Below are 72,089 nucleotides of genomic sequence, written 5' to 3' on the forward strand. Positions count from 1 at the left end.
TAGCTATTAAGTTTCTTCTTTAGCTTGCACTATGTTATCTAAAACAAAACACCAAGTAGAAATTGACCTGATATCTATACATAATTTCAATAATCATCCAATTAATTTCTTATGTTTCCTGTGATTCTTCCAACTCTCTTTAAACCTTAGCTTTTTTTTCACATGTTACTTCCATTGGTTAAAATATTCTAACTCTGTAGTTTACAACCTTTGTCATCTCACAACACACATTTTATAGTTGGGACTTCTGGGTCACAAACCCAGAAGTCCCATGACATCCAACACATGTATTCTATTGCTTGGATTAATAGACAGCAGAATACATGTGTATTTTCTTTCACAACCTTGGCATCTTTAACATGTGTGATCTTCAGCTCTAGAATTCCCCATCCAGCACTTTAAAAGTTGCCAACACTGTTCTATATAACATCCTTCCAAAGTATCTTTTGAACATTATATGTTTCAGTTCATAGTTCTGTTTATAATAATTATTTGCTTTAGCTCAGATCGGTGTGTAGGCAGAAGAGTACACTATCAGAGAAGAAATATCTCTTTATATTATTTCTCCCACATCTTGAAGGCGTATGCTGATGTTTTTCTTCATAACAGCTGTGAAAGATAAAGACAAAATTGCTACTTTATGAATCAGAGCATATTTTTCATACAATGACGTGAAAAGCAATTATATTCAGTTACATCACTTCTATTATCCCTAATATGATAGGAAAAGGAAAGAGCACCTTTTAAAAATGATTAGTTAGATTAGATTCCATTCTACTTATTTTGAACAGCCTCATATTTTAAAGTAATTTGTGGGTAAAAAAAAAAAAAGGCTGGCTATATAATAAATGGCTTACCTGAAATAAATAACTTGTATTGAAGGTTTCAAAATCTTCTGGACATAGACGATTCTATAATTAATTATTTACATGAATGCAAATAATTAACAATCCAGTAAGCTTTTAGCCTGACTTTTCCTCCCTGAATTGAGGTTAAGATATTTCTTTTAGCCATGCTGCCTGGTTGGGGAGTTCAAGTACAGTATACACTTTTTAAAAAAATGAATTGAGAATATTCATCAAGTAGTGTTGTTGGTTGGACATCGTTGATCTCACAGTAATAGAACCAGGCCTTGAGAGTCACAGAACTCTGGTGAAGGAACTCCTGAGCTGTAATGTTTGAGGTCTGATATTAAAGAAAGCCAGCTGTCAGATAGTGGTAAAGCTCCACATAATGCTGCATTCTGCAGAAATGTTCCTTCTAATGAAACATTAGCAAATACTTTTTTAAACAACTGAATCATGCTAAAACTTAGCTATGATAATGAGAAACTGGAAAACAGAAGACGTTAATAGGAACAATTGGCTGGGATCAAAATCAATAATATCTGGTTTGAACAAAATTTATTAAAAACCAAGAAAGAATCTTACTTAACTAAGCACATTTAGCAGTGGTGGGATTCCAAAAATTTTACTACCGGTTCTGTAGGCATGGCTTGGTGGGCATGGCAGTGGAAGGATACTGTAAAATCCCATTCCTCCCCACCCTACTAACCTGCTTTCCAGCTCTGTTCTCCTGTGTAGGGCAACAAAAAAAGACCTAGCCAATCAGCTGGGACTCAGGAGGCAGAGAATAGATGGGGTCGGGCCAGTCAGAGGTGGTATTTGCCGGTTCTCTGAACTATTCAAAATTTCCACTACCGGTTCTTCAGAACTGGTCAGAACCGGCTGAATACCACCTCTGACATTTAGCCTAAAACACAAATGTGTAGCCTTTCCCTTCTTTCACTGAAAACAGATATGTTTGTGAGTTTCAGAATTGAATGGACAAAATATAGACTACAAGAGCCTACATTTATTTTTCTTTAGTTGCAAAACAAGGATAGAAAAATAGCATTTTCCCTAAAAGGTGTATTATTCTAGTTAACAAGACAAATGGAATTTCACTAATACGTATAAACTGCCAGTCCTTCAAGGTAACCAATGTCAAAACAGCCTAATAATTGCTATGTTATTGTTGCAAGGTACAGTGATGTTTGTCCATCATGTTCAAAGAGGATCTTGACATCTAACAGGTTGTGGGCTGTCCATCACGTGTCTGCAGGTGACTGGTACGAAATGTACTGCCACATGTTGGCAGATGTGTGGGCACCATTGTTGATGTATGGTGTATGGGGTGTTCAGGGAGGGATAGCACCTCTGGTGTAGGCCATGCCATGTCCTTTTAGGGTATCTTATTTTAGGGCAGCGTTTAAGGCAGCTCATCCATCTTTGGTCCCCACCTGTCACTCAGGCCTCACCTGTGACTTCTAGTAGCTGTAGCATGTGCAGCGGCCACACTCCATAAAACAGCTTCAATAGGCTGGCCAAACCAGGTGGAGAGTAGCCGTTGGGTCATTGACCTTCAGTGAGAGAGGGACTTGTCCATCCCAAGCAAGGTACAATAGCAGAGACTTGAAAACCCACCAGAGTTTTCCTCTGCCCTTCTTACACCAGACAGGGTTATTTCTTTCTGACACCTTATTTCTCAGGACAAACTTATCTTTTGTTTTTCCATTACCTTTTTCTGCATGATTTCTTAAAGGTTATCTCTATCTTCTTCTAAAGAAGATCTATAGTCTTCCTACTTCTCTTTCCTCCAGGTTATGTCTTCAAAATGGTTTTGCACTACCTTTCTTAAATTAAGTAACCCTGGGCAATAATATCCTTTTTGATAAAAGGACAACATTGTCTCTGTCTTAAAATGCAGTTACCAATAATTTTTCAAAGAATTATTCAAAGATTGTACTTACAGTTTAGCTTCCTGTCTCTTATAACTAACAATATATTCTTGAATCCCTTTGCAATCTGCACCTGTTCATCAGCCAAAGACTGCATAAGTTCCACTTTGCTAATTACCATCTTCTTTCTTTCTTTCTTTCTTTCTTTCTTTCTTTCTTTCTTTCTTTCTTTCTTTCTTTCTTTCTTTCTTTCTTTCTTTCTTTCTTTCTTTGTCTAGCTTCCTCACAACTGATCTCCTGTCAGCTTCTTAGTCCATTTCACCTGCCATTTCCTAACAGGAACCATGCTACAGACCTTCTAAAAGTTTTCTAGAATATTCTTTAAAGTCTTTTTAAGAATTTTCTTACACAAATGTAAGAGTCATTCATTGCCTTAATCCCTTTTTTAATGAAGGTGTATGAGGTCACTGCACATTTTTCCATTGCCTTGGAAGTAGTCTACAGCACATGCTAAAGAAGAAACAATTATTATCTGAGAGTGTATAAAGCAATGTATGTATATAATATATTATTTATAAGTGAATAAATAAATCTATAAATAAAATGTAGACTTCTTTATAAGCATATAAAGAAATTTAAGTGAGAAATAAAAAAGAATCTCTCTTATAACTCAAATAATCCTGTTCAGAAGTATGATTCAGTTCTTAAAGTAACTCAAAGGGGCCAAAAGGGACACAAATGAGTATCAAATGTCTGACTTCTGAAGAGGAAGACAGAGTTACTGAGTAATCTCTGGATGCTGTGGACAGAAGCAAGAATAATACTGTGTTTCTCATATAATAAGGCCGGGTCTTTTTTTTTTTTTTTTGAGCCCTGAAAAAAGGGCCAGGCCGTCTTAATTCCCCCGCCTTGCATCTTCAGGTGGGCGGGGGGCGGCAGCTTGGATGTTGACCTCGGCGTTGGTGGGGCACTTCATATCGGGGTCAATGCAGGCAGCACCATATCCGGGTGTGCAACAAAAGTACTTCCTAACGGCAACCCCCCCACACCATTCCCCCCCATTTCGCATGTTTTAATATAGGCCTTAATTTAGGGGGAGGGGCTTAATTTCATTTCATGCCTATAAAACATGTTGGGACTTCCTATTGCAGGAGGCCTTATTGTTGGAGAAACAGGGTAGCAGAAGATATAAAATGAAATAGGCTTGTGAAAGGTGAAATAAAGAAGAGCCTCCCTTAATATCTGCCGGTCTTGTAGGTTGGAATTTGATTCAAATGTCATCTGTCAGGACTTCGGAAGTCCACCTTTTGTAATGGAATGAGGAAAAGATCTTGGGAGACTGGGTGAAGAGGACCTGCCAAGAGAATGGTCAGATAAAAGACAGCATAGCCTGCAGCTGGATAATGGGCAGAACAAGAGGCCCAGGGAAGACATGCCCTAGTTTCTCAGTCTGTAAAGGGGATGAGATGAGAAGAAAAGAAATGTACTTTAAGATTTGCAAGATTCTGTCAATGTAGCTTTATCATAAAGTAATATTAGCTCAGGTAGTAATGTTTCCTATCTGGTTTGCCATGCTAGGCTATCCCAATCTTGCAAGTCCCATCTTCTTTCCCACTGTTAGCCACTTCCAGAAAGGTTGGTAACTGCCTTGCCTATTAATGTGCATATGTATGTATGTACTGGTCATGTGATACTCTGCCTTGCCATGTCTGTTCATTGGTCTTTCATGTAGGCCAGTTTGTTCAGTCCGGTACTTGTCAATGGAGATTATCAATCATCCAGGTCATGGTTGTCTTGGACTTTCTTGGTGTTTTTTTTTTCTTTGAAAAAGTTTTGCTTCTCACCCAAGAACTGCAGAAACTTTTGGATGAGAAGCAAAGTGTTTTCAAAAAGAAAGAAAAAAAACAAGAAAGTCTAGTTTCCTTTGGGACAGCCCAGTATTCAGTAAACCTTCATGGTACCCTACCTTCAATGCATTTTTGTCACTGTCCATCATGAAGTGCATTCTTCCAGTGCCCTTTTTTCTTCTGCAATTAACTGGTGTACAGGTAGTCCTTGACTTATGATCACAATTGAGTCCAAAATTTCTGTTTCTAAGCAAGACCATTGTTAAATTAATTCCACCACCCACCACCCATTTTATGCCCTTTCTTGCCACAATTGTTAACTAAATCACTACAATTGTTAAGTTAGGGATGCATTTGTTAAGTGAATCTGGCTTCCCTGTTGACTTTGCTTGTCAGAAGGCCACAAAAGGGGAGTACATGATCTGGGGACAACTATAAATGTGAATCAGTTGCCAAACATCTGAACTTTGACATGTGACCATGGGTTGTAAGTGTGAAAAATAATCATAAGTCACTTTTTTCAGTACTGTTGTAACCTTAAATGGTCACTAAAAGAGCTCTTGTCAGTCAAGGACTACCTGTATTTACAACATTCCATCTATGCTCTTTGGTAAGTAGAGTTTTTCAATGATGCATGGACGAAGGGCATGATTCATTCTAATCCGTTTTTTCAATCCAAGGCTTTTAGTTCTGCTTGAGTCCATTCCATTATTCTAGTTGTGTATCTAATGACTGGAAATGTCCCAGATGTTAATCGCTTTGATGGTATTCAACCCACTTTTCTTTTATTGGTCCTATAGAGCTGCTGGCTCTGGTTGTTCAGCCAAGAGTCCTGAATCCTAACCCATTTGTCACCAGATGTCCAAAACTTCAGCACCTAGGGCAGTAGTGGCAAACCTTTTTCGGCTTCTGTGCTGATAATTGCGTGTGCGCTCAGGTGCCAGCACCCAGAAGGCAATGTGTGCTGGGCCCGCCCACCCCCCTGCGCATGCGTGCGCAATCCCCTTGCAGTGCGCCACATGTCTGCACATGTGCACGCGATCACCTTGCAGCACTCTGTGCGTCTGTGCATGCGTGCGCGATCATCCTCCTACACCATCCATCTGCACATGTGTGTGCGACCCCCCCCCCCAGTGCAGGCTGCATATTTCTGCTCCCCCCCCAATCACACCAGATACCTGACAATCAGCTGTCGGGTAGCAGTGGCACATGTGCATGCGCAGTGGTGCTCTTCTGGGCGAGTTCTCTCGCGTGCCAGGGGAAATTGCTTTGCATGCCCTTCTAGCACACGTGCCATAGGTTCGCCATATGTACCTTGTTGACCTGAGTGGGGATCAATCTGGTAAGAATTTCTAAAAATTACATCTCACTATATTGATTATTATTACCTTGAACATCTCTGTCAACATCTGACATATCTACTGATATCTGAGTCAGGCCAAATATTAATGCTTTCATATCAAGGGAGGGTTTTTTAGTTTTGGGTTTGATATAGAAGGTATTTACTCAGCCAAGAAGGTAAGAGTAAGAAATATTAATAATTATAGAAATAGAGCAAAATGAAGAAATCCTTGAAGATGAATGTTGTTTATCTATTTCCAGTCCAGTCTGCTGCAATACCAGTTCTATTGCTTCTTGCCATCTAAGTCCAATGCAGTAAATTTAAGAATAGATTAATATGTATTATAAAATTACTGCTAATATACTCAAGAAAGTTAAGTACTTTCTTCACTAACTTATAATTCCCCCAGCTGTCAATTCAATTTTAGTTTCCATAAATCTCGGCTATGATGGTCAATGGAGATGTTTTCTGAGTTTTGAAGTTACTGTCCAATATATCTAAATCCAATCACGTCAGGTGTCAAAAGGGTCTCCATGTGATAATGTGTGTGTGTGTGTGTGTGTGTGTGTGTGTGTGTGTCATTCCCAGAACATTATCTCTTCTGGATCTTGCTGAGAAAGGGAAAGTTCTGGAACATTATGACTTCCACATCCATTGTTACTAGCAGTGTAATTTGTTTCATAAAAATCATTCTGCAAATCAAATGTATTGTGAATATTGATGGTGGCATTTTTGCATAAAATCATTAAGAAAAAAAACTTCTCTTCAAATTTCATGAATGGAATTTGCTAATCCAATAATAGATTGCATTAGACTATGTACTAGATTATCTTTAAAGAATTATACATCATCCATCAAATTTATTTATATGCCAAGGAACCAATCCTAAAATTAAACTTGATAACACCAAGTTCTCCAAGTGCCCTGGAGAAAATCCCCCCCTCCTCGATTCATGTATGTGAAATACCTTGGTTGACCTTTAATACTTATATTTTGACCCTGCTAGATAGGTACTAGATGCTACTTCATTTCAGGTAGCATCATATTTAAGGACAATTATGAACTAACATTAAAATTAAGGTGTCCTGTAATATGTCTGTTTAGTTATTTATTGAACAATGTAAATATTGGCAGCTTGAAAGATTCTTGGCAATTTATTATTACCATCAGTAGTAATAAAACATCAACAAAACAATCCCCAGCATAAATTTTACAATCACAATAAAATACTACAATTAAAGGAAATATTATTTAACAATTTTAATAGTTTTAAAATCATTTTAATTAAACAAATCTTTTTTCAAACTACTTTCTTGACCAGGGATCAGGACCCTTTCATCTGATCTTTGCCTTGGTGGTAGCTCTTCTTTTTGTCTTTCAAGGCCATTCTCTCTCTCCTTTACAAATGCCTACTTTCTTTCCAGAAAAAAAAATCAATAAACCTGAGAAACGTCAATTGTTCCATCAAGCACATGGGATAAACTTCCTAACAAGGACACCACACTTGCAGAGATTAAGTATGGCAGCAATGTGCACATGAACAAAATAATGACTCAACGGTGGCCAAATACCAATATCAATGTCCTCCATCTTCAGATTATATCTCATCTGCTTTAAGGGAAAGGCAAGATATATCATTAATAATAATATAATATCTAATAAAAGATTATTATATCTATTATATGTGTTGGGTCCAAGATCACTGTCAGGCCCCTGTCAGAATCTGATTCTGAGGGTGAGGCTGAGCAGCTGACAGGGAGTGGGAGTGTGGCTCCCTTGGCTGTGGAAGAAACTGGGGAAAGGCAAAGGGCAGAGCAGGGGAGAATTAGAGCAAGGCAGAGGGGTTTCAGAGGAAGAAACCCCCTCTTCATCCTAGGGCATGCAGGGAAGAATGGAGAAGGGAGCAATGTGAGTTGCGTGGCTTACGGGGGAGGAAAGGGCCCTGATTCTCTTCATTAGCTGTAGTTGGAAACACAGTGTTTAAAAAGGGAGCTTGTGCACAGCAACTTGTTGGGAGCAAATCATGAGTTATCTTTTGTTGCCGAGGCTTATCTGGGTTCCTGGTGTCTTCCCAACTGTGTGTGTTTTGTTGGTCTTTGAAGTCTGCAATTCCTTATCCTGCCCTGTCCAGTTGCTGCAGCATGGTTTGTATGGATTTTTATTTACCATTTATATGTACTTTGTTTTCGGACTGAATTTCTTCAACTTAAAGATTGTTCTTGGGAGTTTTTTCTCCAGCTGAAGGTAACTGGACATTGGGGGCAAAGTTGGAGGTATTAAAGGGACTTTCCTTACTTATGTTGCCTTTGTGCCATACCCCGAGTCATCACAATCATGTGCAACAAGCCCATGTTTGCCATAGAAGCTGTGAGATTCCAAGCCCAAATGAATTACTCACCCAAGGCATGGAGAATGAAATCCTTCAGCATTGTTGCCTGGAAGACTTTAAAACCAGCTGAACTATGATTTCCAGGAGCCCATTTAGTTAAATGCGTATATAATACATATAACAACATCAAAGACTTCATTTTAACTGTTTACAAGTTTATAAGAGCAGTAATATTTCAATAATGCATGAGGATATAGAATTACAATAAGGATAAGGCTGTCATTGTTACATAGTATTTTCACTGCAATTATTCATTTTTCTTGTTATGAAACCGTGCCCACAGACCGCTTCTTATACTTCCTGGTAGTTTTTGGTTTTTTTCTATTAAAGTCTGTAAACTATTTTGTACCTATTAGAAGAAGAAAACACATATGTAAATTTTTCTTGACTCCCCTGAATGCTTTTGCTTAATGACATTCACATATAGATCAGTTTACCTTTTTCACCAGCTCGTCCACAGTTATGTTTGGATCATATGGTATAGGTTTTCCAATATGTGTACGCCATTTCACCGGAAAACCTCCATACAAAATAATTAGTGGCCATCGAACATATTCGTATAAGTGTTCTATATGATGAGAAAATTAAGTTGCATATTAAGTATATAAGACAGTCTTCAAGGTTAGGTTCAGATAAACGGCATTCTAAAGTTAAATTATATGATTTTATGGTTTTATTGTCTTTTATGGTTTCTACTTCATTAAAAATTTCTTCAATAAAAACATTTTAAAAGGTGATGTGAAATTACAGCAGCTCCTAAATTATCAATGCCTATTATATCATTGGTGAAAACTATTAAATCAGCATTCTGTATAATTCTATGTTCAGCATACAATATAACTGCATATATGAAAACATTTCTTCTTGTTTTTATTATTTTTTTTCATCTGGAATGTCAGAAATATAGGGAGACTTAGGGCTATTTGTCTATCGACATATTAATTCTCAAAACAGAAGAGAATAAAACCAAATTTATGATGATGGGCCAAGTAGGAAAAGAGAGTTATAAAATTTGTCAAGGACCCTGGAGTATTCATATCAAATGACCTAAGCACCAGAGCTCACTGTTGCCAAAAAGGCATTAAGAGTTGTAAATCTAATCTTACGAAGCTTCTCCTCCAGTAATATTGAATTGCTAACTAGGTCATACAAAACCTTTGCTAGACCAATACTTGAATACAGCTCATCTGTCTGGAATCCCCACTGTATAATCGGACATTAATACAATTGAGCGAGTCCAGAAGTATTTCACGAAAAGAGTACTACACTCCTCTGCTTGCAACAGAATACCCTACACCACCAGGCTTGAAATGTTGGGCTTGGACAACCTAAAACTACACCACCTATGGTTGGATTTAAGCATAGTACACAAAATTATCTGCTACAATGTCCTACCAGTCAATATCTACTTCAGCTTCAACTGCGACAATACAAGAGCACACAACAGATACAAACTCAATGTAAACTGCTCCAAACTTGATTGCAGAAAGTACAACTTCAGCAACAGAGTGATCAATGCCTGGAATGCACTACCTGACTCTGTTGTTACATCCTCAAACCCCCGCTTCTTTAACCTTAAACTATCTACTATTGACCTCACTCCATTACTAAGAGGTCTGTGAGGTATGTGCATAAGTGCACAATCATGCCTACCGTCCCTGTCCTATTGTCCCAATTTATTCATACCTATTTCCTGTATTCATACTCATGTTTATTCTTATACCTATCATCTTGTAAGTGATCGACAAATCAGATCAAATCAATCAATCAATCAATCAATAAAATGGTTTGGACCTGTTCAGATTGTTCAGATTCAGAGGCTATCCTTTTTCTGGGACAAAAAGTTTTGGAAAAACATCCACCAGTGCGGACCTTGGAGATAAGCAGTTAAGTGACTCCTTGGGTGTGCTACTGATTGCTCCAGTTTAAACTTACCTATTTCCTCTCTCCTGATCATGTGACCTGGGTGGAATTCTATGCATCACAGTATACACATAAACAAAAAAAAATTTACACAAGGAGAGGCCAAAAGCAGACACACTCCCAAAAGCATCCACCTTGATGGACTTTTACATACAGACACAGATGTAGTTAAGCTGGCAATACATATCACCCAGCCTAAATGACATCTTCACACAAACATACAGACACAGAGACAAAGTATGCACTTAACACAACCATAGTTATTAACATCTCATTAGTTTATCACACAGACAACTTCAGTAGCTATGTTGCTAAAGAATTAGAAAAATTTCCAGAAGTATGTTCTGCCTTGCTTAGTGAGCATATTTCAAATACTAAACTATTTAAAATGTGGGTTCTTAGACTGCAGACAATACAAGTAGCAACATAATCTAGAAATATGCAGTTTTCCAGTAAAATAAAATCTACAAGCAGAAAAAAACACTGGTCAAGTGGAATAAAATCAGAAATGTTATGTATATGCTGGATTGTACCAGTAAGCTTAGACCTCAGAGGATGGGTGAACTTGTGAGGTGGTTCCACTATTACTAACATCCCTTTGTTTGTTATTTATTTGTTTTGTGTTTTATAGCTTTTAATTTTTATGTTATAATTGCATGAGTCACTTGCTTGTGAGATGGAGGGATAAATTAGAAAAAAATAACTGGAAATTAATATTTTAATTTTTGTTGTTGATAATAAGGAAAGGGTATTGATAATGATTTTAGACATTTATTTTCCCAGTCTTGGTGTACACTACCCAGACTTACTTACATTTGAGATGGAATAAATAAACAAACAAACAAACAAATAAATAAATAATAAAGCCATTAGTAAAACTTGCTCAGTAGAAAATTCCATCTTTCTGCAAAATCACTGTGTTGGAGTTAACAAAATATAAAGTATTTATTTTATATAAAATAAATACTATTTGTTTATTTGAGTGTTTAGGAACATCGACATAGTTTATTTTAAAAAACAGATTATAAATTTAGAAAATATATAATATGTTTAACTTACTTATTTGTCCAAATATCTTATAACCTTCACGAGTGTTCTCTGTAAACATTGGAATTATGGGCTAAGGGAAAAGAAGAAGGGAAGCAAATATCAACTTCATTTATTTAAAATATTTCCTTTTAATAACTGGTAATTTGAAGAACATGTTCTTTGGTTGTAAATATATAGCCCGTTCCTAATTACTGTAGCAGCTTCCTCATGTCCTTTATTTACAAAGTTATTAGATGTATATCTCATCTTCCTGCCAGAAGCTTAAAGTGACATTTATAACATCCCCTCCTTTGAGTCTGTCTCTCTTTAAAAACAACCCTATAGGATAGAGGTGCTGAAAGATAATAATTGACTCAAAGTCACTTTGTGACTTTCCATGGTTGATGGTAGTCTTGAACTAGGAACGTCCCAGTCATAATTTATCATCCTCCCAAATGTTTGTGCATTGTGTGTTAGAACTACATTACAAACAAGGATGGGATTCAACCAATGTTACTATTGGTTTGGAGATTACGTTTTGTTTCGCTGCTCACGCGTGTAAAAAAAAAAAGCTGTGCCACCTGGACAGCTGAAAAGCGCTGTGCACGGGTGCTCAGTGTTTGAAAAGCTTCTTTTTTTCCTGTTTTTTCAACCTCAGCTGTGCCACACAAAGCAGATGAGTTTGAAAAAGCAGGAAATAAAGGACAAGTAAGAGCCCGGGCGGACGGGCGGGCAAAACAGCAGCAAACACAGAACTGGTTCGATGTCTGCTGCTCTTCAGAGCTACTAGTTCTATAGAACCAAGCTGAACCAGTAGCATCCCACCCCTGATTACAAATAGAATGATAATGAATGGGAAAGTCACATTATATAGGTGTCTTTTTCATGCATTGTCAATTTATTAATTTGATTTAGATGCCACTTGACTCTACAAATAGTTTGGTCTAGTGCAGGGGTGTCAAACTCACATCATCACAGCAGCACCACATGATGTATCATGACTTTTCCCCCCTTCGTTAAACAGGGCATGGGCGTGGCCAGCATGTGGCTATGGCCAGCACCTGACACCTGTGGACCATGAGTTTGACAGCCCTGGTCTAGTGGTAACAGCATTGAGTTAGAAAGCAGGACACTTTGAGTTCAAGTTCTAGCTTAACCATGAAATCCAGTGGGTGACTTTGGGCCACTCATACTCTCTTAGCCAACCCACTTCACAGGACTGTGGTTGAGGGAGGAGATGTGTTGGATATGTTGCCTTGTGTTATTTGTAAAAATAATAAGGGTGGGATACAAATTAAATAATAAGATAACTGTCATGGAATTAATAAAAATGGAATCCGATGGATGTTGTGGAATAGACAGTGTGATTTCTCCATGTACGAGCATGGTGGTGTAGTGGTTAGAATGCAGTACTGCAGGCTAACTGTGCCCACAGCCAGGAGTTAGATTCTGATTGTCTCAGCCTTACATCCTTCCAAGATCAATAAAATGAGGACCCAGGTTGTTGAGGGAAAATATGCTGAATCTGTAAACCACTTATAGGGTTCTGTAAAGCACTATGAAGCAGTATATAAGTCTATATGTCATTCTTATTGCTATGTACTTAGTGGGACTTACCACTCTTGCTTCTAAAGCAACTTTTGCAAAACCTTTGCGTTTACCCCATAACATCTTATAGGTTTTATCACTAAAGATGGCTTCTCGTGTTCCTCCTGGTGAAATAGCCAGCCAATTGCCATTCTTCAGGGCATGAAGACATTCTTCCTTAGAGCCAGTTATCATTTTCAATTTACTGCCAAGCATTTTTAAGCCTGAAGGAAATAAATAAAATGAATTAAAAAATAAAATTAAAAAAATATTTTTGAGAGCAGAAAGCTGAACAAGGTAATAAGAAAGTATATTTTTGAAAGACTAAATTGCTTTATTTCTGAAATAAAGCAATCAGCACTACTAATTTATTTTTTTAACTTTGTCAGTGATGGTCAACATGTTTTAGCTGGGAAGAAAATGACAAACCATCCAGCCAACATACAAAAAATAAGATCCAAGAATTGTTTTATTTCAGATTGAATTGTTTTCATTTTGAACAGTAAATCTCTTATTTTCTTATTTTATTATTCATTAATAAATAGCAACAACATTATTTTTCAGTTTCTAATAATATAAGCATTTTGCTGGACTGCATTTTAAAGTAAGCCTGTAACATGTAGATTTTGAAGACCTAATGACTAGAAAGTAGAACTCTTCAGTTATAATCTGTTGTGAAATTTCCTCTACCCTAAAGATTTCAAATCATTATGTTATAGGAAAGTATAATCCCCATATAAATATTGTAATGTATAACGTGTTATAATATGATTATATATGTGTATGGATGTATATATAGATCTTTGCTAGCTGCTGACAGAGACAGCTAGGAAAAGGCTTCTGTCTTAGTATTAGCCTATGCATGCTGAAAGTCCTCCAGAAGACATGGCTTCATGAAGGTGGTTGAAGTGGCCTATCTTGGGGTCAATTCCCTAGCATTGACCTCAGATTAATCTGACACCACCTAAATTGCTTTATCAAGGCAAATTTGATATCTTCTTTCTTTCGAGATAACAAATCAAATCATTTTCATAGCTTCAGTAGCTTGCTCAGTGTGAAAATGTATTACTTTGCAGAAATCTATTATGTATATTGTGCTCTCTTTGAGTACTGTGTACTGTGATTCCTGAATTGAAACTCCTCTGTATTAATATTAATTTTATTTTCATATTGCTTTTCCTCCTGAATCTATTCAGAGCAATGTACAAGAAGAATAGAAAACAATTTTAAAGTCCCCATGGTAAAAATAAGAAATGCAAATACTACTACTACTACTATTACTAATAATCATAACTTAAATTTTGAACTTAAACTTTCAATTATTATTACACTTTTATTCATTAAACATGAAATTCAGTCAACTGAACATTTAAAAATATATCACAAATGTAATTGACTGGTGCTAATGGTTGATATGAATTACTGCCAGCATCCTAGGTATTGACCAAGCATCTTTTTAAAATGTACGATGTTCTGAGTGGCGCAGTTTTTTGCAGTTCTGCTGATGTTATTGCAGGAAGCTGCAATTTCTTGATGTATTTTGTAACAGTCTTGGACATGGTGCCAAGTGCCCTGATGACAATAGGTATCGCCGTCACATGTTTCACCCATAATTGCATAGTTTTGATTGCCAGGCCATGATATTTTGTGCTTTTTATTCTAGTTCTTTTTCTTTGACTCTGGCATCTCCTGGTATCAATAAATTGTACACTCAGTTTTTGATGATTGTGATATCTGGTGTATTATTATTATTATTATTATTATTATTATTATTATTATTATTATTATTATTATTATTATTATTATTATTATTACCGTGATTCTCACATAATAAGGCCGGGCCTTATTGTTTTTTGACCCCCGAAAAAACGGCTAGGCCGTCTTTTCGGGGGTGACTTAATTCCCCCCCTTGCATCCTCGGGTGGGTGGGTGGGCGGCAACAGCTTGGATGTTCAGGAGACCTTCGGGTTCGGGCCACCGTTGCTTCCCCTTCTCCCTTGCTGCCGTGGCGTTAGAGCAACACCGTGGCGTTTGGCACAGCCATGTGCGGCCAGTCAGGGCTCCTCCCTGCAACTGGAGCCCTGAGAAGACACTTGGCTTCAGGCACTTACGTTGCCTTTCTTTGAGGTGGAAGAGCTCGCTGGGCTGAAGGGACCGGCACGTCAGAGACATGCAGTGTAGGGAGGTCGGGGAGGAACTGAAGAGGCCCTGGGAGATTCACCTCCCCACGTGGGGTTGGGCTGCCCTCTTGGGCAGGGCTTTGTTGTAGTAGGGTGTCATTTTTAAAATAATTCGCTTTACCTTCAAAAGCAAAGGGAAGGCGGCTACGGGAGCGCCTGAAGCCAAGTGTCTCCTCAGGGCTCTGGTTGCAGGGAGGAGCCCTAACTGGCCGCACGTGGCTGTGCCAAACACCGTGGCATTGTTCTAATGCCGCGGCCGCAAGGGAGAAGGGAAAGCACTGGTGGAAGGTCTCCCAATATAAAGTGCCCCACCAACGCAGGCAGCACCATATCTGGGTGTGCAACAAAAGTACTTCCTAACGGCAAGCCCCCCGCCATTCCCCCCCTATTTTGCATGTTTGATATGGGCCTTAATTTGGAGGGAGGGGCTTAATTTGATTTTATGCCAATAAAACATGGTGGGGTTTCCTATTGGTGGAGGCCATATTGTTGGAGAAACACAGTATTATTATTTCTACTTTTATGATGGAGATTTTAACAACAAAAACAATAATAATAAGTCAAGATCCGAAGAGGAATTGGAGTCAACATTGACACTGAATCTTCTAGGGGACTCACGTTTGCCACTACTGATCCAGACCGCATTAATTTCACTGACAATAATCCTACAAGAGACAAAACTTGGATACCAAATCTCAAGCCAACATGGCAAGATAAACCCTCTATATACATCGATGTGAAAAGTCCCACAGAACTTAAATCAATACTCAACACAGTTCAACTGTTCAGCAATGACATCAGAATGAACTATGGGCCAAAAAATGTGCTATATTATCCATGCAGCGAGGAAAAATAGAAAAAATAGAAGGAATGGAACTGGGAAATGGAAGCATCATGAAAGCACTAGCAAAAGATGACTGTTACAAATACTTAGATATATTGGAAGCAGATAACATCTTGAATGGAAAAGTCCAAAGGAATACATCAGGAGGGTCTGCAAAATATTAAAATCAAAACTGAATTCTGGAAACACGATTAAAGCCATTAATACATGGGCAGTTTCAGTGATACACTACCCAGCTGGAATAATCAACTGGACTTTGGTTGAACTGGAAATTTGGATCAGGAAATGTGTGAACTTTTGAATATGTACAACACTTTACATCCACGAAGTGACATTGACAGGTTGTACCTGCCAAGAAGAATAGGTGGCAGAGGGCTACTGCAAGTCCATCAAACTGTAGAAGAAGAAAAGCGAAGTTTGAATAACTATGTGAACCAAAGTACAGGAAAATTACTGCAGGCTGTGAAAATGAAAAACAACAGAATATAACAGAAGCAGAATATAAGGAAAAACAGCTAGATGATAGATGAAATAGATGAAAAACCAAAGCTCTGCATAGATAGCACTTAAAAAACATTGAAGGAAAATGTGATAACTACTTGACATAGGCATAGCTTAAGATGGGAAATGATGCTCTAGAGCACGGCACACCAGAACAACTAAACATAAGGACAGTTTTTCCCTGAATGCCATCATTCTGCTAAACAAATAATTTCTTCAACACTGTCCAACTATTACTATTAATCTTTTCATCACTCCTTATCACCCATCCCCTCCCACTTGTGACTGTATGACTGTAACTTTGTTACTTGTATCCTTACGATTTATATTGACTGTTAGTATGATTTGATTGCCTATTGTACCCTATGACTATTATTAAGTGCTGTACCTTATGATTCTTGACTCTTAATGAATGTATCTTTTCTTTTATGTACACTGAGAGCATTTGCACCAAGACAAATTCCTTGTGTGTCCAGTCACACTTGGCGAATAAAGAATTCTAAATGCCAAATGCTAAATCAAGAAAGAAATGGAAGGTTTAATACTCACTGCTCAAGAAGAAGCACTGCAAACTAATATCATGAAAGCGAAGATACAAAAAAACTCATTGACAATCCAAACTGCTGACTTTGCAATGACAAAGTTGAAACTGTTTAACATTTGATATGTGAGTGCAGCAAAATCGCACAAACTGATTACAAAGCTAGACATGACCGAGTGTTAAACTAATCCACTGGTCATTATGTAAAAAATACAACTTACCTTTATCTGAAAAGTCATAGGAACACAAAGAGGAAAAAGTTGTCAAACATGAGAAGGTGAAGATCTTGTGGGACTTTCGAATACAGACGGATCGTCATTTAGAACACAACATGCCAGATATCACAGTCATTGAAAATCAAAGCATACAATGTATTGATATCACTGTACCAAGAGACTCCAGAGTCAAAGAAAAAGAAGTAGAAAAAAAATCACAAAATATCTCGACCTGGCCATCGAATCTACGTGATGGCCAGGTTGAGATATACATGGATGAAACATGTGACATCGATACCCATTGTCATTGGGGCACTTGGCACCATGTCCAAGTATTCTACAAAATACATCAAGAAATTGCAGCTTCCTGCAATAACACCATGGAACTGCAAAAAACTGCGTTACTCAGAATATCGTACATTTTAAGAAGATACTTGGTCAATACCTAAGATTCTGGCAGCAACCATCCACCATCAGTGCCAGTCAATAATATGTGTGCACATTTTTAAATGTTCAGCTGACTGAGTTTCATATTTAAGTTTCATGTATCATCATCATCATCTTTAAAGGACATCCAAAGCAGCTGTTATCCCATGCCTGCCTAAGTAAACAGGCATTTCTTCAAAACAGAGCAACTTTGAACTTTAATCAAAGAGAATTCCATAAATGGAGCTCAACAGGAAAGAAAATATGTCTGTGAGACAATCCACAAATAGTTATTCAAGTTTACATGTATTCCAAAATCCAAAAATACTTTCAGCCTGAACTACTGCAAATAAATTTTATAATAAAATGAAGCAGAAGGACAATATATTGTCAGCTCCTTTAGATGGACTATATATCTATAAATGCAATAATACCTGGCAACTTAAAGACAAATTGATCAACCACTGTATAGCAACACAATCTCTTTTTCAGGAAAAAGATCTTTGCTAGAAAAAATATATAATCTATAGGAAATGGAGCATGATAATAAATAATCAGGCCTGGTCCATCTGGTAGATTTTCTACTCCATGTAATTCATAACCTGTTTTAATACAAAGCAAAACAGAATATTGTCATTCATATAATCAACTGCATCATGTGACTTTATTATAACCAAGAGGTTCCAAAGTATCTATAGATGATAATTATGCTTGATCTATTATTAAATCACAGTAGTCTCTACTTCTACTAAAATAGCACAGAATTATATTGTCTGATAGAATTATTAAATTGTGCATCGTTTGTTTCATGGAGAATAGGCAACTGGAAAATTTAATGACCCAAATACTTCCACTTGCCAAATAACTAACTCTAAGTATCTCTACTGTTTTTTTAAAAATTTTATTAAAAACACATAGATAAATTATTAGACGTTTGCTGATTAATAAGGTGAATCCAAAATTTTGACATATATTAATAGAAAAAGTTTCAATTGTTTGCATGGCACAGTTGCTGGCATGCCGTGGTCTACAGCTGATCCATGGACTGGGGGTTGGGGACCTCTGCCCTAATGCAACAAGCATTAATTCTGCAAGTTTCAGTTTGATCAGTGACAGAGGAACAAGCTGATCCTATAAGTATTTTTTTTTAAATAAAAAAATCATGTTTATGTTCTATTATATACAGGTGAAACTCGAAAAATTAGAATATCATGCAAAAGTTCATTTATTTCAGTAATGCAACTTAAAAGGTGAAACTAATATATGAGATAGACTCATTACATGCAAAGCAAGATAGTTCAAGCCATGATGTGTCATAATTGAGATGATTATGGCTTACAGCTCATGAAAACCCCAAATCCACAATCTCAGAAAATTAGAATATTACATGCAATCAATAAAACAAGGATTGTACATAGAACAATATCAGACCTCTGAAAAGTAGAAGCATGCATATGTACTCAGTACTTGGTCTGGGCCCCTTTTGCAGCAATTACTGCCTCAATGCGGCGTGGCAAGGAAGCTATCAGCCTATGGCACTGCTGAGGTGTTAGGGGAGACCAGAATTCTTCAATAGCAGCCTTCAGCTCTTCTGCATTGTTCAGTCTTATGACTCTCATTTTTTCTTGGCAACGCCCCATAGATTTTCTATGGGGTTCAGGTCGGGCGAGTTTGCTGGACAATCAAGCACAGTAATCCCATGGTCATTGAACCAGGTTTTGGTGCTTTTGGCAGTGTGGGCAGGTGCCAAGTCCTGCTGAAAAATGAAGTCAGCATCCCCATAAAGCTTGTCTGCGGAAGGAAGCATGAAATGCTCCAAAATCTCCTGGTAGATGGCTGCATTAACCCTGGACTTAATGAAGCACAGTCGACCAACACCAGCAGATAATATGGCTCAACACAAACTGTGGAAACTTCACACTGGACTTGCATCTTGCAGTGTGCGCCTCTCCATTCTTCCCCCAGATTCTGGGTCCTTGGTTTCCAAATGAGATGCAAAAGTTGCTCTCATCAGAAAAGAGGACTTTAAACCACTGAGCAACTGACCAGTTCTGTTTTTCTTTAGCCCAGGTAAGACACTTCTGACATTGTTTGTTGTTCAGGAGCAGCTTGACAAGAGGAATACGACATTTGAAGCCCATGTCCAGGATCCGTCTGTGTGTGGTGGCTCTTGATGCACTGACTCCAGCTTCAGTCTACTCCTTTTGAAAGTCCCCAACACTTTTGAATGGCCTTTTCCTGACAATCCTCTCCAGGCTGCTGCTTGTGCAACTTTTTCTTCTACACTTTTCCCTTCCACATAACTTTCTATTAATGTGCTTTGGGAACATCCAACTTATTTTGCAATGACTTTTTGAGGCTTTCCCTCCTTAAGGAGCGTGTCAATAATGGTTTTCTGCACAACTGTCAGGTCAGCAGTCTTTCCCATGATTGTGATTCCTACTGAACCAGACTGAGAGACCATTTAAAGACTCAGGAATCCTTTGCAGGTGTTATGGCTTAATTAGCTGATTAGAGCTCTAGGCTCAAAACTAGGGACACTTTGAGCCTAGAATATTGAACCTTTTCACAATATTGTAATTTTCTGAGATTGTGGATTTGGGGTTTTCATGAGCTGTAAGACATAATCATCTCAATTATAACAAATCACGGCTTGAACTAACTTGCTTTGCGTGTTACGAGTCTATCTCATCTATTAGTTTCACCTTTTAAGTTGCTTTACTGAAATAAATGAACTTTTGTACGATATTCTAATTTTTCAAGATACACCTGTATTGTGTAGACAATAGAAATACCTGTTTTTACTCTAACTAATCAAGCCAGCACCTATTATTACCATTCAATTAAATCAGGGTATCCAGACAAAGATCTCCTGAATAACATGTAATTAATACTAGATTATGTTTTGCTAAATATTTTAGTTATGATTATTATTTTGCTGAAGCAGTAGCTCAGGACAGTAGAAACTAGTTAATGCAGTAGCTTATCTAATTAATAAGTCATTTAAATGTGATATTTAAATATGGGTAGTGAACATATAGATAGATTACAGAACTTAAAGCAGACTTATCTGAACTCAAACCCCAGTATTCATATTTCAATGAATTTAAGAAATGTTTGGTGGCAAATATAAACATCAGAAATAAGACCTTTTCCCCAGAAGAAGCAAACCCAGAAGAATAAATATTTCTTACCATGCCATATTTTTCCAAAGAAGTTCCAAAGATGTCCCAAAATAAAATAGTAGCTTCTTTGGGCCTCTTCTTTACTTTTACTACACATCTTACAAAGCAGGACAATGAAAACAGATAGGTAGATATAGAAAAAAATCCAAATTGGAATTGCCATTAATGCCACTGAGGGCCATAAGACTGCGGAAATAAAATATTTCTCCAAGCACATGGGAAGCCATTCTCCATTTATGTATGGCAGACTTATTGTGGAGTTCATAAGTACCAGTACGAAATATGATGTTGTTTATTTTCTGAAGAGAAGGGGGGGGGGAAATCAAAGAACAATATAAGATTAACAATATCCAATATAAATATTGATCTGCCACAAATCTTGCAATATAAAGTTTAGGAATACTGCCTTCCTTCCTGCAAAATGACAGCAATTATCTGTGAAAATAGTTCAAATCTTGCGAGTGCAATTTCTCAAGATTTCATGCTGGCTTCCACATGAGTCAGAAAACAAATAAACTCAGTTCCATATAAGTTTACCATGAACCTGCAGGGAGGCCAATGGCCATATTTGCAATAGCTTTCCTCTTGTAGTCAGTTATATTCAATATATAATTGCCTGCAGTAATTTGAAATCATTTCTGGGTTACAGGACAGAGGAGGGCAGCTGCAGGACTCAGAGCTTTTGAGTTTGGCTTTTTTACAATGTACAGTACTTCAAATGAGTAAGTTCCTTCAAATATCATGAAAAGTGACCATATGTTTTCATCTAACCCCTTACAGTCTATTAGAGGAACTAGCACCTTATATTCGAAAGCAGTAGAAAATATTTAGCTCATAGGCTAAAGATTCTGTAATTCTATAATCCTCAAAACCTTTTTCACATCCTACATAATTTTACATACCATTATCGTATCTTCTTTCACACTTTTCTCTAAAGAGCCAGAAATGAAACTTTTCCTCCTTGGGAAAATAATTCTGTACACAGCATTCTGGGATTCCATGATGGTATGATGGTTTTTAGCTTCATAACTAACAATCCTTAAAATTAAGTTCTCTTCTTTTCACAGCATCATTTTTGTTTACATTGTTATGTTAATTTGTTTCAATAAGCTCCTTGTCTTGTTATAATCTGAGTTTTCAAATTTTCACTCTTTTCTATGAAATTTTATACATTCAAAGTGTTTTCAGAAGAAAAGGAAATATTTTCTTGACAAATTCCACAAATTCTGACCTTGATTGGAAACTTCAGAACTCATTTAGAAAGAAAGCTATCACATAGTTTTAGAAATTAGAGTAGTATTAACACTTATAATACCATAATCTACAATTGCAGTACACCCAAGCCTTATTATCTACAGGGATTACATTCTTGAAAATCCTGCAGAAACGGAACCTGCAATTATTGATGTGTGAGATCACTTGATCTATTATCAGAACAATGTGGAGACTTGTTTACAATAAACACTGCAAGAATAAGAACATAGTTTCCCTTAGCATAATACACTCTGATGTTATGTGGTAAGCTCTGAGATTTTTTCCCTACTGAGAGTGGCCATGTATAACTGCATTGAGATCCTGTCTGATGGAAAAAGGGTTGTACTTTTATACAAGTGCATAAGCAAATACAGGACATGGGAGAGCAGAGAAGTAGAATGTTTGAATAACAAGGACTGCATGTACAAGTTAATGTAGGGCCTATGATGCATTTCTATATATGATTATGTCAGCCTCAAGATCTCTTCGGGTACCCCAACTATTATCCTTTATTTCTCCCTTAGTATCTCTACTACTAGGCTTACTTCTTTCGGCTGTCATTAGCAACGGGGGAGGGGTAATTGTGGGGGGAAGAGAGCTGGAGGTGTTTTGCATTTTTTACTGTGGGCAGAAGAAGGGGGGATTTCTTCTTTCCAATTTTCCATTTCTTTCCTAGCCTCTATCCTTTTGCGCAGCTGCAGGTCTTATCAAAATATGTCAAGGTCAACGGACAGAGGCCTCATCACTACCTGAAGATGCTCACATGATCATATTCGGAACTTTTAATTGGCAGAGACTTCTGGACTTTGGGGGGTGGGAACAATTCCATTTCTTTGTATGTGTGATCTGCGCGCCAAATTCTCACTTTCGGAATTCCATTTGTAGCTTCCTTTTCATCTTCCAGTAAAAGAAGAACTTTGCTCTGAACCATGGAGTCTGAGTATTTCTTTCTTGGATTTTGAAAGGAGCACATACCGACAGATTATTTGAAAAATATAGTTTGGTAGTTTACATCACCACATTAAAATCCTGAATGTTTTGTTTCGGATATAATGAAACCCTTGTGTGTTACTTTATATTTAACATTTTGTACTGTATGCAAAAGTTAATGCTGGTTATGAAATATACTAGGACAGTCAGACATGGACTTCAAAGTATAAGTTACTTTGCTTTCTTTTTAATTCTTTAATAGTAAGCACTGAAAAATCATTAATCCATACTTGTATATCACATTTCAACTTTCTTGTTAATTACTTATGCTACATTACATTGTACAATTAAAGAGCATTAAGCAATATTAACCTGATCTTAGATAATGGAGTAGGATACTCAGGATAACATGCACAAAACCTTAAATCCATAAGTGTTCGAGATCAAATATTTGATTAGTCTGTATTTCTAAATCTATAGCAAAGAGCAACGCTGAATATTGATGTTTCTTTAATTACCAATTAATTTCTGCTATCATATTTATTCATAAGTGGTTTAATAATGTTAAGATCAATATACGTTGAATTATGTAGCTGAAATTGGAATTATATGCTACAAACAAAAGGTATTATATTTTTTTCATGGCAACCCAAAATATAAAGTTATATGGCAAAATAATAATGCATGTAACAGCTTTCTTCCACTCATTGATGACCTTTATTGAGGTCATAATGGAGAGAGATACAAATTCCTAACTTGAATGCTTATTGTCAGATTTTAACAAAGCTGAATTAGGAATTTGAAACTAGAAATGCAAAATTGCCCAATGAAATAAGTCATATGTTGATTGTGAAAACATTTCCCCATTTTTCTCCATAGATTTTAGCTACTTCGGTAATTCTGAAAACACACTTGTAAATTACTTTTAAATAAAAACTCTCACAGGGTCACCTTAATGTTTATAGTCCTCCATCAAATTGTACTGTTTTATCCACTTTTGTGAAATGCAAGAGGGACAATATAAATTGATATATCTTTCATAAAGGACAGAATAATTTTTGTTATATTTACTATCTATACTTATGTCTTACTTACTTACTGGACTAGCACTGAAAATGTTACCTAGTTAGGGTAATTAAACATCTGCAAGAAAACAAGCAAGCTCAGAGAGTATCATTTCAATCCTGAGCTACAAATATTCTCCTTTATTGGTGCTTACTTTCTTATGCCCTTATTCCGAGTAAATATATATATTCAGAATTTTAGCAATTTCATTACTTTGTTCCTTTAAGATTATTTAGTTATTGCTTATTAAAATCATATTATCTTAAGCAGTATTATTTAAAACTTCAAAATAACAATTTAAAAATATTACCAAAATCTGGGTATTGTCCTCTTATTGTCCTCTTCTTTTTCAAAGCCTTTTAAGTATGAATTAACTTGTAAGAGCAGTCCCAGCTTGAAATCTTTTTTTAGTTAATGGGTTTACACTTTTGATTCTTCTTTATCTGTCATATGTTGAGATGATTCTGCTGACTGTATCTTTTGAGTTTGAAACTACTTGGCTGTAGGTGTGGTTTATACAGTACTTCTAATTATTGTTTAACAACCATATCACTTCCCTTGGCTGCAAGAAGATAGTTATCTATTAATGGTCTCCTATCATTCCTTGGATTTTTGCTGTTTTTGTGCTATAACTTCATTCTTCTTCTATTGATCACCAACATTTTAATGTAAGTTCTGAAACAACATATACAAAGAAATATTTACATTATTATCACATTTTCTATAAGGTCCCCAAAAAAGAGTGAATTTTGTGACTTCAATTTATTTGCAATTTCAAAATAAACTGTTTTAATTTTATTTCTATAAAGTTCTCAAACTCAGTTTAATAGACCGTTTTGTGGAAAGGGTTCATGATTACACTGAAATATTAATTAAATTCATATCTTCATCAATAATACAATGTAAAAATTTGCTCATGATATAGATGTATCTTGCATCGTTCACATAAATTTACATCATTGTGCAAATGATATAAATTATGTCAGTTTGGACAAGACTAGTTCAATTTAAATTTTTGTTCATTCTGAAGTCCACTTCTATTTATTTTTATTCTTTCTTTTGAATAAACATGAGTTTATCTTGTGTTGACTTTGCTTATCTACGTTCCTGTCATCTTCCCAATCATGCTGAGTTATTGTGCCTTCACTTCTGGAATTCTTGCTCCTACCCTGTTGGACCAATTACCTTATTTTACCTTGATTGGACTTATTCAGTTTTTGTTGATCACATTTTGGACTTGATTCTCTGCAGCCAAAGGCTGTTCCTGGGAGAGTTTTTCTCCAGCCAGATGGTAACCAGGACATTGGGGGCAAAGTTGGAGCTAATAAAGGGACTCCTAATGATTATCTGACTGTGTTGCCTTTGTGCCACGCACCTGGTCATCAGAGCATGCTTTTGTGCTGGCAAATGGGCACGAGCTCACCCTGTCAAGTGGCACTCAGCTCTCAAATCTGGGCTTTCAGTTTTCCAGCTGACAAGCTCAGCATCTTTAACTGCTGAGCCACTGACCACCATCTTGTCCTACTTAGTGGCTGTTAAAATCTTTATATGGTATGTTGTTGATGACTCCTGGCTTTTCTTCTGGGACTGTTAGGTCTTTTGTTTTGCATCTCCTCCAGTTGTGGTCTCCTAATCTGCTAACATTGTAAAATTCAAAGAAATACAGGAATATGGGAAGTATTCTAGTTCAAGCCCCTGCCCTAGGCAGCAACCTTTATGGTATCCTGGGCAAATAATTATCCAATCTTTTCTTGAAAACCTCCAGCAATAGAGCACCCACAATTCTGGTAGACAAGCTTTTCCACTGTTTAATCGTTCTCATTGTCAGAAAATTTCTCCTCATTATCAGGTTGGACTCCCTCTGATGAGCTTCTATCATAGCTTCTTGACCTGCCCTCAGGTGCTATGGAGAATAAATTGATACCTTCTTCTTTGTAACAACCCTTCAAGTATTAGAAGACTGCTATTATGTCTCCCGTAACCTTTATCTTCATTAAGCTAACATACCTAGTTCCCAAGCATCATATGATTTACCCTTCAGACTCCTTATATTGCTGATGTGTTTCTCTGAGGTCTTTCTAGGTCCATGATGATACAAAAATATACAATATCTGAAATGTGGCCTTGTTAGTGCAGTATTACTTTTTGTGATCTTGAAATTCTCCCTTTGGCTTTTTTTGTAGCTGCAGCATATTGCTGTCTCACACTTATATGGTGGTTCAACAGGACACTTAGATCCCTCTCACAGGCTCCACTGTTGAGCTAGATATTCCTATCCTGTACCTGTGCATTTGGTTTTTTCCTGCCTAATGCATACCTTACTTTTCTAACCACTGAACCACATTTTACTGGATAGAGTCCAATGTTCAAGACTGTCAAGATCCTTCTGAACCTTTAGTCTATCTTCCAAAGTAGTAGCAGTTCACCTCAGCTTTATATCATTTGCAAATTTGATGAGAACTCCTTCATTCCCCTCATTCAGATCATTTATGAAGATGTGGATGAGCACTGGACCCAAGTTTGGTACCTCACTTCATGCTATGCTCCATGCAGATGTAGTCCCATCGAGGACTACATGCTGAATGTAGTTGATCAGCCAACTGCAATCCATCTGGTGGTGGTATTGTCTATGCCATATTTTTCTATCTTACCAAGAGATAGGCTGTGGTCTACTTTATTAAATGCTTTACTGAAGTCTAAGTTACTATATCCACAAGGTTTCCTTGGTCCACAAATTTAGTCACTTTATCAAAAAAGGCAAAAATATTTGTTTGGCATGACCTGTTTTTATCAAACACATCCTTGCTTCTAGTAATCAGTTTGTTTATTTGTAGGTGCTGAAAAATCCACTGATCGATTATCTTTTCTATTTTTTTTAATCTGGTGGTATTGCTATCAAGCTGAGTAGTCTGTAGTTTACTGGGTCCTCTTTTTTCCTCTTTATAAAGTTAGGAACCACATCAGCTTTTTTCCAGTTTTCTTGAAGGTCACCTGTGCTCCAGGACCTCTGAAAGATTTTGGAGTGGTTCTGAGATCACATCTGCAGGTTCCTTCAGTATCCTGGCATGTAAATGATCTGGTTCTGGAAATTTAAATTCATCCAAAGCAGATAAGTGTTCTCTTACCAATTCATTGCGTATCTTGATTTGCATTTCTACTCTGTTTCCCACAGTGCTGCTTTTAATAGGTTGGGCTATTTTTGCCTTTTGCATGAACATTGATGCAAAAAAGGAATTAGGCAGTTCTGCTTTCTCTTTGCTACCTGCTACCTTCTTGCCACCTTCTTCCATTAGTGGACTATTTACTTACTTTCATCTTGTTTCTTACATATTGAAAGAAACCTTTTTTTGTGTGCTATTTTTGGCATTTGTTGAAAGTCTTAGTTCATTATGAACTTTGGATTTCCTGACTCTGTCCTTAAAGATTGGTGCTATTTGCTGGTATTCTAATTATATATCCTTCTTTCTATTTTTTATTGTCCTTTTTGTCTATCAGTTTACTGGGCAGCTCTTTGGGCAACCATGTTGGTCTCATATTATTGCTTTTTCTCTGCAGTATTGTTTTATTTGGGCTTTTTAGGATAAAAAGAATAAGATTTTTTTGTCTTATTGCCAATTGTTAAGTTTTGGATGTTATGTGGTAGGTACCTTTCTGTTTGAATTCTAAAGTCCCAGATCACTTTATCTTCTTAATTTTCTATTATTGTGTCTATTTTATGGTTCTCACCAGTTCTTGTAGGTAAATGATATTTCTTCTATTCCAATGCACCATTGTTATTACTTTGTCATGATGTTGTTTGTATTTTGCCTATCTGATTATTGATTTCCTTGATCTTCCAATCCAGGGTTTGCAGTTCAGTTTGGGTCCAGTTCACTATTCCAGATGATATTCTATTCCACTATTCCAAGATAAAGTTGACAGGTAGGTTGGGCAGATGCCTTCCTAATTCACCAGAGTATAAGAAGGAAGAGGAGAAAGGACAATTATATTTACAAAATTCTGTAATTATAGCCAATCTCAATAAAGGTAAAGTTAACTTTCCCATAAAGTCTGTCTGCCTAGTGGGATTGATGATAGCTGGCTGCCTAGAGAAAAGGAGAATATCTCCTTCACCATTTCTGTTATTCTGGGCAGCACAGGAGAGGCCCAGAATCTGAGAAGAAAGTATACTCCTGCCACAGCTTGAAATAATTTTCACTGTCCCCCTTGGAGTCATGAGATTGCACCAGGAACAACATAGAGACAAATGCTTTAGAGTTTACACACCTTAAAACTACCTCTAGTTAATACCACATCAAGAAAGAAAATGCGGAGCTTCTTCGGCGACAGACCAAAATCTGTCATCGTGCACAGTTTCGATCTGTGCTCGCCGCTGGAGCGTCCTGAGCCGGCTGGTTTCGGGGCTAAGCCACCCCATAGCGGTGGTGAAGAGGTGGGAAGACTGCAAGCAGGGTTGAGGAGAGTCGCATCTCTCCTCCACAGCTGGCCATTACTCCCTTTCCCAAAGGTGGTTGCAGCAGTGGTCAGAAATGGCCACCTCAAAGAAGAACTCGACAGGAAAAGAATGTGCAGGAGGAAGATAAGTAGAGAACGTTTTGGCTGACTGGGGTGAACTGAAAAAGCAACAATATAAGGTACCCTGGAATTTGAATTATAAAGAAAAACATTGTTCCCCAAAAAGACTTTGAAGTGGCGAATGAGAGAGGGAAGGGAAAGGATTTGGGTTTTTTTTTTCTTTTCTTCCCTATATTGACAACTAAGAGATTTAAGCAAGAAACTGGCAAAAATTCACTTTGACATTAACAGGTATTTAAGCTGAAAATAAAATGTCAAAGGGATAATAAAGATTTCTGGATTCTCAAAAACTTTTAAAAGAAGGAAAAAACAAAAGGGTGGGATCTGGAAAAATGGAGGAGACCACCTGAAAGTGAAAGGAATTAACAGTGAAACTTTAACAAAGTTCCTAAAAGATACATTTTAACAAGATAAGAGAACCCCAGGAAGAGAAAGTGGAAAAAAGAAGCAAGAAGAAACAGCTTTGGATTATTTGGATTACTTGATGATTTTTGGATTTTTGGCTATCAGATCTAAAGGACTAAAATTAATCAGATGGTTGTTTAAAAGTTTTTAAAATGGTATCACTCTTGGAAGAATTGAGAATGGAACTTAAAATACAGAAAGAAGATGCACAAGAAAGAAGAGGTTCTTTTGACTTCGTATTTCAATTTTTAGAAATGGAGATCCTGAACTATGAGAAACAACAAGAAATGCCTGTAGAGCAAGAAGGGCGGGACAAAGAAGAAGCCATATTCAATGACCATATTCAATTTCTATGTGGGGAAAAGAAAGGAAAGGGGGGAAAGAGAGTGAAAAATTTAAGAGTTGAAAAAACAACACAAAAAAAGAATAGTTTGAAAAGTAATTACAACATTAGGAAGAAACAGAAGAGAGGATTACAGAAGAGAGAATCAGAATTAGAGAGAGAAGGGGTCAAAAAGAGAAGAGAGAAGAAGAGGGGGAAGAGGGAAAGGAAAATAAACCATAAAGGACAGAAACAGGACATAGAGAAACAGGGAAAACGTACAAGGATTAAGGTTATAAACCTATTTAGAGATACTGAGATAATGGGTGAAAACAATTGAAAGAGGGATTCTGCAAGGGTCCATAAGATAGTATTGTTATATTAGAAATAGAAATGAACTTTGAAAACAAGTGTGATTAAAATGATAGATAAAATACTCATTGTAATGTAATGGAATGTTTAATAAATAAATGAAATAAAGAGAATGAGACAATGAAGTTAGGAAAGGTGGGGAACATTTTAATTATTATAAATGGGTTATAAAAATTTAAGTGAAGAGGAATATGAAAGAGACATGAAAAAAATTATGGAAATTTTATAAGCGTTCCTAAAAGTATGATACCCTATTGAAAAGAAATGTTAAAGATGTCAAAGATTATAACTAACATTAATGATAGAGCTGAATTGGAATAGAATAAGTATTTTATTTATTATTTATATATATATTTTTTCTCTTTAAGAACTTAGCATATTTTAAGAATGCACCAAGCAGAATTCAACTGGAAGTTATGTGTTATATTGAATGTTATAATTGTAAAGGCATAAATTGAAGTTTAAATAAGGGTTGAATGGATAAAAATTAAAAGATACAAAGGTGTCATACTCCAATTAGTAACTACAGGGAAAAAATTTGTTTAATGAGAAAAGAAAATATGAAATTGAAACAGGACAGAAAAAAATATAAATATAATTACTAGAAAGATATTGAAACTTAGAAAAAGATACATATAATTGAACTTAGAAAGGAATAAGATAATTAAAAGTAAGATTGAGAAAACTAAGGGAAGGGAAAAATTATTGAAAAAATGTTAAAATAGTAATAGATATGGAATAGAACACAAAGATGAATATGAAATTGAATTTGTGTCTGTATGGAGAAGTGATAACCCGGGACCATACTATTCTCAAAAAAAGAAATTTTACTTGTATTATGTTTTGTGAAAACCCAAATAAAATTTTTATTTAAAAAAAAGAAAGAAAATGCAAGGTTAAAAACGGAAGAAATTAAAGCAGTGTAATTTTCTTTTGAGAGCAGAATTCCTTTTTTTACTGTGTGCCAGTGTGTACAGAGAAAAAAGTGACAATAAATGTTCTTCTCTCCTCCCTTCCTTTCCTCTCCTCATCTCATCTCATCTAAGTTTAATCATATTAACCTTGTAAAGTACAAACTAATTTCCCACTTTAATGGCTTTTGCTATGTGCACAGCAGAAAATGAGTGATAAATAAGTTTTTACTAATAATTCTACTGAAGTTTTAATACACACAGCAAAAACTAATAGAAAGTAAATCCAAAGAAAAATAAAATAAAAGTCCAGAAGGAATAAAGTAGAAGAGAAAAGAAAAAAGCAACAAAAGCAATAATTAAGTGGTTTCCAACCTTTATCACCCAAAGCAAAAGCTAATATACTAACTTTTCACAATGTTTTAAAATTACAGATTTTTTAAAAAAAAACCTGTTCTCCCTATAACTTTTATCTATCCAGAAACCATAATCTTTTCCATCCTAATTCAGCAAAAAGCCTATTAGGATTTATCAGAAATATCAAACAGACTATTTCTAGTCATGTATACAACTTTGTACTTCTTTTTCTTTTTTCTTTTGCTCTGCACAGATCATTCATATGGCATTACAGGGCTTGATCTTTCAAAACTCTTTGATATTTAAAAAGAATAGTCAAAGTTGTAACCAGCGTAATTTCTAAATCCCATAACGAGATATTACCTAGATTTTCTTGTCATAGCTGTCCATATTGATTTGTCTTTTGTTTTCCAATTTTGGTAATCTACATTTCCTTATCTTCCATGCCTCGAGACTAAACTATCTGTAATGTCTATGTCAGGTTAATGTTTTTTTGAAGTTTTTCTTATCATCTTTGAAAAAATTAACCATACAAATTGTTTCCTCTCTGAGATATTAATTATTAATATTCCATTCATGTTTTAAGAAAAAGTTATAGCAGACTTAGGTAGTGTAATTGTTTCCAGCCTGGTTCATTAGTTCCCTCTAGTGTCCATTTGCATCTTTATCAAGCCTTAGTTCTTTATATGGTTGTAGTTCCATTTCTGTAATTTCCCACGAGAGTGTTATTTAATTAGATACCTGTTTATCTATTCTTACACCTAAAATAACAAAACTTTCAAATTTTTCTAGCCTCCTAAGGCATTAATTTTTTTCTTAAAATATTTTTCTAATCTTTTTTCTTTTTGTAAATTGTATGTTTTTTTATTTTTTTTAATGTTTCTTATTAGACCATGCATCAATGCTGAACTTATTTGAGTGGGACTGATCAGTCATCAAGTCTTCTTGCTGAAGGTTTAATATATTACTATTTCATAGTACAGACAATTTTAAATAAAACTAAACAGGGACTGACTTTTTTTTCAGATTAATTTAAATAAAACAGAATTTAGTGTAATGATCTCATATAAGGAGAGAACATTTACAAGGGAGTTGTTTTGAGATAACTGTACCAGAGCAAAGGGGATGACTATTCAAAATGATGATTTTTAAAAGGAATTTCAAATGTGGAAAATAAAGACAAAAGTACATCGTAGTAACAAAAGCTCTAAGCCAGTGGTTTGTCATTTAATCTGATGTTAGAGCTTGCCAGTTTTTCATGCAAAAAGCATGAACATGTTACATGAAAAACCAATACATGAATGAAAAGTTATGTTATTGGTATCAATAAAAAGATACATTTATATTTATTAGTGTGGACCATTCTCATTGCTATATCACATTTTGCAGAAAAGTTATGGAAACATAATCCCACATCCCCCTCATAATTTTGAATTATTTTGATGCAATTTTGATCTGAAGCTGTATTTTGAAAACTGGAGCCAATTAATACTCAGGACTTAATATGAGTGACCCAATTCTGGTGAACTTTAGCTACTTTCATTTCCAAGGCTTTCTCATTGTAGACCAATGAGACCAATCTTCCCAGACTGTTTGCTTTCCCTGGAAATGATCAGATAAGACTTTATGGGTCTTGGGGGAAGTCGAGTTTTGGTGCCTGCAGCTGCTCAATGACTCCAAACTAGATCCTTGCTTGACCATTCCTTCATGCATACTAAGCAAAAATATTACACATTTCCTGTAAAAAATCTAAATTATTAGTCTACAAACTAAAAAATAAGAAAAGGAAGAATTACCAAGAATTGTAGTATTCTTTATTTACATAATTGGTAATTTTATTGTTTAACAATAAATAACCATTAGTTTATTGTACTATGAATTTAATATAAAGTGAAAAATAAAATAAAGGTCTTAATTTTTGTACACACTGAATTGATTCTTTTACTAATTCATTAATGAATTTTCATGTATCAGTTCTTTTACTGACCTTACAAACCAGCTAAAGTAAATTACTCATTCCATCTCTCTTAGTAAATGGATATCCACAGCTGCTAAATAAATATTTCATCTATATTCTAAAGGCATTATCTGTAAAATCCTGTTTCATTATCTATTATTTTAACTATAGCTGGAGGGAAATCGTGAGTGATGCTACAAATTTAATCAAGTGTGTACTCTAATCTACTCTAGTTTGATTGTTCTAGCAGTAGTAATTACTACTCGTATTCTAACAATTATTGCATGAATAATCTGACATTAGAAATCTTGGCAAAGAAACCAGAAAAATTATGACAAGAAAAATCTTATGCTCCTCTATTGGTAAGTTCCATTTTTCATTCATATATTTCAATTTTTCTATTTTCATTTCTAGTGGTAAGAAAAGCAATAGCAATTACTTGAACCACATGCTTGGAGAAAGATGGTCTCCTGCCCAATCATCACCACTAGGGAGCACCCATATTCTTCATATTGATAGTCAGGAAATGCTTTCCTTGTCATCAGCATATACTAATATTCTGAATATTAGTATTGGCAAAAGCCATAAATCAAAGGAATGGCTTATTTTAGCAACATAAAACATGCTTCTTTGTTGTTCATTGAAGTAATCGTTCATGAAGTATAGAAGCTCAGAAATCTTCTACCTATGGTTTCACCTTATTAATGAAATGAAGGTTCTTATGGTGAAGAATATTATCAGTGAAATTAATGGAAGTCCAGGCCTGATCAAGCATGGAGGATGGGCATGAAGATGAAAACAGACGCCTTAGGAATTTTTGGCAAGAAAACTCTTAAAGCAAGTACAGAAATGATAGTTTGGAAAACCGGCAATGTATATAGAGATACTGTATATCTCTGACTGGAGATATACAGTATCCTTCCCTTGCCACGCAGAAATGAACTGGCTTAATCATTTGAAGAGGATTGGATTTCTTATTCTTAAATACAATTAATATAAAGACATTATTAAAAATATGTCTACATCCCATGGAAGTCTGGTCTGTGAGTCTAATTAAGTTTACTATTTTCAAAGACACTTTTTATCAATCAAAAAATATCTCTTCAATTAAAGAGATTTTAAAAATCACTGTCCTTTTTTCCCATTTGAAATCCTAATATCACAATCTTGTCAACTTTTTCCCCTGTAATTTAAAATCCTTTAAGATAGATTTTTTCTCTCTTAATTTCACAAAAAAACACTCATCAAAATTCTTCATTACTGTTCAGAATACCTCTCTTATATTGCAAAGCAATTGAAGTAAGAAGGCAAAGCTTTTGCCAGTTAAAAAAGGTTGCATCAGTGGTGGGATTCAATTTTTTTTACTACTGGTTCTGTGGGTGTGGCTTTGGTGGGTGTGGCAAGGGAAGGATACTGTATATCTCCAGTCAGAGATATACAGTATCTCTATATACATTGCCGGTTTTCCAAACTATTCAAAATTTCCGCTACTGGTTCTCCAGAACTGGTCAGAAGCTGCTGAATACCACCTCTGGGTTGCATAGTGATTCAGGGCATGTTGTAAACCCTTGACTCTCAAGCTATTCAATTCACAAGAAACAAAATTCCTTCAGTTTTTTCCAAGATTCTGGCTATTTCAATCTGGGTGTGCTGTGTTGCAGTGTTGTCTTCTGAGTCTGTAGGTGTAAAGAGCAATGTGACATAAAATGAAACCATAATTTCATCTTTATCTCTGGTCAGGTATTTGATTCTTTGGAGACATTATGGTGGGGGAGTTGATAAAATATTTGCTTCTGAGATATCCAAGCTTTTTTGTCATTTATTTGGCAATGTTATAGATTGGAATCTCTGGTAACAATATAATTGGACAAAGAGGCTTGTCTAACTTGCGTGTTTGGGGCATCCACAGAATCATGGGAGGACAAAGCAGTCATTCATTTCTGATGTTTGTACTACTGTTGTTCTATGATGTTAGTTATAAAACCTGAACTTCTGCCACTTGTGCCAGATTTACCACCAGGAGTTCACTTTTAAATGTTTGCTTTTTCTTGCTTCAGCTCTGTTTAACAGAAAGTATTGATGAGAACATCATTTGGACCCCATCCTACTCCCCAAAGCCATTAAGTCACTGTGGATATTTTGAAACTTGACTCACAGTTCATTTTCACTCGTATTGGTGAGTAGAAAGGTTTGTCATTGGCAACTCCAATGAGCCTGATCAGTCTTTCTGAAACATTTTATATGTGCACATCTGGAAGACAGTTCAGGTAGTCCTCAACTTACAACAGTTCATTTAATGACTATTCAAAGTTACAATGATGCTGAAAAAAGTGACTTATGACTGTTTTTCACCCTTATGACCATTGTAGCAGCTTGATGGTCATGTGATCAAAAGTCAGGTGCTTGGCAACTGACTCATATTATGACAGTTGTAGTGCCCCAGGGTCACACTTTGTGACCTTCTGAAAAGCAAAGTCAAGCAAAGACAATAATCTGGAGAAGCCAGATTCACTTAACCACCATGTTACTAACTTAACAACTGCAGTGATTCACTTAACAATGGTGGCAAGAAAGATTAAAAAACGGGGCAAATTTCACAACCACTGTCTTGCTTAGCGACATAAATTTTAGGCTTAATTGTGGTTGTAAGTCAAGAACCACCTGTATTGAGATAAAATATTTGGATGACTGATGTGATATTCTTTCATTGCAAACCAACTGCAATTTTCCTTTTTTATATAAAATCATACATTCAAATTTTCTCATCAAAAACAACTTCATCAATTTTCAGAACCCTACTCTATACTTCACAATACAATCTACCCAGCATTTGCCAAAAATCTTTTGGGTTCTCCACAGTACATAGAATATACAATAATATTGTTGTAAGGGACCTTGGAAGTCTTCTAATCTAATCCCCTGCTCAAACAGGAGACCCTATACCAGTGTTGGTCAATTTTTTTGGTACCAACTGCTGAAACGGGAGCGTGTGTGCTTGGGAGAGTGCCAGAAACTGGAAGAACAGTTCCCCGGTGCATGCATGTGGGAGCACCGGAAACTGGAAGAGCAGTTCCCCAGTATGCATGTGGGCACCAGGAAGTTGAGCTTCTGGTTTCCAGGGCATGCATGCATGCATGCTGGTCATCTGGTCTTCTGTTTTGTGGTGTGCATGCGCATGTGAAAATTAGCTGGTCGGCACTCATGGACATGCCGGAAACCATAAGAGAAATGGACGATGGCTGATGTGCCCGGAGAGATGGCTCTGCATGCCGCTTCCAGCACACATACCATAGGTTTGCCATCACATCCCTATACCATTCCTGACAAATGGCTCTTCTTAAAAACTTCAGTGATGGAGCATCCACAACTTTGGGAAGCAAACTGTTTGAATGATTAATTGTTCTCACTGTCAGGAAATTTTTCCTTAATTCTAGATTAGACCTCTCTTTAGTGATCTTTCCACCTGTTACTTCATGTCCTGACCTCAGGTGCTTTGCAAAATAGGTCAACCCCATCTTCTCTTTGACAGCTTCTCGGGTATCAGATTTAAAACAAAATGATTCAGATTCTCGATTCAACACAATTTTAGTTTCACCAGTAGAGTATTGCATATTTATTAACATTTAACAAGTTAACCTTGTGACTGCCTAAAATTTTCTTGGCAAGCTTTTGTTTTTTAAAAAAATGTTTAATATTGGCTGTTTCCTAGGGTTGAAAGAAAATTACTGGCCCAAGGTCATTGACTTTATGCCTAACTCATGGTGCCCTTGTTTCTAGCCCGGTGCCAAAATTGCTAAACCACTAACCAAAATTACTCTCATTCATTTATTTACACTTAATAAGCTAATCGTTTTGTGGTTTTTGTATTTGCCTGTTACCTTTTCCATTATACAGGGAACAATAACACCATGCTTCTATTAGTGCTATTTTAATAATACCAAATTTCTAACATCTATTAGTCACTAATTCAACCTTAAGTGCACATTAAACAATTCACAAAAACTGAGCTGGCTCAAATTCAGAACCACTCATTGATCTTGAAGCCCTCACTAAGTGTTCACTAATCCTACATCAATCTTTCACTATTAGCAGTCTGGTTAATCATCCTTAATATGCAAGTGTACTATGAATAGACTTATGCTGAAACCAGGTGTTCAAAATAAACATCTGTTTTTTTATAAGCAAATTCTTGCCATTCTCATTTGTTTTCAGGACTCCAAAAGTTTCAATTGCTTCTGGGAACTTTTTCCCACTTTCACTTATCCAGAACATATTTCCACCCCATCTCAGTCATTTCAAATGTTGCGAAATGTATTTCTGATTCTTCCATTAATGCTATTCATTGCAGCAAAATGTGCAACTAGGGCCAGCCATTTAATTCATACTTTAATATGCAATGACTTTGGTTGCACTGATTTGTGTAGTCTGACAAGAAATTAGTTGAACCCACATCTTAGTGTAGTGTGTGTGTGTGTGTGTGTGTGTGTGTGTGTGTTTGTATGTATTCATCCACTTCACAAGATAAGGTCACTTCATTTAGATCTTTCACCATTTTTTTCAGTTTTATGTGTACACAATTTCCCTATTTTCTTCTTCTTTGGGTTGGTAAATATATTCTCTTTAGTGTTTTCTCTGATTCACTCCAAATCTCAATATTCAATGTATTGAGGACATTACCAGATGGCTCATAGATATTGACCTCTACTATCCATCATGCTTTTTGGGTAATATACAAGTAGTCTTATAGGCATACACAACAATGCTTATCATCTATTAGCAAGGACAATAACAATGTTGATGATTTTGGATAGAATTCTATAGGTACAACCAAAGTCCACTTCTACCCTGGCAGCTTACATAATTTTGTGCAAAATTGTCATAAATCACTTTTTGCGGTGCTGTTGTAACTTTAAATGGTCACTAAACAAATTAGTAAGTCAAGAACTACCTGTATATTTATTAAAAGGCAGATGGCTAAAGTGGCTCAAGTGCTAGACTAGAAATTTGGATTTGTGATTTCCAACTGTCTCTTAGACAAGAAAGCAAGATGAGTGATTTGGGGCCAACTGTTCTCTCTTAGGCAAACTCATTTATTACTTTCTTTTGTTTTCTTCTTTTCTTTTGTTATAGTTTATTTTATTATTTTATAGTTTTGTTCTGTTTTATTGTTTTGTTTTGTTTTTTAATTTTTACATGATTCTAGACAGCTAACAATTAAATACAAAATAGAAGCAATAAAAAGAATAAATAATATAAATAGCAGCCAAGCAACAAACCTATAACAACATTAACAATCAACTAGGTGAAGAAATGGGTTCATCCACATCATAAGGGGTTAGATTCGATGTTGTTGTTATTCTGAGGAAAAGAGGACATAGGAGTATTAGCTATATAAGCCATCCTGAGATGACCCAAAATAAAGGTGAGCTAAAAAGAGGTAGGAAGAACTAAACTGTATTGACATTTGGTAAATCCTTAATGAAAATCACCTTATACTAATTCTATCCCTTGCATAAGAGTCTTATGTAAAATAATGAAAAGAGCATGGATTAAAGAAACATTGTTTTATTCAGTATAGAGAATTGTCTGGAAATAAAGCTGGGATAAGCAGGAAGGAATTTTGACTTTCTATGATCCATCACAATCTTCTGCAATAGTGCAATAGGAGAAAAATGGCCTCCAATGTAGGTGTAATAGCTTTAGGACAACCATGAACAAAGATACTCTACCATAATTTTCAGATAGTTTAGGCAGGTACCTTAAGCTTGTCTCCACTTTCTAGTGTGGAAATAATCTCTAGGTGGGCAGGAAATAGATACAAGAATATAAATGACATCACAAAATCAAAAGAAAAAGCTGCTGTTAGCTGAATGAAGTGACTGAAGGCAAAAGACGCTTTTCCAAAAATAGTAAGCAAAAAGAAATATGGGGAGTGTGTTTGTGTGTGTGTGTGTGTGCATGTGTGCGTGCGCGTATGTGCCTTCCATATGTGAAGGGTGGAGAGCAAATGGGAATTGCTTGTCCATACTTTTATTATTGTCCTTATTTTGCTGAGATCAAGGCCTTTTTCCAAAAGCAAATGCTCTTGCTCAGATAACTGGTGGGCTTCCAGATATTGGTGAATTGCCACATTCAATATTACATCACTGGGGTTGTGGTTGGATTTTCTCCAGCTGTGTTGCTCCAGTCCTTTTATCGGAGATGGTCGTCAGATGGTAAGACATATGACATTTTTTCACCACCGCCATCCATAAAAAAAGCCATGTTGTCCAACGATACATAATATGCTTAGATTGTTCACATTTCAAGATTTCCTTTTTTATTTTTTATTTAGCATTATTATAGTAAGATATTTAAAACAGAAAAAAATGAAAAATAAATTTTAATAGATTTAGGAACAATACAAGATTGAAAAATTATTTCAAAATAACATTAACATTGATGCCAATAAAATATTGTCTCCTTTTAAGACTTCAGAACATTATTGAATATGATAAATATGCAATAATTAGCATCAATCACAGTATCACTATAATGTGAGTCAGCAATTTAAAAAATAACAAAAAAGCCTGTGTAACACAAACATTATTTTCTTCTTTAATGAATAACTTAGATATTAAAACCTTATATTCAAAGAAACCCAAACTTTGACTACAGACAAGGTCCATGTGTACGGTTATAATCTACAAATAGTATTAGAATTAAAGAATGGAATTAAAGTCTGTATCAAACTTATTTTCAAAGATAAAATTATTTTTTATGTTGATGTATAAACCCACAATTTAATTTGCCATTTTTCTACAGAGGAGATTATTTCAATATAAAAACCTATCATAGTATATTTTATGAAAATATAAATTAGTTATGCTGAGCAGAAAAAAATGGAAGTTTGAAAGAGAATTCAATCTCTTTCAAAAAAAAAAACCCAAATGGCACAAAGCCAGCCTATTTGTGGGACTGCCTTTCCCTAAGAATATCTACTTGCCCTACCAGGTTAGACATATCATGTTAAACTATATACTCACATGGATATACTGTATGTGTAACTTTTTATGTTGCTAATAGACAACAGTATATTTGGATAACCTAATATCTAGTAATTGCAGCCCTGGAGCAGAAAAAAAATTAGATAAATCAGCATTGCTGTTGTCTGACAAGGGACTCATTTCCTAGGCTATTCCTCTGGCTATTTTTGTCCCTGCTCAGCCAACAGTCACAGTAGCTGCAAAATTGAGATCAAGTCCTTGTTCATTGCAATGTGATCTAACCAATGAATTCAATTCTCCTTTTCTAACCACTTGCTCACAATTTGTTGTTTAGTTTCTTCCCCATCTGTCTCAGAGGCAATACATTTGGTTCAGTGGCAGCAATGGCCCTCTGAAGCAGCCAGATGCCTGAGATGAGCTCAAATTTTACTCCATACATCTTCCTAAACAAGCTGAAGACAAAGTTTTAGTTTGTGAATCCATTTGATTGGAATTTTATGCTTTGTTTATGTGTTATTTACTCTTTGATATATTTTATTTTATTATAAACCACTGAGAGTTTGATTAGACTGCAGTAAGATAGAATTTTAGTACATGGATACATTTAAGAGAATAATGTTAGGGACATAATTGTAATTCCAAAATAATTTTCATTGATCATACCACATGTGCCAAGTAGTTTTGTTTAGAATTTTAGACAAAGTCAAATAAATAGACTATGTCTGATTAGGAAAAGCCATTTATTATCAGTTTTATAACAAGTATTTAGAACCTATAAAACCTATAAAAACCTATAAAACCTATAAAAATTAAGTACAATAAAATGGTTTAAAAAGTATGAATTTAATTTAAAAAGAATAGTGATGTGTTTGTTTACGTTTGTAAGACAAGCTGATAAATAACACCATTTATCTCGCTCAAAATAAACCATGATTTTCTTTCTCTGTTTTTTCTGTTTGACTTGAATGAAAGGAAAGCTACTCTGTTGAATACATCAGAGTATGAATCTGTGACATGGTTTCTTCACATGCTAAAAGACTGGATTGGTTTTGGTTACATGGAGGACTTTGTGAACTCTGTACTTCAGCCTCTATTGATATTACTAGTATTTTTTCTGCTTATATATTATGTACCTTCAGGTATTGTTTTAATTTGCTATGCATGCACATCTTGTTTATATATTTGGAAGAAAAAATATAACATAAAAGGAAATGTCTACAATGAATTATGGAACAAACCAAAGCAAAGGATAGCAAATTTGGTGACTTTATGTGGAAAGATGGGATGGTAAGTAGTTACTTGAATAGTCCCAAGATAATCAAGAGGGCAGACAATTTATTCCAGCCAGAGTCTTCATTTGTATGTGGCCCACAGGTTTCTTGAAACAATGTGCTGTGTAAAATTTGTATTATCAATTTGATATTTGCATCTAAATGGTGCCACATAAATATAGTCATAAGTGGTAATTGACTCAGGTAATTGTTCATCCTTCCGAGGTGGAAAAATGGGGACCCAGTTTGTTGGGGGCTGTACGCTGACCCTGTAAACTTCTTAGAGAGGACAGTAAAGCATTGTAAAGTGGTGCATAAGTCTAAGTGCTACTGCTATTGCTACAAATTATATTCATATACAATGTTTTATTTCCTCCATTTTTTTACAGGTATAAAACTATGTCTTGATGTAGTAGGTTGCACTGAAGGCAAGCAAACATTCTGTGCTGACATTCTGGAGAGAGGCTACTTACTAGGAATAGCACCTGATGGTTTGAGAGAGCAAAATTTTAGTAATGAAAACTAAAATCTGGAGTGGAGTACCCATAGTGGATTTGCTAAACTGGCTTTAAAAAACAAAGTGGTAAGTGATCATGTACAAAGAGATGATCTATAAATGTACTTTAGTAATGTTGGAGTATTCTCTAAAAGTTATAGATGGAGCCACCTATGATAACGACTTGGAAACTAAATATAGTCTGGAATGTGGCTCAACCAGCACCTTGTTTCACCCTTCTAACACCTCTGCTTTAGGAGTTGCAGTTCTGAGTGCAAACCATGCTGCTTCTTGTCTCCTGTAAAGCCCTAGATCCTCGATGGTGAACCTATGGCATGCGTGCCAGAGGTGGCACACAGAGTTCTCTCAGTGGGCATGCAAGCTGTCACTCCAGCTTAACTCTGCCGTGCATGGGCACATGCCTCCCGCTGGCCAGCTGGTCTTCGAGTCTCTGCCGCACATGCATGAGGGTGGGGCTCATGTGCAGGGGATAGCTGCATGTGTGGAGGACCTGTGTGCATACATGGGGGTGGGGATCATGTGTGGGGGGACACATAGGGGGGCACATGTGCAGGGGACATGTGCATATGTGGGGAGACATACAAACATGCGGGGAGCAGGGCACATGCAGGTGTGGGCCACATGCACGGGCCCCATGTATATTGCATTTTGGGGATGCGCACGCACATGCTTTGGGCACTCAGTGCCAAAAAGATTAGTTATCACTACCCTAGTCCAGGGGTCACCAACCTTTTGGACCTCAGGGACCACCAAACTCATAATTTTAAATCCCAGGAACCACTAACTGGTTCTGTGGGCATGGCCTAATTTGTGGGTGTGGCTTGGTGGTCATGTGACTGGCTGGGCATGGCTTGTATGTAAACATAAATATTTATATAAATATTGATTTTTTAATAAAAAGAGCAACTTTTATCCAAAATCAGGCAAAGCAGGCAGGCAGATTGAGTTGCTCACCTAATCACAGATTCATTCAGAGATCTATCTGCCATTGGCTAGCTCAATCTGTCACATAAAATTTGCTTGCAAGCAAACTCATAAAATTTGTGAGCAAGCAAACTCACAAAATTAACTCACAACACACCATGTATGTAAATATTGAATTTTTTTATTTTAAAAAGGCGTAACTTTTACCCAAAATCAGGCAAAGCAGGCAGGTAGATTGAGTTGCTCACAGAATCACAGATTCATTCAGAGATCTATCTATCTGCCATTGGCCAGCTCAGTCTGTCACATAGAATTTGCTTGCCGTGAATCTGCACTGAACCTTCAAGATCTAAAGACTAGCTAGAAAGCAAGAAATCCAATCATTTCCTGCTTCCTAGCTAATCTAAATCTCCTGGCACAGCAGAACAGCTGATGGTCTGAAAAAGGAGAAATAGCAATTTAGCAGGCAAGTTTGCCAGGTAAGGAGTGAGTGGGCGGGGAGGGTTTCCGCGGGCCATGTGGGTGGCGCAGCCTTGTGTTCCTGTGCAGCCTGGATTAATTGCTTTGGGAAGATGTTCTGGGGGTGAGATTCCTCTGCTGCCCACCAAACATTTTTCGCAGCCCACCAGTGTCAATTGCTGCCCTAGAAAGTTTAGGTCTGTTTTTTTTTTAAATGCCTTTTTGCAATTATCTCTACTTGCCCTACAAAAGCAAAGAAGTGATTATTCAGTGCCACCTTGTGGGATCTCAGAGCCATGCTCTCTCTGTTGCCATTTGGAATGTTATCCTCTTGGAGGTTTTTCTGGCCCAACCTTAACATTTTTTTGAAAAGGTGTAAAACTTGGCGTTTCAGAATCCAATGTAATTTGTGAACCCAACACATGAAAAATGTTTGATTGTGTTTTCTCTCTCCAATGCTCTGTATTTATTTATGGAGCTTTGATTGTTTTACACTGCTTTAATGCTACAGATAATTCTTGTTTAACAGCTCATCATTTTATCACTGTTCAAAGTTGTGGCAGCCATGGAATGGGTGCTTTCTAGCCCATAAAGAATATCCGGCAATATAAATGGTCGCACTTCTCTTCTGAGGTCATGTCATGGCCTATTAGGCATGTCATCTTTAGGACTCAGCACAGCATTCCACAGTCACATGAGTCTAGTTTACAAAGTTTTTTTTTTTTTTGCTGTTTTCTAGCATTTTTTGCTAACTTCGAGCAAAAACCAATAATCCCTTAATGACTGCAACATTTGCTTAACAACCACAATGTTTGTTTAATGACTGCCATGAAAGTCTCAAAGGTGCTTTTTCAAGAGGCAACTGGACAACTTTGTTTTTCCTTGATGACATTTCACTTTTCCAGCACTTTTCAAGCAACAGGTAAGAGATGATCTTGATGGAGTTATGCCGGCTTCATTGTCAAGGTGACAGGGAGCAAAATATATATTTAAATCCTCAATAGATAGATGTAAAAAGTTCAGACACCTCCCTAATTCACTGAATTATAAATAAAAGAAGAACTACAATATAATCAGACTCTGGAATTCATGTCAGACAAATCTGACATTCATTTTTAGATTTATGGATTATAATGCTATGTATGGCTACATGCCATATCAGAAACTGGTTTCTCTTAAAATAAAGATATTAAACTGTTTAATTATTTTTATTATACAAATGAATTAGTTAATTTAGAATTTGAAATAAAATAGATGTGAAGATCTGAATAGAAAAGAAGCTTTGGTGCAACACAAGAAACACAAATAGTGATGGGTTTTGCCTGCCCCCCTCCACTCCTAGAACAATTTTCCCATTTTGCGCTACTGTCTTCTGCTTATTGTGCAATTTGGGTGTTGGATTGACATCTCCTATTTGAGAAACATCTGGCAGCTGTCATCAGGAGGGCCTTTGCACAACTTCATCCTGTTTTCCAACTGCAACTGTTCCTGGACTGGGCATGGCATCCCAGAAATTGGGCTGACTAAACAAGCAAATTCCCATACATGACACGACAGGAGTAATATACCAATAATAAAATATCTTCTGCCATTTCTCTCTATATGCAATATTCACAGAAAATTTAATATTTATTTCTATTATATTGTCATTTTGCAGAACAAATGAAGATGTTAAGGTTCTATGTATGGAGTATGGAGGCTGAGGTGGTGGGCAATTTAGCTTCATTATAAGTAGACAAAATCAGAAAAATCTAGCTTTTCCATTCAGAGTTGCTGAGCAGACAGCTTCTTCTGCAAGAAGTCTAAGTCATTAGGAACTCCAGATGTGGGAGTTCAGAAGGGCCACACAGAGTGGAAAGCATAAATTAAAGAAGACATGTAGATAGAAGATTGTGCTCCATCACAATTCTGCAAAACATCTTACTCCAATTATCTTGTTGAAAAGAGACCATCTGAGATTGTGGATTTGGGGTTTTCATGAGCTGTAAGCCATAATCGTCACAATTATGACAAATCATGGCTTGAACTATCTTGCATTGCATGTAATGAGTCTATATCAAATATTAGTTTCACCTTTTAAGTTACATACTGAAATAAATGAACTTTTGCACAATATTCTAATTTTTTGAATTTCACCTGTAGAGTGTATTCCAGAGAGGCAGTGGTGAGGCCAACCATCAGAATAACAAGGTCTTCCTGCTCCATGTACAACTGCAGATATTGCATCAACTGAAGATGGGCAAAGGTGACCTAACTCTGAAGGTTTGTGACTTCACTTATCCAGGTAAAAGAAGTATACATGATGAACACATTGGCATCTCTGCATGTGAGCAGCTAACTAATATAGAACAAAAAGTTTTCATTGTCTGGAACAACTTTTCACCCAGATTAAAACATCAGGGTGAGGTAAGCTGCAAAGTGTGGAACCTATCTATTTAAACCAATTAGCTTAATCTACTTTTGTCCCATATTCTAGTACATTACATGCAATGCAGTTAAGAAATAAATAATAATAAAGTGTTTTAAGCACCTTAGAACACTTAAGATGTTAAGTTTGTTGTTAATCATCACAGCCAGCAGGAGAACATTAGGCAAGATCTTATGATGTCCGCCTTGTAAGACATGTGAAGATAAATTAATTCTACTTTTTTGAAGGTTACATCAACAGAATGTTGCAAGGTTACATTTCTTCCCATCAAATTTACAACCAAGAAGCTAGGGAAGATCCCTTCTGAGCTATTTGCCATGCACACATTCCTGCTGCACACTAAGCTGCTGTGATTGTTTTCCTGGGTGCAGTTCTTCCTTGTTTCCCAACGTCATTCCCACAGATCAGTTTATGTAATTAGTAATGATGAACTAGAGTTTCCCTCAGGTTAACAGTGAAAAGCGATGGAAGGATTTCTTGGTGCTTTTCATAGTTTTTGTCCAAACTTTTTGTCCTACATTGGCTGGAGGTTCCCATGCAGAGTTACCAATGTGTTTGTCATGTTTCTGTGTGTGTGTGTGTGTGTGTGTGTGTGTGTGTGTGTTTATGTTTCTTTTGCCCAAATAAGTGAAAGAACAAACCTTCCTTCAAGGAGATCTTATTCCTTTTGTGTTTTTCACCTAGTAGCAAATCATCTCACCAGGAAAAATGCACAACATGCCCATAGAATATATATGAGTGGGGGGGGGGGGGACACAACATGTTACATTCAACTGAGAGATTGCTTTTGCATGAAACTTATGAGCCAGGTGAAAGGCTGACTACTCAACAGAAACCACATGGACTGTATAGTATGTGCATGCACACACACATATATATACATAAACATTTTCAATTGAAAGAAATAATTTATAATTCTTCTGTGAGCATTGCTCACATTAATTACATGGGAGTAGTGATATGGTGGAGGAAGAATGAGATGAGTTAGGGATACAGAGTGAAGAAAAGAGTTTAGGATTTAGCAAGCAATTTATTTAGCATTTTCTTGAATTTATTGAAGTATCTCTTTGCTCAAAAGAGGGAACCATGATTCCTCCTGGTTAGGGCAATGCTTGATTTAGAGAAGCAAAATATGGATTAGAGAAATAAAAAGCTGAAGTGAAAAATAGGATACACAGTTTATGCAAGACAGGAGATTTCTCTGACAACAATTTGTTATTCAGTACAGAAGAGATTGAATTTAAACAATCAGATACCATTTTTAAATATGGATTCAATGTAAATAACTTTTGAATGAGAAAACTTTAAGGGAAACAGCAGAATATCATCTGGTCAATTTTAAGAAATGTATAGAATAATGAATGATTTTTAATTTGTATACGATATTGCTGGAGATGGAAATAGGTCACTGATGACTTTTGATATAGATTTAAGAAAGCAAATGAGAACTAGGGATTCAGCAAAATATCTATTAGCCTCCATACAAGAATAAATGGCAGTTAATCCCAATAGAAATAATACAGCAATTATTCAGTAAAATGTTGGAAGGGATGTAAATTTAAGGGCATATTTCTTTACCTGTGAAACAGTTATTTGAAATAATTTTATGAAGCACTATAGAAACTAAATTAACTATAGAAACTAAAAGAATAAAAATAAAAAAATAAAAACTGTGACGAAAAACTAGGAAAAAAGTTCAAAACCTCTCTCTCTCTCTCTCTCTCTCTCTCTCTCTCTCTCTCTCTCTCTCTGTGTGTGTGTGTGCGTGTGTTTCAATCACAATTTCTCATGAAACTTCTAGGGAGTTGTCACAGATCCTGGGCTTCTGCAGAACTCCAACTGAGAAAAGTTAATCTAGAGAGTGCCTTGCAAGTTAACAAAGTGCTGATGTATCCTGTTAACTGGGAAGTATAAGCAATGCACTTGTTAGTTAATCCTTAAGTATAAACACTGCACTTGTTAGTTAATCCTTAATTAAAGTCACCTTGCCCTGCTTATCTGGGCTTCTAGTCCTGATAAATGTAACTTACATTAAATAATCAGTGTAAGATGAAAGTTAACAATGAAGAAACACTATTTCAATGTACACTAAATTGGCAGCAGAGCTGGGATTATGTGGGAAGGAATCCTGTCCTGTAACTCATCAGTCTTGTGCAAGAATCATGGGTTCTTTTGCAGACGCAACAACTTCTTTAAATAGATTAGGCACATTTCTAAGATATAAAAAATTCCTTTCTAGGTGGAAGATATATATGACAATAGAGCATCATAAAATCAAAAGAAACGTTGCTATTACCAGAGTGAAGTGGCTGAACACAAAAGAAGTAGGCTTTCCCTCCCAATACTAGTAAGTAAAAAACTTAATAAGGTTTGTTTGCGTATGTGTGTCAAGGGTGGGGATGTAATGAAATTGCTTGTCAGTACTTTTATTATTGTTATAATTGTCCTGAGGTTAATGCATCTTGCAGCATTGTAAAGTATACACTTTGTTGTAGAACAATTGATTGTCATCAGGCATTACAACTGTCAATATTACACCATTGGATTTTCTCAAGTTATGTTGTTGCATATTCTTTTATAAGAGATGTTTGCAAACAGGCATGGTGATGTAGGGCTTTTATTACCCAAATAAAATATTTATTAAAAATCAATTTCCTCATATATTAAGGAGATATTTCTTATATGCACATATATTTTCATTATTTTCCCACTACATTATTAAAGATTTGTTCCCTTTCTATCTTATTTTAAATTAATTTTTTACAATTAGAATTCTATTTAGCCTCTCTGTGCTTATTACTCCAAATGCTAATTTTGTCACTACAACCTTTCCTGATCTCATTCCTCCACTTTCCGTTCACTCTTTTACTGCATTAGAGTCTTAGACTTCTGTTTCTTATTCTATTACTCTCTTCAGACCCTCTTTTTTTCCTCAGAATCCCTTGTTTTCTCTTTCCAGCTTGTTTTTTCAAGAATGTCAGTCTGAAGTTGTTTCTTTATAACAGAACATCAATTGCTCATATAATCCTCTTGAAACAAGACCATTCATCACCCCACTGCCATAAAGATATTTGAAAGCTTTAGGATACATACTTTGGTGGGAGACGTTAACAGATGGTTCACGGCTTTGGTGAGAGACAGGCAGAGACTGCCTTTCTCAAATGCTCATTTTTATAATAAGTGATAAGCAAAGACTATTTTAATTCAACTTGCCAACAGAATTAGAACAGATAAGAAATGACAGACCATCACAATTTATGTGGGTAGTCCTCAATTAACAACAGTCCTGTCTACGACTATTCTAAGTTAAAGTAGAATTGAAACAGAAACTTTGTGATCAGATATCACACATATAACTATTGCAGTAACCCTGTGGTCATGTGATCAAGATTTGACCACTTTGTCATCAGTGGATTGTAACAGGTCTCAATGGTCATGTGAATGCAATTTGCACACTTCACAGCAGACTTCTGATGGCAATGTCAATAGGGAAACTGGAAGTTAAATGCACAACTTGGAATTACATGATGTCTCTCTTAACAGTTGCAGAGGTTCATTTGACAACTATGACAGATGTGAGGTTGCAAGTCTGGTGCAGTCATGTGATGTCTTATCTAATGATCATGGCATTTTGGAACAAAGTTGCCAATTGCAATTGTAATTGTTAAGTGAAGAGTATCTGTAGATAAATATACCATAGGAGCATCAAACCTTTTTTAAAAAAATATGCCCAGATCTTTATCTTTTAAAATCTTGTGATAAAGGCAAGAGCATTCAAATCAATATACAAAGCAATTACACATACTAAATTTAATTTTTCTTTCAGTAAAGAGAATAATAAAATTGCTTAATGGAGAATATGAGTTTCTAAAATGTAAGTAATATGATAGCCAGTTTGATGTAGTGGTTAAGGAACCAGGCTAGAAACTGGGAGACTATGACTCCTAGCCGGGGGGGGCGGGGGGATGCTACCGGTTCTGTCCAGTTCTATAGAACCCCTTGTTAACTTTCTAAGCAGTTCGAAGAACCGGTAGTTAGAAGCAATCTCCTTTTGTTTTGTTTTTTCACCCTTATTACAATCTTGCCAGTACTCCTAGACTTCCTGTCTCCAGAGCTTCTGATGCTTGTCTTTCTTAAAGGGGAAGGGTTGTTTTAAGATTTTTACACTGCTGTTGGGAGGAAATAGTTCCCTGGACAATCAGCACTTTGAAGCAATAATTGAATAATGAAGCAAAGCTTTTAGTGACAGGGAACCAAGATGAGTGACATTCAGCAAGGCTTCTTGGCTAGCTAGAAAGATTGATATTCAAACGTGAGTTTACATACCCTTTTGTGTTTTGGTCTAAAACTGGTTTTTGGTGAAGGTTAATTCTGTGCTTGGTGACATTTAATCCTGTGTTTATTGATCAGATAATTTTCTCTATTCAGCTTCAACAAACAACAGCTACTGTTGTGATTTAATTATTTGTATTGTGTTTTATTTTTTTCCTGCCTCATGTTTTTTTTTCCATCTGGGGTGGGGGTCTTCCTTCACCTCTTTAGTACTATCTGGCACTGTCCTTTTGGGTATACTTCTAAGAGGCAGGATGCAACCTTGGCACTGATTTTTTTTCTGGAGGGCATGTGACCTTTCCTTAAATCTGGATGATTTCCTTAAGATATCTTTAAGAGGTGCAAATGGATCTAAGGATTGCTTTTCCTGGGTGTGCTTTTTCTGGAGAGCTTAAATGACCTCTCTGCTAAAGGATTTCACTTTACAAGCAAGAGATAGCTGCTTTATAGTTATCACTGCATTTTAACTATATTCATTACTCAAGCTGCTCTGGCATCCTGCCTGATTTGTAATTCTGGCTTGCAGGTATTTTTAATCTAATGATTGGTATTTAGGGCAGCTTTTTGCAAGCAAAGAAGCTTTTTATATTTTTGACTTACAACAGTTCCTTTAGTGACCATTCAAAGTTACAATGGCACTGAAAAAAGTGACTTATGACTATTTTTCACACTTATGACCATTGCAGCATCCCCACTGTCATGAGAGACCAGATGTGGAGAAGCGCCCCTTGACATGAGTGATGTCAAGTTGGCCATGCCCACCCAGTCACATGACCACCAAGCCACACCCACCAACTAAGCCATGCCTACAGAACCAGTTACTTATACTCAAAATATAACAGGCACCTCCTAAACTTGGTTTTTTAGGACCAATTATGTCAGCAAAAACAACCTCTAAAGGTTCTTTGGTCTTAAACCCATTAAGTCTGTTTGCAAGAGTAACCTTGCTTTTATCTTGACTACAAGCATTACAGTGTAAATACTTGCTACAGGGTTTCAATTTTACTCCCTCTGACAATTCAACAGTTTGTTTGAGCATTTTGAAATTAATGTGTCCTAAACATCTATGTAGTAAATGTATAAATTCATCATGTGGCTTAACATTGTTGTAAACTGAGTTAGCCATCTTCAACTGGTCATCATGTATCACATATAAATCATTCTCTAATGTAGCAACAGCACTTTTACCCTCTTTCTCTATTATACAGTTATCTCCCCTAAAGGTTACTACATAACCAAAATTAACTAAAGCCCTTACTGATAATAAATTAAATTTCAGTTTAGGTATATATAACATAGTTAAATGTTCATTTATGCAAGAACAATATGCAGTACCTTCACCTGATGCGTTCATCTTCCATCCATTTGCCAATGATACATGTTGTTTATTTGTGGACAACTTTACAAACCTGTTTCTATCTTTAGTAATGCATTGTGGTGCTCCACTATCAACAACCCACAAATCATGGTTTACAGTTGAATTGCTAGACATAGCTAAACTAGCATTCTTCTTAGCCTTCTGGTGATTACCAGTATTCTGTTGTTTTCCCTTCTTACAGAATTTAGCTATATGTTCCCCTAGCCCCACAAGAAAAACATTTCCTAACAGTATAGGCAGTTGAAGATAAATCCTCTTCTTGTGGTTGTTCCTTCCTCAGTTGGTCCCTATCCAGTCATCTTCTTGCTTCCTCTAACAATCTTCCAGTAATGTCAGTCAATGTCAGTTTATCTCTGGGCAGGACTTCCAGTGAAGATACATAATCATCATAACTTTCATCCAATGAGAAAAGAATGATATAAACTTGATGCAGCTCTCAAAATATCAGATCTTTTTCATGTAGCTCTTGAAAAGTTCTTTTCATGAAGTTTAAATGAGCTAACATATCTCCACCTTTCAGAAGACATGCTCTAAACAGTTTACGTGTAAGATGTATGTGTGCACCTCCACTGTCATGAACATAAATCCTCTTCAAATTTTCCCAACACCTAGCAGCAGACTCTTCTCCATGAATATGTACTAGCTGCTGGTCACTCAGTGCTAGTCCAATTATACAAAGAGCTCGTTCGTTGTTTTGTTTAAAGTCAGCAATCTTCTTGGCGTCATCCTCATTTTCTGGATCCCAAGCATTTATATCTGGTGGGTCTTGCACCACATTCCATAAACCTTTTTTACACAGAAGTAGACTGCACTTCATAGACCAGGAAACATAGTTTGTTCCATCCAACTGGGTTATCAGTGATAGACTTGTTGAAGTGTCTTGTGCCATCTTTATGAGGATAGTAAACCACAATTAAACCAAATACCTGTTAAGTGACTTATATTCCTAACAAAGTCTTTGGTAGTTTACCCTGAAAGTTGTAAACAAAGATACAGTAGAAGTATAATTACAGTATATTTTCAAGTTAATAATATGTACAGTCTTCTTGGTGAAAATTCAATGTGGTGAAATCATTTTCTCAATAATCTAAAATAATTTATTGATGTTTGTATCTCTGCTGTATAGAGAAATAAATCATTTCATCTTACTCTTCTGACACTGTTAGTTCAATTGGAATCCATGGGAAGAAGAGAAGTTGAGTTTGTAGCATGAGGCCAGCAATTAAAACAGAAAAAGAAAAAAAAAACTTTTGCAAAGCGTGGAGTTAAAAGCAGAGGTGTCCTTTGAGAACAAAAGCTGAATGAACAGGATGTAATTCTCCTCCTTCAACTGAGCTTACCAGAGAGATGAAATCTACTGAATGTCATCCTCGTCAGGGACAGCCATTCAAGGAACTTCAGAATAATTCCACATGTCTCCTTTTCCAATCAGGACCGAATTAGCTACAGAAGCCATCTCCTAGTAGCCAAACCAACCATTTGTCCTGCAAATCGGAGAAATGATCTGCTGGTTCAGAATGCCATTTCTGGTGGATTCTTCAGAGGCATCATTCTTGTGACCAATCATAATTAGTACTCATATATATCTTGGAAACATTAAATCTAACAGAATGTGAATGGAAAATGAGAGTGCATAGTGTCAATTTCTATACAATTCATTATTTGAAAATGGTTCGGCAAGAAATCAAGAAATTTGCTTATCTCTGAGGCTGCAGAATTGGATGGAGTTATCTTAATCCATTACTCAGCAGAGTAATTCCTGATAATATTTTTAAAATAATAAAAAGATAAACATTGTATAGAACCATAGAATACCAGAAATATTTAGGCAAGTTGGGATCATAACATTCCTTTAAAAAATCACCATTAGAAAAATCAGAAAGAATATTTTTGTGTCTAGTGTTAGGAAATCTCAAAAAGCAAATATTGCTTAATGATTCCTAGGTGAGGAAAGCAAATATTGCTTAATGAAGATTCCTAGGTGAGAAAATCCTTCAGTGCAGGAATGGATCTCAAATCTGGAAAAACAGTAGTACACACCATCATTCTTGCTATCGTTCTCTACTGTATGATGGGAAGTTAACACTCCAGCACTCCAGTTAACAACCTGTATACTCACTTAATAACCATAACTGGGAGTGTTGGGACTGTGGTCGTTGAATGAAGTGGTGACATGGTGTTTGTTTAATAACTGTCTCATTTAACAACTGAGATTCTCGGCCTAATTCTGATCATAAGTGAAGGATTATGTCCTAATGTTTCAGTCTATTTAGTAACTGTTTAAAGCTTATGGCTTTACATTTTGTACTAACCCATCATTTGTAATGGTTTTGGTCTGGCACAATATGGACATTATACATTTTATATGTCTGTTAACAATTCTGGAAAAGGTAAGCAGAATACCAAAATTGTCTTTAAGAAATATTTTAAAATTGTCCAAGTATCCTTAGATTGTTACAGGATCCAATCTGGGTCAATATTGGGACCAGAAGTTTTGTCTTCTGAACTTTTGGACTTCAGCTGGAACCCATCCTCAGGAAACTACTTTCTCACCAGAATGTGGGAGAGAAGTTCCCTGAGGATGAACTTCAGCACAAGTCTGAAAACTGAGAGAGTAAACCTCTGGTCCCAGTGACCAACTCAGATGGGATACTGCAACATTATCGAATAGAATAGAATAGATTCTTTATTGGCCAAGTGTGATTGTACACACAAAGAATTTGTCTGGGTGCAAATGCTGTCAGTATATATAAAATAAAAGATATATTCATCAAAAGTCAAGAATCATAAGGTACCACACTTAATAATAGTCATAGGGTACAATAAGCAATCAAATCATACTGGGAAACAATCCATATAAATCGTAAGGATACAAGCGACAAAGTTACAGTCATACAGTCACAAGTGGGAGGGGATGGGTGATAAGGAATGATGAGAAGATTAACACTAATAGTAGTGCAGACTTTGTAATAGTTGAACAGTGCTGGGGGAATTATTTGTTTAGCAGAGTGATGGCTTTCAGGGGAAAAACTGTTCTTGTGTCTAGTTGTTCTGGTGTGCAGTGCTCTATAGTGTCATATTGAGGGAAGGAGTTGAAACAGTTTATGTCTGGGATGTCCTGGATGTGAGGGGTCTGTAAATATTTTCACAGCCCTCTTTTTGACTCGTGCAGTAAACAGGTCCTTGATTGAAGGCAGACTGTAACGTAATTGTTTTTTCTGAAGCCCTAATTATCCTCTGAAGTCTGTGTCTGTCCTGTTGGGTTGCAGAACCAAACTGGACAGTTATAGAGGTACAGATGATAGACTCAATAATTCCTCTATAGAACTGTATTATTGAATACAACATTGTTGAAGTGCTTTCATTTTTCTACCATTAACAGGTTATGAAGTTTCTTGCCTAGAAAATCTACCAGAAGGATCAGCTATCCTTGTTATATATCATGGAGTCTTACCAATTGACTACTATTTTTTATTCATAAGATTTATAGACTTACTGGGAGATTCTTCCATTCTGTGATAGATCATTTTATTTTTTATATACCAGGTAAAAAAAATTCAAAAAGTTCAGTATTAATTATTTTCAAATGATATTGATGCACTGACTTGGGAAGTCCAAATTTTCTAGTTCAAGAGCTTAGTTGAATTTATGTCATATCGGAAATGAATGTATTCTCTTTTCCTTTATAAGCAAGAACAGACTAACATCTTAGATTGTCTATCAGGATTAAGTCAATATCTCTCCTTCAATAAGTGTGATCAACCTACACGAGAAAAGTGTGTAAACATTCTGAAACAAGGGCACCTGCTGGGAATTGCACCAGGAGGATTACAAGAGCTAAATTATGGAAATAACTACTATAAACTAATATGGGGAAAACGGAAAGGATTTACGCATGTAGCTCTAGATGCAAAAGTGGTGAGACATTACATCTTTTTCCTAGTGGTTTTTTTTATTTGGAATATGCATTTATAAATGCTTTATTTCATTTTGATGTCATCTAATAGTTATCTTTAAACTATTTGCAAATATACCAGAAGGTGCAAACAACCATGAATCAGATTTGACAGGTCAGGAAAAGGCCAGTCTTCTTTCTCCATTCACATAGTCAGTATAAAAATGTTAAAGTTCTCACGCACATATGTGCTAGACATTTCCAGCTCTAGGGGGCAGTGCTCATCTCCATTTCTAAGCTGAGGAGCCAGCACTGTCCAAAGATGTCTCCATGGTCATGTGGCCAGCATGACTAAAAGCTGAAGGTGCACGGAGTGCTCTTACTTTCCCACCAAAGTGGTCCCTATTTTTCTACTTGCATTTTGTATGTGCTTTTGAACTGCTAGGTTGGCAAAGGTTGATAAGTAACAGGAGCTCCACAATGCCCTATAATCAATATAGGGAATTGTAAAATCATCTCCCTTCAAAAATATATTTAAATTATTATTATTGTTGACTATGTGAATCAAAGTACAGAAAAATTGCAGCACGCTGTGAAAATGGAGAACATTATAAAAACAACAGAAACAATGGTAGAATATAAGGAAAAAACAGCTGAATGACAGATTAAATGGATGGAAAAACAAAGCTTTGCATGGACAGCACTTGAAAACCATTGAAAGAAAATGTGATAACAACTTGATATGGACATGGCTTAAGATGTGAACCATCTAGAAAGAAACAGAAGATTTAATACTCACTGCTCAAGAAGAAGCACTACAAACTAATGCCATGAAAGCAAAGATATGAAAAACCACTGACAAATCAAACTGCCAACAAATTGTTGTTGTTGTTGTTGTTGTTAAAGATTTGATATTCAAGTTGATTCACAGCCTGGGACTAGTAAAAACTTAATAATTTAAGCCCTAACCAAGGACCTAAGAACTATTAAGGTAATGTCTAAGTATATCGGCAGTTCTGAGTAGGGTGGTTTTTTGCAGTCTAGGATATTCAGGTCTAGTAAGTTCAAAATTTCCATCATCTAGGCAGCTCTTTTGGTATTGCTCCAATGGCTCCTATTACTTTTGGCACAACCATTGATTTCTTCCTCTTCTTGATTTTTTGCTCTCATGGAATTGATCTGCAACGTTTCTTCTTGGGCAGCCAAAATGAAGCCTTCATTTTTTTTCTTCAGCACTCCTGATCTCAACCAGTTGTTGTATCTTTCCTTCAATGTTCTTCAGCTATTGACTGGGTGCATAGGCTTCTTTTTCCAGTTAAAAACCTGATGCTTAATTGTTTTCTTTTAATATTCTGCTTTTAATCTTGTTGTTTTCAAGAGGTTTCTCTTGTTCACCTTCTTCAGCAGAATCTCTTTTGCTTTTTTATTAGTCATTTAAGCCATATTCTTTCTCTTCCACAGTTTGTTGCACCTGTAAGAGTCCTTTGCCACACTGAGATCTTGGCCAGTACAATAAACTTTTTGGGTTAGAACATGGAGCATTGTCATTCATTTTCTTGTCTTTTGATCCAAATTATCAACTTCTAGCCGAGTATTGACCGAGTATTCTAGCCGAGTATTTCAGCTTAGTATACAGGCACTGCCCAGTGTTAATTGCCTTTATGATGTTTCCTCCATTCAGTCTTTGATTTTCCCTTGTACAATCCTTAACCCTTTTCTCAGAATCTCATAACTTTAACATTCCTTTTAATTTTGGCTAGGTTTCCCTTTTCTAAATTTCTCCAATCTTTCTTCTTTTTTCCTTCTGGTTTTATTTTTATTTCCCTCTGCCTGTCAGCCATGTTTCCCCCCTCCTTTTTCAGTTCTTTTTTTTTTAAAGTCTCTTCTTGTATATTCCCTTCTTCTTCTTAATCTTGGGTATCTTATCTCTTTTATTTGCTGTTTCTGTTGTCTATGTCTCTGTTTTAAATCTTTTTATATCTTTTGACAATGGTCCTTGTTCTTCATATTCATCAAGGTTGTTATTTTCCTCTTTTAATTCATCCTGTCTGAGCCTTTGTTCTTCTGCAAACTGTGACACCATTACTTTATTCAGCATTATCTTGACCAGTCTCATTTTTTTCTTTAAGCACCTCTCTCACAGTTTGGAGCTCCAATTTAAATTCTTTTCTTATTTCTTCCATTTCTTTGGTCTATTAAGTTATTCTTTATTTTATTAAAAGTCAAGTTTTTCTATTATAGTCATTGTCATATCAGGAAAGCAGAGCAAAACTCTTTGGCTTCTATTAAAGGTTTTGTGGATGAAACATGGTCAAGACTATCAGAAATCTCTCACATTTTGTTGAGGCTTTAAACAGGATACATTGGACCAGATCTCCACCCTAAAATTTACTTTTTCCAATGTATTACAGTGCCAATTCTGAAGAAGGCAAAACCAAAATGTACTGGTAAATTACAAGGAGAACACACACACACACACACTCCCTTCTAACCCTGCTGGAGCAGGTGATTGGACTAGAATAGATATTTCATCTTTCTCATCCCTCCCTCTCTCCTTCTTTATTTCTTTTTCTTTCTGTCCTTCCTTCCATCACACCCACCTTCCTTTGTCTGTCCCTTTTTATTTCTTTTCCTTTTCTCTTTCTTTTCTTCCTTCTCTCTTTCTCTCTCTCTTTCTTTTCTCTCTCTCTCTCTTTCCCTCTCTCAGGCTCAACCCACTGACTTGGTGCACTGCTCCTCTCAGACTTGCTTGGGCAGGTCCCTCCGGTGCAGCAGGCTCCATGGGGTGGACCTGTGGGGCCGGCACCTAGAATGCGGCAGTGGTGGCATGTTTGAAAAGTAGAGCAAAGTAGAGCCAGAGGTTGGTAATTTTTGCTAAAAAGAATCACAAAAGCTTCTGGGTTGTGCACAAGAAGGGACACACGTCAATGCAATTCAGCAACATAAACTAAAGAAATACAAATAAGATCAACAAAAATCTGCAAAGCATCTCTGATTAGATTCTATTCACTACTAGAATCTAATCATAATGTTTTGCCAATTCTAGTCCAATGACCTTCTCCAGCAGGGAGTGTGTGTGTGTGTGCATAGCTGTCAAAACTCCAAAAACAGATCAAGTAGCTAAATTAGAACACTTACTAAGCAACTGGCCATTAAGTGAGGACCACTTGTATTTGGTTTGCCAGTCACCTCGACACGTCCACCCAGTCATATGACCACCAAACCACACGTACCCGGTCACGTGACCAACAAGCCATGCCCACCAGTCATGTAACCAGCAAGCCACACTCTCAAATTAGACCACGCTCACAGAAATTTGAATCCCACCCCTGGGTAGGGGGCGCCGAGGATAAGTTTGTAACACCAAGGGGATGGTGGACTGAAAAAGTTTGGGAGCCACTGCTGTAACTTTATTTCCATTGTTTAAAAAATCCTTTCTTTTGGCATATTGTTTGAGTAATAAATTGTAGCTTATGTACAAACACTGTATACTGTATATCAATTGTAAAATTATAAATTATAAAAAATTTAGCGGTTCAACATTTTTAAACTCTTCCTAAGACTTTGATGAGTAAATGGAAGTCTATGTCTTTTGATCTTATTTAAAATCAAGTCAAAATGTATTATTGCTTCTATTCATACATGCTCTTCAGACAGAACTGCTAATCATAATTAGTTGCCTTGGTAGAACACCGTTGTTTGATTCATATACAATATTGAGCCCTAGTATGGATATTACAATTCTCACAGATAAATCACATTACATTTTAGTATTAGTGTCTTGTGAATTTGCATGGCATGGAAACAGACAGATGTCTGTGTTGTGATATATCCTGATCTAGCAATGAAGAAAAAAGGAAATCAAAGTGCAGAGCGATAAATATTTTAATCATAAACTAAACTGTAAACAAGCTTCATTCGGGAAATTCAAACCTATAGGAATTCTAAGCCAGATTCAGGTTGATAACATAACGTATGCTAAGTGATAAAGGAGATTGTTTGGTTTGAAGATTTTTGGTTATGTGAAGACAATTGAATAAAATTAATTCAATTCACTTTGATTGGAGATTAGCAAGCCTGCATTCGAGACCAGGAATATGAAGGAGTCCTCATCTGGGCGTCCCCTAGGCAACGGTGATTTCTTCAACTAATCTTTTCAATCCAGAAGCACTTCAGTGTGATGTGACCAGGATTATTCAAATATAATTCATAAGAGTGTGGAAAGATCATTTTCAAATGAAATTTAATATGCTGTTGGACACATTGAAATTAACACATTGAAATTAACATGTATTTTTCCCCATCTCAATCTTGTGTCTTCATTATTTTTTTTTAACAAAAGTGCCTCGGGGAACAGAAAACCACACATACACATATATTATCTAAACATATATATATATATATATTGTCTACACAGATTATTGTTGTTATATCACTGTTTTTCTTTGTTAGCTGTCTCAAAGCGTTGCCTAATGGCATGCAATATACTTCCTGGGATTTTCTGGTGTTTGTCCCGTAAAGCTTCTATTGCCTTTTGAGTCTGTTGGAGAGGTGAGGTGGGATGCGGGGAAAAAAGAAAAAAGGTCATATAATTAGAGTTACGTTTCAGAAAAAAAAAAATCTATTCCTACTGATGCCATACTGTACATAATCAGATAAATCATATTTTTCTTTTGGGTTAAATCATATGGTATATATACAGTGCAGAATGATTTCTCTGCCTGCATTTAAAAAACAAAATAGAAGCTGGCTTGTTGAGTAAAGCACAGTTAGGTACCAAGCACTCAACTATACTTCTGCATATCTAAATAATGTATCCCAATAACTGTTACTATAGAGTTATAATTTCATGAACAAAGTGTGAATCTGAATATATATTTTATTCCACTATAATAGAATACACTTACTTTTTCAGCTAATTGTTCAGCAGTTATATCTGGATCATATGGAATTGGTTTTCCAATATGGGTTATAAGTTTAACAGGAAACATTCCATATAATGGAAAGATGAACCATCGTGTTCGCTCATATAACCATCTCATTGGTCCTGGGTACAAGATTTAGAAAATTTCAGAAACGCATATTAGCAGCCTGCAAAGAGTTATGCATTAGTCTTTCTAGGAGCCTATATTTAAATACTAGCAATTTTAGTAGCAGTTTGGAACTTAAGGTAAAAGTTTTCCAGTTGAAGACAAAAATAAAGCTCCCATGTTTGAGCCCTACAATTTGCAAAGTTCAACTTAAATATTAAATGCATTAGAAAATTAGAATTAGGAAAAGGATACACATAGAACTCTTGAGACTGATAGAAGGCAAGCTGATGGATGGACAGACAGGTAGGCAGACTTCCTATAATAAGCACCAATGCATTTAAAGTATATGCCAACTTTGCTGAATTTCCATAATTTCTGGGTCAGCCCTGGGTCCATATAATCCCATGACATCATGTCAGTTGTGGGAAATGTACTGAATCAGTTTTCCAGCAAAACTCTGATAGTTGAGCTACAGTATCTTTGAAATTAAACATGGTAGACAAAGATGCAGATGCATAGATTTATAGCCTTAAAAGGAATAATATTCCTGAGAATACATAAAGTTTTACTTACTTATATTTCCATATGCTATATGTCCTTCTCTAGTATTTTGTGTAAACACAGGGACGATTGGCTAGAAGAAATAAAAGAAACAAGTAATGAGACTATTTTAGTTACTGTACATGAAAGGAAAGAAATGTATTGTTCGGACATAAAGTAGATATATTAAAAGATCATTCTGAGAAATATATATTGACAATCTATGTTGCTCAGGTCATTGCGTCTTTTGACTTCCTATCAGATATTTGCTTCTGAGATTGTAAACACTGCAACAGTTGCACTATCTTACTAAATGTAGTTTGAACTCAACTTCTGACATGCAGAACTGTCGTCCTTCATTCTTTCTTCAGTGCTGAATACTCATGCATCTAATCGCACTCAGCATCCTTCGGCAAATGCTGGTTTTCACAGTCTCCTATAAGAGGTGGGATCATCATTGATCAACTTTCCAAGTGTCACTTCCTTTTTCACAGTTCATTCTAGGAAAGTGACATTGTATGACCTTCTTTTGATTAAGATTTTAGTGGGGAATAGGTTATTCCTTCATGGAGGAGAAACACAAGATGCTCACTTGCACTCCCAAAATCTGCTTCTTATGAATAGACTGCAAGGACTGAAGATTTTGTGACTGGCTTAGGAGCTGAAGTGGCTGGGAGTTGAGACAATGCAGGCAGGCTTACCCCTCTTAATGTGTCGTATATGGATGCAAAGTTCACACAAACCTCATTTCTTAACCAATTCCAGATATAATTTATTTACAGCTAAAGAGAGAATTTAAATTCCACTTGATGAGTTATTACATGGTTTGGAATGCAAACGACTAAAGGAGAGAAGTGGTTTTAAAGACTTAGACATTTTAAGCAATATTACCATTATTAATACAGATAAAACACAGATAAAAGGAACAGCTAATCCAAAATATTATTTCATGGGTGAAAATATCTGTGAACAAACTTAAATTAATTAGATGAAGGAACAGACATTTGTAGGAATGATAAGAATACAGAGGCAGAAATCGGCTTCCAATGAAGCAAAGCAAATTAACCCATTTGTTTTCTTTTATGTATACTGAGAGCATTTGCACGAAGACAAATTCCTTGTGTGTCCAATCACACTTGGACAGTAAAGAATTCTGTTCTGTACTGTTCTATTCTATTCTTTCTAGATTGAAGAGGTGTTATGATTTGAAAGAGAGTTGGATCTAAGTTCTGGACTGCCAAAACTCTGTGTAATAAAAAAAGATCTCGAATTGCCCATATATTTTCCAGACAGCTGGTTTTTGTGAGTAGGTGGCAATCACAGCTGCTTACAATCAACTGGAAATCACAGGTTCCATCATTTTCCAAACCATAAAATCAGCTTTTAATGCGTTTTGACTAAATCTCATTTTTTTTAATCAGTAGGGAGTTTTAATTTTTCACCGTTTCATTAGGATTGAAAACCTTCAGAACTGTAGTCTTACCATTTTCCAAGTGAGTTAATCTTCAATCCATTTAAAAAGGAAAGAAAACTATTTCTTCCAACTTTGTAATATATTTCGACTTTTGCAATATTCAGCAAAGGCATGATTTTAGAGTTGCATTTGGAAAATGTTTAAATGTGAAGCTTTGTGAAATTGATTTAAAGAAAGACTTTGAAATTAATTAGAAGAACTTCTAACGAAAATGGATTTTAAGATGGACTTAAAAATTCTAAGCTATAAGACATGGAAATACTGTATTTGGAAATTAATTGGAGGATCATTTAAAAATTAAAAAGGACTCCTTTCTTTTCCTATTTCCCTCCTAACAACAACCCTGTGATGTGAGTTGGGCTGGATCAGGACTAGCCAAAGGCACATATTTTCTGATTAATAAGAAGAAATGAATGTTTAGATCTGAGTTAATAGAAAAAGACACGTGATATGGAAAATGAAAATGAATTTGGTTGTATTTTAAGTGATAAATTTATTAATGTCAAATATATTTCTGGGGATCAAAGTGGAAGTTTCTTTTTCTATTTTCTTTGGGAAGGAAATTTTTTCTTTCTTTTCCCAACACTTTTCTATATTTTTTATTCTACTATTTCTTTTCTTTTTAAAAAAGATTCCAAATATATTTTTACATTAACTTTATCTATTAAATATAATTCTTAATAAAAATACTGAAAAAAAAATACAGAGGAAGCAATTGATAAAATATATAGAATAAATAGAAGATTTGTGAGAATAAGAGATGTGAGGTAATGTATGCTGCATCTGTCAGAAAGAAGATAGATAATCATGTTTTGATGCAGCAAAAAGATTAAAGATTGATAACACAGATTAATCTTAAAGAAATTTGTACTGGAATTTTGCATAAAAGAGTATTTTGATTGAGAGATTAAAAAAGAACATACTTTAATGGAGCAAATTGAATGGTATGAATTATTGCTTTTGCTTAGTTGTGTTTTGAATCTGTTCAAAAGGAAAGGGAATTTCTAGAAAAATATATAGGAATTGACTGAGAGGCAAATGAAAGTGTCAAAGCAGACTACACCAATACTCCAACAGGTGCAAGAGGAAATTGAAAAAAGATGACGTTGAACTAAGTATCATCATCAGTGATTATCAAGCATCAACCATCTGCCCTGGTGAAATGCTTGACATTTCCCGCATTGGCCGAGAGCTCAAAAACAGAGACGGCTCTGTGGCCACACGCTTCTGCAGGGTCATTTGCAAAAATGAATCAAGCAAATGTAAATTCATTTATACTATAAATTCACTTGCCAAAAGCAACACCAATCATAAGAACCTCTGTTCTCGCCCTAACCTAGCCATACAGCAACGTGCCCGCTCCCGTGTACTCCACACTGAACTCAAAAAATGTCTAGACCAGTGGTTCCCAACCTTTTTTTCACCCCGCACCCCTAAAGAAATTTCACTTGAACCTCACACCCCCTGAAATTTAGACTTTAGGAACTACTGAATGTGTTAAATATATGGTAGGATTGAATCTTTTCAACTATGTATATGACGGCCACTAAATAACAATACTTAACTCTAAAATGAAAACAAAGTTAATCCATTGCATAATAAATAAAAATGCCAACATATAGCCAATATCCTATTATTTACCTGGACTTTTCTTGCACCCCCTGGAATAACGTCTCGCACCCCTAGGGGGTGCGAGCCCCCCAGGTTGGGAACCCCTGGTCTAGACAATGGAGAGAAGGACCTGTACATTGACTACCCTGTTGACTGTATCAAGAGTAAGTCACACAACCCACAACTCAGCTTTAACCTTCAACCACAACCCTACCTCAACTAATCCACCATCACCCAAGACTAGGCACATATGCCCCTAACTACCTCAATTCCAACTGGAAGTACAGCTGGCCTTAAATGCAAGCTACTCAATGCAAGAAGCCTGGTGAATAAAATACCTGAATTTCTCCTCTTACTAAATATGGCTAAATTCAACATCAAACCGTGTTTCTCCAACAATACAGCCTCCACCAAAAGGAAGCCCCACCATGTTTTATTGGCATAAAATCAAATTAAGCCCCTCCCCCAAATTAAGGCCCATATTAAACATGCGAAATGAGGGGGGAATGGCAGGGGGGACTTGCCATTAGGAAGTACTTTTGTTGCATGCGCGGATATGGTGCTGCCTGTGTTGGTGGGGCACTTAATATCGGGAGATCTTCCGCCAATGTTGCTTTCCCTTCTCCCTTGCTGCCGCGGCATTAGACAAATGCCGCAGCATTTGGCGCAGCCACATGCGGCCAGTCAGGGCTCCTCCCTGCAACTGGAGCCCTGAGGAGACACTTGGCTTCAGGCGCTCCTGTTGCCACCTTCCCTTTGCCTTCGAAGGTAAAGTGAATTATTTTTAAAATGACACCCTACTACAACAAAGCCTCCCCTGCCGAAGAGGACAGCCCAACCCCATGTGGGGAGGTGAATCTCCCAGGGCCGCAGCGCAGAATTGGCCCACCTCAGGAGAAGTGCCCAGGCGCCATCCCTGCCAGGCGCCGGGCAGAGCGCGAACAGCTTCACCTGGGGCGCCCAGCACAGCTTACAGGTGGGCCCTCCTTCCTGGCAGCAGAGCTCTCACCAAGGCAGTGAGCGCCTCCCTGACGGACCCTCCACTCATCCCTCCAGGGCCGCACCAGAGCCGTGCAGACTGGGCAGAGCCGGGAAAGCGAGTTTTATGTTTTGTTTGTTGGTGTATTGTTTTTGAAAATTAATAAAATTTGTTTTAAAAACAAAAAGAATGGTCAAACAACTTCAAATCTCAACAAATAAATGCTCTGTCTTACATATTGGCAAAAAAAATCAGAAAATAAAATACAAGCTGAATAGTCAAGACCTTGTTGATGATCCAAGCTCTGTAAAGGACCTTGGAATACTCATCTCTAATGACCTAAGTGCTAGAGCCCACTGTAACTACATAGCCAAAAAGGCATTAAGAGTTGTTGACCTAATCCTACGTAGCTTTTTCTCTGGTAATATCACATTACTAACTAGAGCATACAAAACATTTGCTAGACCAATACTTGAATACAGCTCACCAGTCTGGAACCCACATTACATATCTGATATTAGCACAGTTGAGAAAGTCCAGAAATATTTCATAAGAAGAGTTCTCCACTCCTCTACTCATTGTAAAATACCTTATGTCACCAGACTTGAAATTCTAGACCTAGAAAACCTTGAATTATGCCGTCTTCGGTCTGATCTAAGTACGGTATATAAAATCATACATTGCAATGACTTACCTGTCAATGAACACTTCAGCTTCAACCATAACAACACAAAAGCATACAATAGATACAAACTCAAGGTTAACCACACCAAACTTGATTGCAGGAAATACGACTTCAGCAACAGAGCGGACAATGGGTTCTAACATGCCTTGTGCAATTAGTTTGTCCAGTTGCTCATCAATTTTGGGTTTGAGAGCAAAAGGAACTCGGCGTGGTTTTAGGCGAATGGGCGCGATGTCAGGGCAGAGGTTAAATGAGATAGGGGACCCTTTGTACTTGCCTAACTTTTCGCTGAAAACTTCCTGGAAATCTTGGACGAGGGCCGCTTCCCAATCTTCGTCTTCAGTATGGTGGATGCCTGCCATTCCGATTCCTAATGGCACGAACCACTGTAGGCCCAGTAGGCTACGTTGGTTTCTATCAACAATGGTGAGTGGTAGTATTGCAGTGTGGCCCTTGAAAGAAACCTGGAAATGACTGGTGCCAGCAACTGGAATCCGGTTGCCTTGGTAGTCCTTTAATATGAGTCTCTGGCTGCTGAGGTCTCGGCAGCGGATGTTGGGAATCAGCTGCTTAAGAGTTTTCCAGGATACCATGGATAGGGAAGACCCAGAGTCTATTTCCATGATGCACGGTTGATTTTCGATGGTGACTTCTACACGGATTTTTTTGGTGTCCAATGATGAAGCGTGGCCGATGGTGATAGTCTGATATGCCTCTTCCCATCTGGGTGCGCCAGTAAACCTCCGGGGTCTGTTGTACTGGTTCCACTGGTTGCTTGGGTGGTCCCTATTTGTGGTGGGGGTGCCATCGGCTCTTTTGGGGCTGTTTCCTCTCCGTCGGGGGCTGGAGCCTCTTTTGTTTCTGCATACCTTAGCAATATGCCCTCGTTTCTCACAAAACCGACAGATGGCGTCTAGGAATCTGCATTCGGATCGTGGGTGGTTCCCACTACACCCGGCGCATTGGTAGTTCGATTTACAACTCCACTGGTCTCATTGCTCGCGTTCTGACCGGAGTCTGTGGACTTCTTCCTCTTCACTGTCTGATGAGGATTCGATGTCCTCGTGATGGGTGGCTGATGTGTATTTTTCTGATGGTGTCACCGTATCGTTGGTGGGTTGGCGGCTGGCCCCATTTGCCCAGCGCATTCGTGCTGCTGATTTACGAGTGGCTTCAGCTGCAGTGGCGTCTGCTATGGAATCTGCGAGGGAGATGTCTCCTTTGGCCATGATCTTGCTTTGGACTGTTGGATCTCTTAGGCCAAGGACAATTCGATCCCGCATGGCTTCTTCTAGATTGGCGAAGCCACACAATATGCCCAAATTCCTTAGGTCAGCCACAAAATCCCCAATGCTCTCACCTTCACGTTGATCCCTTTGGTAAAATTCATGTCTGTGAATGAGAGTCGGTACTGCTGGGGCGTAATGGTTGCGAAGGATGGGAGCAAGGGTATCCCAGTCCATCGTTTTGACTTCAGCCGGTTTTGCAAGTGCTTTGGCCATCTTAAAGACAGAGGGTCTGCAATACATCAGGAAAACTGCTCGTTTTTTGCTAGGCGTAGCATCCTTAAGATTGTTTGGACATTTGAAATCTGTCCATATATGAGTCCCAGTCCTCGCTAGCTAGATCGAACAGGGCGTGTGGTATAGAGCTGCTGGCCATTTCGCCAACGTTGCGCGCTGTCAGCCATGTGCTCCATCAATTTCTGCGAGTGTTCAGTAGGCTCTGTTGTCTCTGCATCCCATCCTCGTCGCCAGTATTAAGTCTGGGAGGATGGGTCCAAGAACAGAGACAAGACTCAGATAGCAACAACAGCTCTTTATTAGTGACTTCAGATCTGAGCGAAATATCCCAGCCACAGCAGCCCCTTATATAGGGCTGGCTGCGGCTAGGCAGCCAATGACGGTGATTTGAGTTTGCCGCGCTTGGTTAGACCAATCGCGGCAGCCCGCTAACTAGCCAATGGGATCAGTCTGAGGCGACCAATCACGATCCGCTGCTAGCGGACCAATCCGAGTTTCATGCTTTCAAGCCTGCTAGTCTGGAACAGGGCCTATAATCTGATCTGATCTAATCCAATTGGATGCAGGGAGGTCATATTGTGGGTTCTGTCCAGAAAGGAATATCATCTGATGGGACTTAGGACAGTGGTGGGATTCAAATTTTTTTACTACCAGTTCTGTGAGCATGCCTTGGTGGAAGTGGCATGGCTTGTTGGCTTTTGGGGCTTAGTGCCACTAACCTGCTTTCCAGATCTGTTCTCCTGTGCAGGGCAACAAAAGAAGACCCAGCCAATCAGCTGGGACTCGGGAGGCAGAGGGTGTGGGGCCAGTCAGAGATGGTATTTGCAGGTTCTCCAAACTACTCAAAAATTCCGCTACTGGTTCTCCAGAACTGGTCAGAACTTGCTGAATAGCACCTCTAACCCAGAAGAAGAGTATTTTATGTTGTGGCATCTGCTCTTTGAAATTTCACTCTCCCTGAAGGCTTGAACAGACTTGTCCAGCACTGCACATGAGGGAAATTACGTTTCTGTTGTTCAGGTGTGGTTACATAGGTGTTCTTTGTCAGCAAATTTTAATATTTTCCACTTGAATGTGCCCTGCTTTGCCCCACTTCCCGGGAGGAAGTCAGAATCAATCAGCATGCAAGGTGGGCTTTCTCACACAAAGTGCAATTGGGATTTGGGTTGGGAGATATTTGTATGGGTCTATTTGCAGCTCTTTCCAATGTCTGCTTATTCATCAGGCCCTTTCAGGTATGTGGCAATGGCTACTGGTGGTTGTGCAACTCTAAACCAGCCTAGAGTCAGATTAGCTTCAATTTTGTTGCCTACCAGAAAGTCTTGAAAACATGGGCTTTCCACTTGGCCTGGACTTTGGGAATGTATTTATGGAAGCTGAAAAGTGGCTGCATTAGGTAGGGAAATTGAGTGCCCCATCCCAAGATTATGTGGATTTTAAAAATGTTTTGTTTTTAAAAGATTTTGGTCATTGTGGCTATTTTTTTTTAAAAAAAGTTCTATGCCACTGAAAGTCACATAGGTGAGATTGGCAGCTAAATAAATTTAGGAAAATGAATAAGTAAATAAGTAAGGAAAAAGAAAAAGAACATTGGTAGCATCAATAGGAAGACTCTTTGCTGATGCCCTTTTATCTACACCAGGGGTCTGCAACCTGCAGCTCTGGAGCTACATGTGGCTCTTTTGGCCCTCTGCTGCAGCTCCCTGTCAGCTGATCCCACCACTGGCTGGCCCCGCCCCCTCCCTCCTTGTCACTCTTCACCTGGCCTGAGAAGATAAGGGTGATGGCAGGGGATGGAGACTCGCTCCATATTCCAGAGCAGGAGGTGACTGGGTGGGTGTGAGTGATGTTGAGTTGCCCATCCAGTCACACCAGTTGTTAAATTATTAGCTCCCGGTGTTTTCTTTCCTATGAGAAATGGCTCTTTGAGTGTTTAAGGTTGCAGACCACTGATCTATACAAGGGGAAAGAGCTAGAGGCAAGAGCTGCCTGGCATGTAATGGAGCAGCATAGTTCAGTGGAGAAAATAGCTACAGGTTTGCACAGCTGGCATCTTGTTTTATTGTGCAGATATCCTAGCTGATCTGCTCCTTTATGTAGTCATTTTGACAGTACCATTGTAGAACACTAGACTGGTTGAGATAACAACCAGCACAAGTAGGTGGGTTTCTTTACTGTGCAAGCAGAGCCCTGGGTTAGAACATAACAGAACAGAACAGAAGAATGGAATGGAATGTATTAGAGCAGGAGTGGACTTCAAAAAATTTAGCAACCATTTCTGTGGGTGTGACCATGGTGGGCATGGTCTAGTCCTCCACCTTGGCAGGGGGCCATTTTCACTCATCTCGGACTCCGGAGCCTCCAGGAGAGCAAAAACAGCCTCTTCTGGGCTCCGGACACCCTCCGGAGGCCAGAAACCATCCTGTTTCTGATCTTCCAGAACTTCTGGGAAGCCAGTTTTTCACCCCCACCCCCTCGAGACTCTGTGTGGGCCTGCACTTGCCTGGCATCCAAAATGGCCATGTGGAGACTCCTGGGAGGGGTGGGGCAGGGTTGGGGGGCAGCCAGGGCTTGGATATACTGATTCAGTGAACTGGTCATTAAATTAGCTACTGGTTAGCTAAGGGTTCTCCTGAACCAGGCAGAACCGGTAGCAGCCCAACCCTAGATTAGAGTAGAATAAAGTAAAATAGAATCTTTATTGATTTGATCATTTGATGGTATCAAAAATATAATACTAATACAAATGGGGACAGCCATACTGGACTTAATTCTTAAATGCTTAATTCTTACAAACAGAGAAGAAGTGATAGAGGGAGTTGGAACTGCAGGAACCTTGGGTGAGAGTGACCATGTCTTACTAGAATTCAACATAACACAAACACAAGCAATAGAATATAATGACACCAGAATCTTGGATTTTAAAAGAGCTGATTTTAATAAGCCTTCCATGGATGAAAATCCTAAAGGGGAAAACAACTCAAGAATCTTGGGAAACTCTGAAAAGTATGATCATAGAAGCCCAGACCAGCACAATACAACTGAGAAAGAAAAACAAGAGATCCAAGAAGAAACTAGCATGGCTACACAAAGATCTCTCTGGCAAATTGAAAGAAAAAAAGGACAAGTACAAAAAAATGGAAAGAAGGACATACAACTAAGGCAGAATATCAGCAGATGGCCAGAATCTGCAAAGACAAAGTCAGGATAGCAAAGGCTCAGAACGAACAAAGACTTGCAACAAAAGATAATTAAAAAAAAAGTTTCTTCCAACATATAAATAACAAAAAAAAAATCAAGGAAACAGTTGGTTGACTAAAGGGAGAAGATGGTAAGGAAGTAACAGGCAACAGAGAGAAAGCAGAACTGCTTAACTCATTCTTTGCATCCGTCTTCACGCAAAAAGAAACTATAGCTCAACCCACCAAAAACAAAAGGGTCTGGTCTGTAAAATACAGACCAGAAATAAAAGTTAAAATAAGCAAAAAGAACACCTGTCTGATCTTGATGAACACAAATCACCTGGGCCTGATCCCAGAGTTTTAAAGGAGCTGGCAGAGGTCATCTCAGAACCACTGCACCATATCTTTCAAAATTCCTGGAGCACCGGAGAACTACCGGAGGACTGGAAAAGAGTTGATGTGGTTCCCATCTTCAAAACAGGGGAAAAAAACAGAACCAGGAAACTACAGACCAATCAGCCTGACATCAATACCTGGGAAGATACTGGAAAAGATAATAAAAAAACCCCAGATCTGCCAATGTCTAGAAACAAGTAAAGTAATAACTAGCAGTCAGCACGGGTTTGTTAAAAACAGATCATGCCAAACCAATCTTATTTCATTCTTCAACACAGTGACTAAATTAGTAGACCAGCAAAATACTGTGGACCTAATATATTTAGAATTCAGCAAGGCATTCGATAAAGTAGACCACAACCTACTTCTTAGTAATCTAGAAAAAAAGTGGAATAGATAGCACCACCATTCGATGGACTCGCAACTGGCTGACAAACCGTACTCAATGAGTAGTCCTTAATGGGTGTAAGTCTACATGAAGGGAAGTAAGCAGTGGGGTGCCACAAGATTCAGTCTTATGCCCAGTACTCTTCAATATCTTCATTAACAACTTAGATGTGGGAATAGAAGGGAAACTTACCAAATATGCAGATGATACTAAGCAGGCAGGAATAGCTAACACCCAAAAAGATAGGCTCAAGATCCAGAGGGATCTTGACAGATTGGAACACTGGGCCGTATCTAACAAAATGAAATTCAACATAGAGAAAAGTAAAGTCCTACACTTAGGCAAGAAAAACCAAAAGTACAGTGCAATGCACAGTCTTTGTTCAAATGGAAGTCCAGGTATATACTTTTATCACTGGTGAACTGTGTTATAACATTGGCATAAACTTGTAGCCCTTAAATAAATCCTCTTAAAATGTGGGAGCCCGGAACCTGTTTCTGTGAAAACAAGTCCTAATTATAAACATGATTTGACTTGATCATAATGATTTCTATCCCATGCTCCAATTATACTTAGCCTATTTCTTCCTGGAAACAGCTTCCTTAGTTTTGGACTTATTGAATCTAGGTAGTTGAATTTAAGCTATGAACTATTTTCCTTCCATTGACAGGCAAAGCCAAGAAGAGAGACTGATAGTGAGACCAGTTGTCAGAGAGTACATGGAATACTCTATTGTTTCAATCTCTTTCTGCTAGAAGTTCTTTGAACAGGTTAGCTTACAGAAAACAAAGAGAGGAAATACCCATTCTGTCAGCAGATCAGAGAGTTTCTTAGACTGTGAGACAAGCTATTCTTTCTCTTATTGTGCATTACTCTGTGATGTTGTGGAAATCTTTAAATGAAGCCTGTATCAACCACTTATATTGGACTTTTAAAGGAGTGGTGCCTTTTTCCATGCTTTTTCCACCCCAAATGTACCTTAACCTCAATAAAGTTTTAATTTTAGTTGGATATTTATACACAAAAAACCTCCATTTCTTTTTTTTTCTTGCTAAAATAAATGTTTATAAAACTTTTTACATTTAAAACTACATTAATTATTTTTATAAATAATTCAACTAGCTGAATATTTCTATATTCTTTCATCCTCCAATTTTTTGCACAACTGCTCTGTGGAATGAATTGGTCTAGATAGAGTGACTGGCCAAAGTC

General features: G+C 36.9%; 1 protein-coding gene and 1 long non-coding RNA gene across 3 annotated transcripts; one reads left to right on the top strand and one right to left on the bottom strand.

Moving 5' to 3' along the window:
* Positions 1 to 7,244: 7,244 nt before the first annotated feature.
* On the bottom strand, positions 7,245 to 21,020 carry LOC113435416 (DGAT1/2-independent enzyme synthesizing storage lipids-like). Of its 2 annotated transcripts, XM_087928726.1 has the most exons (7): positions 20,738 to 21,020; positions 17,978 to 18,145; positions 12,867 to 13,060; positions 11,276 to 11,340; positions 9,906 to 9,913; positions 8,735 to 8,865; positions 7,245 to 8,646 (listed from the first exon to the last, which is right to left on the bottom strand). In XM_087928726.1, the coding sequence occupies exons 1-7, from the start codon at positions 20,991 to 20,993 to the stop codon at positions 8,545 to 8,547; spliced, it is 924 nt and encodes a 307-aa protein (XP_087784852.1). In that variant the 5' UTR covers positions 20,994 to 21,020; the 3' UTR covers positions 7,245 to 8,544. The 2 variants fall into 2 exon arrangements, with proteins under 2 accessions (XP_087784852.1, XP_087784851.1); XM_087928725.1 differs by lacking the exon at positions 9,906 to 9,913 and having other exon boundaries at positions 8,735 to 8,854; positions 11,260 to 11,340.
* A 22,760-nt stretch (positions 21,021 to 43,780) lies between these two features.
* LOC148126383 (uncharacterized) lies at positions 43,781 to 47,797 on the top strand. The gene is made up of 3 exons (XR_015743202.1): positions 43,781 to 43,955; positions 45,176 to 45,295; positions 47,701 to 47,797. It is a non-coding gene; the product is annotated as an uncharacterized LOC148126383 (long non-coding RNA).
* Positions 47,798 to 72,089: the final 24,292 nt, after the last annotated feature.

This window comes from Pseudonaja textilis, chromosome 3 (genome assembly GCF_049901715.1).
Source record: "Pseudonaja textilis isolate UNSWEBS1 chromosome 3, rPseTex1.2, whole genome shotgun sequence".
NCBI classification, from domain to species: domain Eukaryota; kingdom Metazoa; phylum Chordata; class Lepidosauria; order Squamata; family Elapidae; genus Pseudonaja; species Pseudonaja textilis.

Bases quoted from the DNA above. Each gene is read 5' to 3' on its own strand.
- LOC113435416 (XM_087928726.1), bottom strand. From the start codon at position 20,993: ATGAACTCCACAATAAGTCTGCCATACATAAATGGAGAATGGCTTCCC. The intron at 11,341-12,866 runs GTAAGTCCCACT...CTTTTCCCTTAG, and splicing joins TTGCTTTAGAAGCAAGAGTG to CCCATAATTCCAATGTTTAC. The intron at 8,647-8,734 runs GTAAACTGATCT...TTCTTCTAATAG, and splicing joins TGGACGAGCTGGTGAAAAAG to GTACAAAATAGTTTACAGAC.